General features: G+C 42.5%; 1 long non-coding RNA gene across 1 annotated transcript; it reads left to right on the plus strand.

Moving 5' to 3' along the window:
* The first annotated feature begins 26,976 nt into the window (after positions 1-26,976).
* On the plus strand, positions 26,977-44,015 carry LOC143764732 (uncharacterized). The gene is made up of 3 exons (XR_013213258.1): positions 26,977-27,083; positions 34,127-34,236; positions 43,333-44,015. It is a non-coding gene; the product is annotated as an uncharacterized LOC143764732 (long non-coding RNA).
* Positions 44,016-72,089: the final 28,074 nt, after the last annotated feature.

A 72,089-nucleotide genomic window follows, 5' to 3' on the forward strand; every position in this document is an offset into this window, starting at 1 on the left:
AGCGGGCCCTCACAGTGAGGAGGTAATGACAAGCTTAGCAAGCTGATAGTCCATTGATGTATGAGGCCAGGTGACTTGATTGTCCCAATCTGGATTCTCTAAAAGTCTTTGAGGGTTCAGTGATGGTCAATGAGGCAGCTCTGTATTTCTTCAGTTGGAGCCATGATGCCATGACTTCTGTAATGTAGAGTCTCTCTGAACACAGGGATATTCTCCTTTTTACAGGTCACAACTTTTAATTTAGGTACTCCACCACAGGCTTGGGGGAAGGTGGTCGGAGGCCATCCCTCACTGCTGGAGTGTTCAAACAACATACATAGATTGTCCTTCATATTGCAGAGCACCAATGGGTCACAAACATATTAACAAACATTCAAACATTGTGCCTTTGTTTCTCGCTCTATACAGTATGATGGTGCCACATAGTGCTCCATACAGCATAATGACCCCACATAGTGTTCCATACAAAATAATGGGCCCCATATAGTTGTCCATACAGTATAATAGGCCCAACATAGTGCTCCATAGAGTATAATGGACACAAAAAGTACTCCATATAGTATAATGGCCCCATATAGTGCTCCATACTGTATAATGGCTACACAAAAAGGGCTACATACAGTATAATGATCCCACATAGCGCTTCATGCAGTATAATGGCCCCAGATAGTGCTCCATACAGTATAATGGCCTCACATAGTGCTCCATACAGTATAATGGCCCCAGATAGTTCTCCATACAGTATAACATCCCTACATAGTCCTCGATACAGTACAATCGGCCCCACATAGTCCTCCATACAGCATAATGGGGCCCTGCATTGCCTTCCATACTGTACAATGGATACCATATAGTGATCCATAGAGTATAATGGACACAAAAAGTCCTCCATACAGAATAATGGCCCCACATAGCGCTCTATACAGTATAATACAGTATAATAGGCCCCACACAGTGCTCCATACAATATAATGGCCCCACAAAAAGTGTTCCATACAGTATAATGGCACCACATAGTGCTCCATACAGTAAAATGGTCCTACACAGTGCTCCATACAGTATAATGGCCCCACATAGTGCTCCATATAAAGGGACCACACATGGCTCTCCATACAGTATAATGGCCACACAAAATGTGCTCCATAAAGTATAATGACCACAAAAAATGCTCCATAATGGCCAAACATAGTGCTCCATAGAGTTTAATGGCCTCCCATAGTGATCCATAGAGTATAATAGCCTCACATGGTGCTCCATACCTTATAATAGCCCCACATAGTGCTCCATAGTGTATATTGGCAACAGAAAGTGCTCCATACAGTATAATGGTCCTACATAGTGCTCTATACAGTTAACTGCCCCATATATTGATCCATACAGTATTATGGTCCCATATAGCCCTCCATACAGTATAATGACCCCACATAATGCTGCATGCATTATTATGGTCCCATATAGCACTCCATACAGTATAATGGCTCTACATAGTGCTCCCTACAGTATAATGCCCTCACATAGTCATCCATACAGTATAATGGCCCCACATAGTGCTCCATACTGTATAATGGCCCCACATAGTTCTCCCTACAGTATAATGACCCTACATAGTGCTCCATATAGTATAATTGCCACACATAGTGCTCCATACAGTATAATGGCCCCACATAGCACTCCATACAGTATAATGGCCCCACATAGTGCTTCATATAGTATAATGGCCACACATAGTGCTCCATAGAGTATAATGGCCCCACATAGTTCTCCCTACAGTATAATGACCCTACATAGTCCTCCATACAGTATAATGGGCCCCAAATAATCCTCCATACAGTATAATGGGGCCCACATAGTCCTTCATACAGTATAATGGGGCTCTGCATTGCCTTCCACACCACATAATGGATCCCATATAGTGCTCCATAGAGTATAATGGCCCCATAAAGTGCTTCATACAGTAAAATGACCCCACATAGTGCTCCATACAATATAATGGCCCCACATAGTGCTCTGTACAGTATAATGGCCGCACATAGTGCTCCATATAGCATATTGGGCTCCACAAAGTATAACAGACACAAAAAATGCTCCATAATGGCCCCATATAGTGCTCCATACAGTTTAATTGCCTCCTATAGTGCTCCATACAGTATAATAGCCCCACTTAGTACTCCATATTTATAATAGCGCCACATAGTGATCCATAGAGTATGTTGGCAACAGAAAGTGCTCCATACAGTGTAATGGTCCCACATAGTGCGCTATACAGTATTATGGTCCCATATAGCATTCCATAAAGTATAATGGCCCCACATAGTGCTCCATACAGTATTATGGTCCCATATAGCACTCCATACAGTTTAATGGCCCCACATCGTGCTCCCTACAGTATAATGACCTCACATTAAAAAAATAATTATTCACCTCTGCCTGTTCCTCCACTGCACCAGTCTACTTATGATGTTTTTAGATCATCTGCACACCTCAGTCCAGCGGACGTTTTGTAATGACGTCATCGTGCACCCTCTGTGCTGAGTCATCAGACACAGAGGGAGAATGATGGGAGAGGGAGCATCAGCTGGTGCTCCCTTCTTCACTAGTGGTCTCAGTTGTATTGGGATCACGAATACTGATATACTTGAAACTGCAATGCCTGGCGAGTAACCTGCCTGGTGTTGTGAGCCAAATGTACTCGGGGGATTTGCCCAGTCTTGCCTGCCACATATACTCCCCCTGAGGGTCAAATTTGGTCCATAGGCCAGAGATTGATATATGTGTCCTAAAGCCTGTTTTTTTACTCAGTGTCCATACTTCATGTCTGCTCTCTATCAGATAACCTACTTCAATTACCTGATCACTGCAGGGGGTCGAAGAACAAAATGGGTCAGATTGAGTGTTAGAATGTTAGTTTTGTTTTGTTTCAATTACAACTGATGACTAAGCCATGCTCCTATGCTCAATCTGAACAGTGGATGGGTGATCATTTTTGTAGACTCAAAGGAAGCTGGAAACATTCAAATGTAGTGGCTATAAAAAGATATTTTGTCCTCTAAGTCATTATTTCTAAGAAGAAAAAGAATTAAACACTGGGGGTGCTAGATCTACATCATCATGGTCACCCATGGTGCTGATGGACCCCATTGTGAACATTCCCAATTTTCCTATTCTATGCACACATCATGATCAACAATCCTTATGTTTGCAGATCCAGATTCAATGCCGAAGTTGCTCTTTGCTGGGTTTGAACCCAGGACACCAATGTTGCGAGGTAACTGTGTTACTTGTCAAGCTACCAAGTTGCTCTGACTTTTGTCATATATTCTATGTACTATTGTTTTGCAAAAAAAAAAACATTGCAACAACATAAAATACGGTAATAATAGAAATAGCTGCCAATAAGGGGGCACATATATATATATTTTTTTTTTTTTAACAAAAAGAGTCTAATACAAAAAAAAAGCAGCCAAAATGTGAAGAAAAATAATGCCCTGACCATGTTCTACTCATGTGCCAAGATGAAAAATTAAAAGCGGAGGTCGTGTTGCTCCAGTCCGGTCACATGGTATAATCCTTAGTGGAATTCTCCTTATCAGCGCAGATCTGTTCCCGAGGATTATTCCGAGTCACAACGACTCTTTTTTCTTTTTACCAATGTAACCTCACAATGGGTTTTGTTATTGTGTGCCGGAGCGGTGGGGATGGAACCTTGGCGCACGTCATTGCGTTGGCGATTTTATTTGTCTTTGAGATGGTGAAGCTGCACTTCATGGAATAGATCATTTGGATGAACCCTGCAGCTGGGATAATGCAGTAAATAAACTTCTTAATTGCTGCCTTGGGCTTTTTTTTTTCCAGGATATCAAATGATGCGTACCACATCAGAAAATCACAGTGTCAGATTTTATTTTGCATTTCCTATCCATGTTGGAGTTACCTATTTCAGGCATGATAGCTCCTGGCAAAGTTTATTTATGGGGTTTAAAAATAAAAAGAGGATAACCTGTCACATCCAGTAGACAGTCTGCACACGTCTGCGTTCCATGCGCTAGTAATAATATTTGCTGCCAGCTGGCACCAATAGAGGGCGATATCTGCAACTCCAATCGGTGTCTTATAACAACTTATTAAATGCTACCTACATATTAAACATTTAATGAGTAACATGTAAAATGTGGTTGTCCCTGACCATTATGGGGTTGAAACTGGACTTCCTTAGAATGGGGCTTATGGAGTAACTAACCTTTTTTTGACCAGTTTTAAAAGTTATCAACCCGGTGTTCGGACAACTGAACTCAAACAGTAAAACGGACTTCCTGATGAAGTTGGTGTTCGGTATCCGTGCTCGAAAAGTAAGTGTTCGGTAGAGACTCCGAACTTTACTGTTCGGATTCGCCCATCTCTATTCCTGATGTGACCTCCTGGATCTGACCTGGCTACCTGACTATCCTTCATGCAAGCTTGCACCACTGATCAGCAACAGACTCTGTGGACATTGCCAGGGACTCCTGTGTAAGTCCAGACTCCAGTGCTGAGGTTAAAAGGTGAAGGCCAGGGCAACCACTGGGTTTCGGGAAATGGAGCAGCTTATGCCATGCCCGTTCGTGGTAGCCATTCTGGAGCTGCAAGGTGACTGTAGGCAGTGCTCGTGTGACAATGTTGAAATTCAGAAAATTGCTATGGCTTACGCTGCTAGATTACAGATATTCCTGTTCAGTAAACCTCACTGTATCTCCAGTTATACTTCATAAGGATATACTTGTATATTTTCTTAAATACCTAATAGAAACACTAAAAGAATGAATTTACAGAAAAGTTATTGATCGCAGAGCTTGGTACAAATACTCTAATACAAAGACGAGAAGATGCAACAAAGGATCTTCTTATCATCCCTGTCCGCAGCGCCTGCTATAGTTTGCTTCCTAATTGCTTTTCTTTTGATAATGGTTCAAGCTTCTTAATGAGTCGTTAGCCTCATGTCCGTCTCAATGGATTACCGTGGTGTTGATCTAATCTGCTGTATCTCGCTGCTGATGTGAAAAATCCACCTACTCTACTTGGATCTGATGAGCTTTGCACAGAAATCAAGAAATTCCCTCCCCAGTCATCTGTGATAATCTGTAATAGAATCTATTAGTGTCAGCCTGCAGCTCCCCCTCAGGAAAACTGACGTATTGCAAGATTGTCATTGGAAACCATAGATTGTCTTGTATAAATGTACCAGATCCTCCAAAGACAATATTTGTAGCAATTCTCCACTCTGGCTAATTTATGGACCCCATTCCCTTTAAGCTCAGGAAAAAAGTTTCAAAAGAAATATTCAAACCCCTACAAGTCCCCTTCTATTGTGCCTTTCTCTAGTAGTGGATTATCAAGCTCTTGCACTGGAGGACCTGCAGTGCTTTTTTAGAAAATAATAATCTCGAAGTTGTGATACCTTTTAACAAATTATTTATATTTGAGCAAAACCTATAGTCTCATTGATACCAGAATATTCTAAAATATGCCGAAAATGGCAAAAGATTCAATGGTAGGTCTGAAAACAAAATTTGGAGTTCTCATGGAATTGGATAGAAAATGCTGCGTATGTGCAGCAATGGGACCCCCCACTATCGGACTTTCATAATGCATCCTATCAATATATCACATATGTCTAAGAAGAGAAGAAACAGGAGATAGACATACTGCTACTCCGAGCTGTTGTGAAAAAGGAGTAGTTCTTGTGTAGTAATACTTCAAGTAGCTTTTATCAACGCGTTTCAGGTTCACACCGAACCCTTTCTCAAAACTGAGCTGCATATGTAGTCCAAGATGAGAATACCTCTTTAGTTTTAAATAGCTAAGATAATAAACAATCTAACTCAAAACCCTCATTAATTTTTCTTTTTTATTTACCATATATTTGTTTCCTATTTTGTTTTATAGTCGGACACTTTTGTTTTATATTGTTGTTTTCTATATTTTTATGTTTGCTTTGTTTCATTTAGTTTTACTGTATTTTTTTTAATCGTTTTTGTTCACTTTTCACATTTGTTCTGTACAAGTCAGCGCTGTTTTCCCTCTCCAACATTGCAATTAAATTCCATCTAAGAAGCCAATGTCACAAACAGTCTATTCAGAGTCCACCTGGAGCGTCTCACTTCACGGCAATTAGAAAGATGTCTGTATACTCTTGCTCTGCTTATTGGCAGGCCAGGTTGGTCCAAGGTGCGGAGCTCGTGGAGAGATTGTAAAGAGCGCGCGGTGCCATTAATTACGTAAATAGCAATTTGAATTTAGGGCTCTGCAAGCCGCGTCCAATTCTCTTTAATCTTCTCTGTGTTTGCCAACGAGGTGACCTCCAGAATGCGGCTTATTGTGCCGGACCAGAACAGAGACGCTCATCATTCATCATCATTTCTTTGATTTAGCCAGTGGAGAAGATGAGAGAATTGGGGTGTAAATTAATTCAAAGACAACCTATTGCTCTTGCGTTTTAGATGAGCTTTATGCGGCGACCATTGCCCCTTTCATATAGACAGATGGGAGCAAAGGTTGGAAAAAACCATTGTTAAGAGGGTGGCATTGTAATGAGATTGCCTGAGCTTTGAATGTGTCTCGAGTGGAGAAAAGTTGGAAGCTTAAATTGAAGATATAATTAAGGAAGGATTCGGATACTTGTTAAACTGCTTTGAATAATGGAAAGACTTAAAGTATCGTCAGACAAGTCCATGATCTTAGCGCACTTTGTTGGATTAATTACATTTCTCAAGATCTTAGATTGCGGTAGTAGATATTTCCTCAACAAGTCCGTCTCATTATTGAAGGTGTTCTTCCAGCACTATATGTACAGTACTAGACCTTTGTGTGATTGTTGTTCAAAGTGGCCATTGTCCTTATAATCTCATGTTGTAAGAAGAGTGTGAGATTGTTGTATAGTATCGTTGGTCATAGCTGGTAAAACCAAGCTTAATGGTCACTAGTAAACACCCCAAAACATGTGTCTGCAAATGGAGTTTCTGGTTTGTATTCTAAAGGCCCCGTCTCACATAGCGATTTACCAACGATCACGACCAGCGATACGACCTGGCCGTGATCGTTGGTAAGTCGCTGTGTGGTCGCTGGGGAGCTGTCACACAGACAGCTCTCTCCAGCGACCAATGATCAGGGGAACGACTTCGGCATAGTTGAAACTGTCTTCAACGATGCCGAAGTCCCCCTGCAGCACCCGGGTAACCAGGGTAAACATCGGGTTACTAAGCGCAGGGCCGCGCTTAGTAACCCGATGTTTACCCTGGTTACCAAAAAAAACAAACAGTACATACTCGCCTTTCGGTGTCCCTTGCCGTCTGCTTCCTGCTCTGACTGAGCCGCCGTACAGTGAGAGCAGAGCGCAGCGGTGACGTCACTGCTGTGATCTGCTCTCACTTTCCGGCCGGCAGTCAGTCAGAGCAGGAAGCGGACGGCAAGGGACCTGACGGACATCAGATGGTGAGTATGTACTGTTTGGTTTTTTTTTACATTTACGCTGGTAACCAGGGTAAACATCGGGTTACTAAGCGCGGCCCTGCGCTTAGTAACCCGATGTTTACCCTGGTTACCAGTGAAGACATCGCTGGATCGGTGTCACACACACCGATCCAGCGATGTCAGCGGGACCTCAACGACCAAAAAAAGGTCCAGGCCATTCCGACACGACCAGCGATCTCGCAGCAGGGGCCTGATCGCTGGTACGTGTCACACATAGCGAGATCGCTACTGAGGTCGCTGTTGCGTCACAAAACTAGTGACTCAGCAGCGATCTCGCTAGCGATCTCGCTATGTGAGACGGGGCCTTTAGCCCAAGTCATGTAGCAAGGCTCCTTAAAGGGTTGATAGTGACATTCAAGATTGCTACATCCAATCGATGGTGCTAGAGTTCAAGTCCTCTTAATCTCTAGAGAGGAAAATGTGCTTCTTTCTCGATTTATGAGCCACTTCTCCAACATTTGCATTCTGAGCTTATCAATCACTCTAAAATCTGCCTTGGACAAGACAAGACAAGACAGACTGTCCGCTCACTTGGGGATCAGATTACAGCTATCAAATAAAATCAAGAGGCACAGACAGGTCCAGCTGCAGTATCTAGTCAGTTTTTATCTCACTCTGTTGACAGCATCACTGCTCAGTATTGCTGTATAATGTCCCCCATGCTGCTGATACTAAATATGTCTTCATAGATCCCTTATGTCTGCTGTGCTATGTATGGGAGACATCATAGTAGCTTGTCTCCACTAGCTTAGCAACAATAACAGAACACAATACGTTATGTGTGCTGTACTGTGTATGGGCGACATAGTAGCTCATCTCCTCTAGCTCAGAGACAATAGAAGAGCACAATCCCTTATGTATGTATACTGTTGTGAAATTTGATTTTGGGCTCCCCCGGTGGCCACTGGTGGAATTGAACTGGTGTGCATCATCCCCTCTGTTCACCTGTTTCCATCAGGATGTGGGAGTCGCTATTTAACCTTGCTCCTCTGTCACTTCCATGCCGGTCAACATTGTAATCAGAAGCCTTTCTGTGCATGTTCCTGCTGCTAGACAACTCCCAGCTAAGTTGGACTTTAGTCCTCGTTTGTTTTTGCATTTTGTTCCAGTTCACAGCTGTAGTTTCGTTTCTGTGTCTGGAAAGCTCTTGTGATCTGAAATTGCCACTCTGATGTTATGAGTTAATACTAGAGTCTTAAAGTAATTTCAGGATGGCGTTTTGATAGGGTTTTCAGCTGACCATGAAAGTGCCCTTTCTGTCTTCCTGCTATCTAGTAAGCGGACCTCAATTTTGCTAAACCTATTTTCATACTACGTTTGTCATTTCATCTAAAATCACCGCCAATATATGTGGGGGCCTCTGTCTGCCTATCGGGGAAATTTCTCTAGAGGTGAGCCAGGACTATATTTTCCTCTGCCAGGATTAGTTAGTCCTCCGGCCGGCGCTGGGCGTCTAGGGATAAAAAACGTAGGCAACGCTACCCGGCTACTGTTAGTTGTGCGGCAGGTTTAGTTCATGGTCAGTTTAGTTTCCATCCTTCCAAGAGCTAGTACTTATGTTTGCTGGGCTATGTTCTCTTGCCATTGAGAACCATAACAGTTTGACCGGCCCCAAAGGGTTAAATTAATTGACAGAGAAAGGAGAGAAAAGAGAAGTCTGCTGAAGATTTTTTTTTTTTTTTTTTTCCCTTCCCTTCAGTTCTGAGTGTGCTTGTAATTGAATCTCTTGCAAGTCTGCCTATATTGCAGCCTTTCTCTCTCTCTCTCTCTCCTTCTAATCCTGGAATGGCTCTGTGTTCACCTGTTTAAAATGGATATTCAGAGTTTAGCTGCAGGTTTGAATAATCTCACCACGAAAGTTCAAAATTTACAAGATATTGGAGATTCTTAACCCTGTGTCCTTCCGTTTGGACCTCCCTGCATCTTTTTCTATTCATAATGTTTTTCATCGGTCATTGTTGCGCAGGTATGAGGTACCGGTTGTGCCTTCCGTTGAGCCTCCTGCTCCGGTGTTGGTTGAGGGCGAGTTGGAGTACGTTGTGGAAAAAATCTTGGACTCCCGGGTTTCCAGACGGAAACTCCAGTATCTGGTCAAATGGAAGGGATACGGTCAGGAGGATAATTCTTGGGTGACTGCCTCTGATGTTCATGCCTCCGATCTGGTCCGTGCCTTTCATAGGGCTCATCCTGATCGCCCTGGTGGTTCTGGTGAGGGTTCGGTGCCCCCTCCTTGAGGGGGGGGTACTGTTGTGAAATTTGATTTTGGGCTCCCCCGGTGGCCACTGGTGGAATTGAACTGGTGTGCATCATCCCCTCTGTTCACCTGTTTCCATCAGGATGTGGGAGTCGCTATTTAACCTTGCTCCTCTGTCACTTCCATGCCGGTCAACATTGTAATCAGAAGCCTTTCTGTGCATGTTCCTGCTGCTAGACAACTCCCAGCTAAGTTGGACTTTAGTCCTCGTTTGTTTTTGCATTTTGTTCCAGTTCACAGCTGTAGTTTCGTTTCTGTGTCTGGAAAGCTCTTGTGATCTGAAATTGCCACTCTGATGTTATGAGTTAATACTAGAGTCTTAAAGTAATTTCAGGATGGCGTTTTGATAGGGTTTTCAGCTGACCATGAAAGTGCCCTTTCTGTCTTCCTGCTATCTAGTAAGCGGACCTCAATTTTGCTAAACCTATTTTCATACTACGTTTGTCATTTCATCTAAAATCACCGCCAATATATGTGGGGGCCTCTGTCTGCCTATCGGGGAAATTTCTCTAGAGGTGAGCCAGGACTATATTTTCCTCTGCCAGGATTAGTTAGTCCTCCGGCCGGCGCTGGGCGTCTAGGGATAAAAAACGTAGGCAACGCTACCCGGCTACTGTTAGTTGTGCGGCAGGTTTAGTTCATGGTCAGTTTAGTTTCCATCCTTCCAAGAGCTAGTACTTATGTTTGCTGGGCTATGTTCTCTTGCCATTGAGAACCATAACAGTTTGACCGGCCCCAAAGGGTTAAATTAATTGACAGAGAAAGGAGAGAAAAGAGAAGTCTGCTGAAGATTTTTTTTTTTTTTTTTTCCCTTCCCTTCAGTTCTGAGTGTGCTTGTAATTGAATCTCTTGCAAGTCTGCCTATATTGCAGCCTTTCTCTCTCTCTCTCTCTCCTTCTAATCCTGGAATGGCTCTGTGTTCACCTGTTTAAAATGGATATTCAGAGTTTAGCTGCAGGTTTGAATAATCTCACCACGAAAGTTCAAAATTTACAAGATATTGGAGATTCTTAACCCTGTGTCCTTCCGTTTGGACCTCCCTGCATCTTTTTCTATTCATAATGTTTTTCATCGGTCATTGTTGCGCAGGTATGAGGTACCGGTTGTGCCTTCCGTTGAGCCTCCTGCTCCGGTGTTGGTTGAGGGCGAGTTGGAGTACGTTGTGGAAAAAATCTTGGACTCCCGGGTTTCCAGACGGAAACTCCAGTATCTGGTCAAATGGAAGGGATACGGTCAGGAGGATAATTCTTGGGTGACTGCCTCTGATGTTCATGCCTCCGATCTGGTCCGTGCCTTTCATAGGGCTCATCCTGATCGCCCTGGTGGTTCTGGTGAGGGTTCGGTGCCCCCTCCTTGAGGGGGGGGTACTGTTGTGAAATTTGATTTTGGGCTCCCCCGGTGGCCACTGGTGGAATTGAACTGGTGTGCATCATCCCCTCTGTTCACCTGTTTCCATCAGGATGTGGGAGTCGCTATTTAACCTTGCTCCTCTGTCACTTCCATGCCGGTCAACATTGTAATCAGAAGCCTTTCTGTGCATGTTCCTGCTGCTAGACAACTCCCAGCTAAGTTGGACTTTAGTCCTCGTTTGTTTTTGCATTTTGTTCCAGTTCACAGCTGTAGTTTCGTTTCTGTGTCTGGAAAGCTCTTGTGATCTGAAATTGCCACTCTGATGTTATGAGTTAATACTAGAGTCTTAAAGTAATTTCAGGATGGCGTTTTGATAGGGTTTTCAGCTGACCATGAAAGTGCCCTTTCTGTCTTCCTGCTATCTAGTAAGCGGACCTCAATTTTGCTAAACCTATTTTCATACTACGTTTGTCATTTCATCTAAAATCACCGCCAATATATGTGGGGGCCTCTGTCTGCCTATCGGGGAAATTTCTCTAGAGGTGAGCCAGGACTATATTTTCCTCTGCCAGGATTAGTTAGTCCTCCGGCCGGCGCTGGGCGTCTAGGGATAAAAAACGTAGGCAACGCTACCCGGCTACTGTTAGTTGTGCGGCAGGTTTAGTTCATGGTCAGTTTAGTTTCCATCCTTCCAAGAGCTAGTACTTATGTTTGCTGGGCTATGTTCTCTTGCCATTGAGAACCATAACAGTATACTGTGTATGAGAGACATCATAGTAGCTAGTCTCCACTAGCTTAGAGACAATAGGAGAGCACAATCCCTTTTGTATGCTATACTGTGTATGAGAGACATCATAGTAGCTTGTCTCCACTAGATTAGAGACAGTAGGAGAGCACAAATCTCTTGTCTACTGTGCTGTGTGTGCGAGACATCATATTAGCTTATCTTCACTAGCTCAGATACAACAGCAAAGCACAATCCCTTATGTCTGCTGTACTGTGTATGGGAGACATCATAGAAGCTTGTATCCACTAGCTCAGAGACAACAGAATACACATCCATTATGTCTGCAGTGCTGCTGTGTGGGAGACATCATAGTAGCACATCTCCACTAGGCTAGAGACAATAGAAGAGCACAATCCCTCATGTCTGCTGTACTGTGCATGGAACACACCATGGTAGCTCATCTCCACTAGCTCAGAGACAAAAAGAGAGCACAGGTCCCTTATATCTGCTGTGCTGTATGTGGGAGCCATCATGGTAGCTCATCTTCAATAGCTCAGATACAACAGGAGAACACAATCTATTATGTCCGCTGTACTGAGTGTGGGAGACATAGTAGCTCATCTCTACTAGCTCAGAGACAACATGAGAGCACAGATCTCTTATACCTGCTGTGCTGTGTGTGGTAGACATCATAGTAGCTCATCTCCACTTGCTCAGAGACAACAGGAGAGAACAGATCCCTTATGTCCGCTATACTGTGTATGGGAGGCTTCATAGTAACTCATCTCCAGTAGCGCAGAGATAACAAGAGAGAACAGATCCCTTATGTCTGCTATACGATGCATGGGAGATATCATAGAAGCTTGTTTCTGCTACCTCAGAGATAACAGGAGAGCACAATCCCTTATGTCTGCTGTGCTGTGTATCTGTGTATGAGAGACATCATAGCAACTCGTTTCCACTAGCTCAGAGACAACTGAAAATTAGAGATGTAGGCTGGTCAGTGAAAAACTGGTGATAAATGAGGGATTCAAGTCACATAATGGCAAGAAATAATGTTATTTTTCTTATACACAAAAAAGCAGTCTATTCTAAAGAGTCACCTTAAACAACAGGTAAAGTTTAAACCACATATTTCCTTCTACTATAGTCCTTACAGAAGATATGTGGTTTTACATGTTGGTCATAAAAATGAATGGCTTGCCATCTAGAACTTTTTTTTTTTAGTGACTAAATCTAGAACAGGATCCTTCTTTCTTATAATAAATAATCTAAATCAGAATCTTCAAAATTTACTTGAATATTTGTATGTTTTTTTTCATTATTTTCTATTTTGTTTTTCTTCTCACATTGATATTTTTCACACAGGAAAGATATATATCTTGGTACCATGATAGCCAGTGGAAAGAAAAATAGTTAGAATTGAGAGTGCTCAGTGGTTGATACCTTTTAATGGCTAACTAAAAAGATGGTAACAAATTGCAAGCTTTCGAGACTGCTCAGGAACCCTTCCTTGCAACCAGAAATAAGGTAACACCTGTCCATTTATAATGATAATGACCATGGACAAGATAAAGATCCCCAATTCACATCAGGACTACAAGATCCCAGGTACTTTCAGCTGCATCACATCTAAAGTGGTGTACCTAATTATTTGTTCTAAATGTCCAACTGGGGGTCTGTATGTGGGGGAGACAGGGCAAAAACTAAGAACAAGAATGAACTCTCATCGCCACACAATAAGAGAAAAAAGAATGGATCTACCTGTGGCAATACATTTTTGTCTCCCCGATCAAAGCATTATGGACATGAAATTACTTGTATTAAAAGGTAACTTCAAATCTCAGAGAGACAGAAGAGTCTGGGAGTATAAGCTGATGATGACCTCTGACACACCTCAGACCATGTGGGGACATTATAACATAGAACCAGACCCCAATCAGAGGACAAAACATTCACACTCCTTATCTATGAACTGTTGCAATATTTATGGACATAACTGTTTATCACTCACACAATGGTAGTTTTGCTTCACGTCACCTGTCTTATCTCTGGCATTATTTCTGTGCTGCGTTGTGCATAAATATGTGATTCTTCATAATTTCTATTAGTCTATGCCTGATGAAGAGACCTGAGCAGTCTCGAAAGCTCTCAATTCCTGTTATTTTTTATGCATTTTTCATGTTTGTTTTTCTAAATATATATTTTTTACTATTTGTTTTCTTTTTAATTCTGCTCAAGTCATTTTGGATTATGGTAAGTCAGTGCTGTTTTCCCATATTAACGTTGCAATTAAATTACATCTATGAAGCTGATGTCACAAATAGTCTATTGAGAGTCCACCAGGAGCATCTCAGATCACGGCAATTAGAATGATATCTGTATACTCTTGCTCTGCTTATTGGCAAGGCAGGCTGGACCAAGGTGCGGAGCTCATGGAGAGATTGTGATCAGTGCCATTAATTACATCCTTATAGCATGAACAGAAAATGGCTTATCCTGTTTATTGAATTTTCTAGCGGAACAGACTCACCTATGCCAGTCATATATAGATGTTTGTAGCTCATACATATACATGTAGTAAAGTGATTTGCTAAGTTTCATAACTTTTCATGCTGGACTAAATTATATAAAAAAAAATCAAGTTTAGTTATTCTTTGAGGTTAAATTTGGATTTTCCTTTAAGAAAAAAATATTTTTTTAAAAAAATGAGCATTTGGCAGATTTGATCAATTCTGTGAAAGATTAAATTCACATTTATTAAATTCTGTGCAAATCTAATCTGCTGGGAATAGATTGAAAAATTAATACTATACTTATATTCACTTGTCCTCGGACATCCCCATTAGAGATGAGCGAACCTTTCAAGGTTTGCTTCTGTTCCGATCTGGCAAACGGACCGATGTTCACTGTTGTGAATTTGGATTCTGGGCTCCCCCGGTGGCTACTGGTGGAATTGAACTGGTGTTTTCATCTTCTCTGTTCACCTGTTCCCATCAAGATGTGGGAGTCGCTATATAACCTTGCTGCTCTGTTAGTTGCTTGCCGGTCAACAATGTTATCAGAAGCCTCTCTGTGCTTGTTCCTGCTCCTAGACAACTACTAGATAAGTTGGACTCTTGTCCATGTTTGTTTTTGCATTTTTGTTCCAGTTCACAGCTGTAGTTTCGTTACTGTGTCTGGAAAGCTCTTGTGAACAGGAATTGCCACTCTGGTGTTATGAGTTAATGCCAGAGTTTTAAAGTAATTCCTGGATGGTGTTTTGATAGGGTTTTCAGCTGACCATGAAAGTGTCCTTTCTGTCTTCTGCTATGTAGTAAGTGGACCTCAAATTTGCTAAACCTATTTTCATACTACGTTTGTTATTTCATCTTAATTCACCGCCAATACATGTGGGGGGCCTCTGTCTCCTTTCGGGGTATTTCTCTAGAGGTGAGCTAGGACTAATACTTTCCTCTGCTAGCATTATTTAGTCCTCCGGCTGGTGCTGGGCATCTAGAATCAACGTAGGCATGCTACCCGGCCACTGCTAGTTGTGCGTTAGGTTTAGTTCATGGTCAGCTCAGTTCCCATCTTCCAAGAGCTAGTTCCTATATATGCTGATGCTATGTTCTCTTGCCATTGAGAACATGACAGTTTGACCGGCCCACAAAGTGTTAATTGTTTGGGCTGAAGCAGGAGAAAAAGAAGTGTTTAAGGGAATTTTTTTTTTTTTTTTTTCCCCTCAGAGTTTTGCTGCCTAGCCCTTAATTGCTGTCTAGCTGCTTCTTACCTCCTCTTAACCCTTGAATGGCTCTGTGTCCACCTGTTTGTAATGGATCTTCAGAGTGTAACTGCAGGTTTGAATAATCTCGCCACGAAGGTACAAAATTTGCAAGACTTTGTTTGTCATGCACCTGTATCTGAGCCGAGAATTCCTTGGCCGGAATTTTTCTCGGGGAATAGATCTGGGTTTCAGAATTTTCGAAATAATTGCAAATTGTTTTTGTCCCTGAAATTTCGCTCTGCCGGAGACCCTGCACAGCAGGTCAGGATTGTGATTTCCTTGCTCCGGGGCGACCCTCAAGACTGGGCTTTTTCATTGACACCAGGGGATCCTGCGTTGCTCAATGTGGATGCGTTTTTTCTGGCCTTGGGGTTGCTTTATGACGAACCTCATTTGGAGCTTCAGGCAGAAAAAACTTTGATGTCCCTATTTCAGGGGCAAGATGAAGCGGAAATTTACTGTCAAAGATTCCGTAAATGGTCTGTGCTTACTCAGTGGAATGAGTGCGCCCTGGCGGCGACTTTCAGAGAGGGTCTCTCTGATGCCATTAAGGATGTTATGGTGGGGTTCCCTGTGCCTGCGGGTCTGAATGAGTCCATGACAATGGCTATTCAGATCGATAGGCGTTTGCGGGAGCGCAAACCAGTGCACCATCTGGCGGTGTCCACTGAGAAGTCGCCAGAGAGTATGCAGTGTGATAGAATTCTGTCCCGAAGCGAGCGGCAGAATTTTAGACGGAAAAATGGGTTGTGTTTCTATTGTGGTGATTCTACTCATGTTATATCAGCATGCTCTAAGCGCACTAAAAAGCTTGATAAATCTGTTTCCATTTGCACCTTACCGTCTAAGTTTATTCTATCTGTGACCTTGATTTGCTCTTTGTCATCTATTACCACGGACGCCTATGTCGACTCTGGCGCCGCTTTGAGTCTTATGGATTGGTCCTTTGCCAAACGCTGTGGGTATGATTTAGAGCCTTTGGAGACTCTTATTCCTCTGAAGGGGATTGACTCCACCCCATTGGCTAATAATAAACCACAATACTGGACACAAGTAACTATGCGTATTAATCCGGATCACCAGGAGATTATTCGCATTCTGGTGCTGTATAATCTACATGATGATTTGGTGCTAGGATTGCCTTGGCTGCAATCTCACAACCCAGTCCTCGACTGGAGAGCTATGTCTGTGTTGAGCTGGGGATGTAAGGGGGCTCATGGGGATGTACCTGTGGTTTCCATTTCATCATCTATTCCCTCTGAAATTCCTGAGTTCCTGTCTGACTATCGTGACGTCTTTGAAGAATCCAAGCTTGGTTCATTACCTCCGCACCGAGAGTGCGATTGTGCCATAGATTTAATCCCGGGTAGTAAATACCCAAAGGGTCGTTTATTTAATCTGTCTGTGCCTGAACATGCTGCTATGCGAGAATATATAAAGGAGTCCTTGGAAAAGGGACATATTCGTCCATCGTCATCTCCCTTAGGAGCCGGTTTTTTCTTTGTGTCAAAAAAAGACGGCTCTTTGAGACCATGTATCGATTATCGGCTTTTGAATAAAATCACTGTAAAATATCAATACCCATTGCCGTTGCTGACTGATTTGTTTGCTCGCATAAAGGGGGCCAAGTGGTTCTCTAAGATTGACCTTCGTGGGGCGTATAATTTGGTGCGAATCAGGCAGGGGGATGAGTGGAAAACCGCATTTAATACGCCCGAGGGCCACTTTGAGTATTTAGTGATGCCTTTTGGTCTTTCAAATGCTCCGTCAGTTTTCCAGTCCTTTATGCATGATATTTTTCGCGATTATTTGGATAAATTTATGATTGTGTATCTGGATGATATTCTGATTTTTTCGGATGACTGGGACTCTCATGTCCAGCAAGTCAGGAGGGTTTTCCAGGTTTTGCGGTCTAATTCTTTGTGTGTGAAGGGTTCTAAGTGTGTTTTTGGGGTACAGAGGATTTCCTTTTTGGGATATATTTTTTCTCCCTCTTCCATTGAAATGGATCCTGTCAAGGTTCAAGCTATTTGTGATTGGACGCAGCCCTCTTCTCTTAAGAGTCTTCAGAAATTTTTGGGCTTTGCTAACTTTTATCGTCGATTTATTGCTGGTTTTTCGGATATTGCTAAGCCATTGACCGATTTGACTAAGAAGGGTGCTGATGTTGCTGATTGGTCCCCTGACGCTGTGGAGGCCTTTCGGGAGCTTAAGCGCCGTTTTTCCTCTGCCCCTGTGTTGCGTCAGCCTGATGTTGCTCTACCTTTTCAGGTTGAGGTCGACGCTTCTGAGATCGGAGCTGGGGCAGTGTTGTCGCAGAAAAGTTCTGACTGCTCCGTGATGAGGCCTTGTGCCTTCTTTTCCCGTAAATTTTCGCCCGCTGAGCGGAATTATGATGTTGGGAATCGGGAGCTTTTGGCCATGAAGTGGGCTTTTGAGGAGTGGCGCCATTGGCTTGAGGGGGCCAGACATCAGGTGGTGGTATTGACTGACCACAAAAACTTGATTTATCTTGAGACCGCCAGGCGCCTGAATCCTAGACAGGCGCGCTGGTCATTATTTTTCTCTCGGTTTAATTTTGTGGTGTCATACCTACCGGGTTCTAAGAATGTTAAGGCGGATGCCCTTTCTAGGAGTTTTGAGCCTGACTCGCCTGGTAACTCTGAGCCCACAGGTATCCTTAAGGATGGAGTGGTATTGTCAGCCGTTTCTCCAGACCTGCGGCGGGCCTTGCAGGAGTTTCAGGCGGATAGACCGGATCGTTGCCCACCTGATAAACTGTTTGTTCCTGATGATTGGACCAGTAGAGTCATCTCTGAGGTTCATTCTTCTGCGTTGGCAGGTCATCCTGGCATTTTTGGTACCAGGGATTTGGTGGCAAGGTCTGTCATGATCTCCATGGCCAGAGAACTAGCATAAGCCTCTATAGGAACAAGCTCTTGGAAGATGTAACTGTACTGACCATGAACTAAACCTACCGCATCATCTAGAAGTAGCCAGGTAGCATGTCCTACTTTTTATCCCTATATGCCCAGCGCCGGCCGGAGAACTAAATAATGCTAGCAGAGGGAAATATAAGACCTGACTCACCTCTAGAGAAATGCCCAAAAGGAGACAGAAGCCCCCCACATATATTGGCGGTGATATGAGATGAAACAACAAACGCAGCAGGAAAATAGTTTTAGCAAATTTGAGGTCCGCTTTCTAGATAGCAGAAGACAGAAAGCATACTTTCATGGTCAGTAGAAAACCCTAACAAAACACATCCAGAAATTACTTTAGGACTCTGGCATTAACTCATAATACCAGAGTGGCAATTCCTGATCAACAAGAGCTTTCCAGACACAGTAACGAAACTGCAGCTGTGAACTGGAACCAAAATACAAAAACAAAACATGGACGAATGTCCAACTTATCTAGTAGATGTCTGGGAGCAGGAACAAGCACAGAGAGGCTTCTGATAACATTGTTGACCGGCAAGCATCTAACAGAGAAGCCAGGTTATATAGCGACACCCAAATCTAATCAGAACAGGTGAACAGGGAAGATGATGTCACAAGTTCAATTCCACCAGTAGCCACCGGGGGAGCCCAGAATCCAAATTCACAACAGTACCCCCCCCTCAAGGAGGGGGCACCGAACCCTCACCAGAACCACCAGGGCGATCAGGATGGGCCCTATGAAAGGCACGAACCAGATCAGAGGCATGAACATCAGATGCAGTGACCCAAGAATTATCCTCCTGGCCGTATCCCTTCCACTTGACCAGATACTGGAGTCTCCGTCTGGAAACACGGGAGTCTAGGATTTTTTCCACAACGTACTCCAACTCACCCTCAACCAACACCGGAGCAGGAGGCTCAACGGAAGGCACAACCGGTGCCTCATACCTGCGCAATAACGACCGATGAAAAACGTTATGAATAGAAAAGGATGCAGGGAGGTCCAAACGGAAGGAAACAGGGTTAAGAATCTCCAATATTTTATACGGACCGATGAACCGAGGCTTAAACTTAGGAGATGAGACCCTCATAGGGACAAAACGAGAAGACAACCACACCAAATCTCCAACACAAAGCCGAGGACCAACACGACGGTGACGGTTGGCAAAAAGCTGAGTCTTCTCCTGGGACAACTTTAAATTGTCCATCACCTGCCCCCAGATATGATGCAATCTCTCCACCACCGCATCCACTCCAGGACAATCCGAGGATTCCATCTGACCGGAGGAAAATCGAGGATGGAACCCCGAATTACAGAAAAACGGGGAAACCAAGGTGGCAGAGCTGGCCCGATTATTGAGGGCGAACTCCGCCAATGGCAAAAAAGCAACCCAATCATCCTGGTCAGCAGACACAAAACACCTCAGATATGTCTCCAGGGTCTGATTAGTCCGCTCGGTCTGGCCATTAGTCTGAGGGTGAAAAGCAGACGAAAAAGACAAATCTATGCCCATCCTAGCACAAAATGCCCGCCAAAATCTAGACACAAATTGGGTTCCTCTGTCAGAAACGATATTCTCAGGAATACCATGCAAACGAACAACATTTTGAAAAAACAGGGGCACCAACTCGGAAGAAGAAGGCAATTTGGGCAGGGGAACCAAATGAACCATCTTAGAAAAACGGTCACACACCACCCAGATGACAGACATCTTCTGAGAAACAGGCAGATCTGAAATAAAATCCATCGAGATGTGTGTCCAAGGCCTCTTAGGAATAGGCAAGGGCAACAATAATCCACTAGCCCGAGAACAACAAGGCTTGGCCCGAGCACAAACGTCACAAGACTGCACAAAGCCTCGCACATCTCGTGACAGGGAAGGCCACCAGAAGGATCTTGCCACCAAATCCCTGGTACCAAAAATTCCAGGATGACCTGCCAACGCAGAAGAATGCACCTCAGAGATGACTTTACTGGTCCAATCATCAGGAACAAACAGCCTATCAGGCGGACAACGATCCGGTCTATCCGCCTGAAACTCCTGCAAGGCCCGCCGCAGGTCTGGAGAAACAGCTGACAAGATAACTCCCTCCTTAAGAATACCTGTGGGGTCAGAGTTGCCAGGTGAATCAGGCTCAAAACTCCTAGAAAGGGCATCCGCCTTAACATTCTTAGAACCTGGTAGGTACGATACCACAAAATTAAACCGAGAAAAAAATAATGACCAGCGCGCCTGTCTAGGATTCAGGCGCCTGGCGGTCTCAAGATAAATCAAATTTTTGTGGTCAGTCAATACCACCACCTGATGTCTGGCCCCCTCGAGCCAATGGCGCCACTCCTCAAACGCCCACTTCATGGCCAAAAGCTCCCGATTCCCAACATCATAATTCCGCTCAGCGGGCGAAAATTTACGGGAAAAGAAGGCACAAGGCCTCATCACGGCGCAGTCAGAACTTTTCTGCGACAACACTGCCCCAGCTCCGATCTCAGAAGCGTCGACCTCAACCTGAAAAGGAAGAGTCACATCAGGCTGACGCAACACAGGGGCAGAAGAAAAACGGCGCTTAAGCTCCTGAAAGGCCTCCACAGCATCAGGGGACCAATTAGCAACATCAGCACCCTGTCTAGTCAAATCGGTCAATGGCTTAACGACATCCGAAAAACCAGAAATAAATCGACGATAAAAGTTGGCAAAGCCCAAAAATTTCTGAAGACTTTTAAGAGAAGAGGGCTGCGTCCAATCACAAATAGCTTGAACCTTGACAGGATCCATCTCAATGGAAGAGGGAGAAAAAATATATCCCAAAAAGGAAATTCTCTGAACCCCAAAAACGCACTTAGAACCCTTGACACACAGAGAATTAGACCGCAAAACCTGAAAAACCCTCTTAACTTGCCGGACATGAGAGTCCCAGTCATCCGAAAAAATCAGAATATCATCCAGATACACTATCATAAATTTATCCAAAAAATCGCGGAAAATATCATGCATAAAGGACTGGAAGACTGAAGGGGCATTAGAAAGACCAAAAGGCATCACCAAATACTCAAAGTGGCCCTCGGGCGTATTAAATGCGGTTTTCCACTCATCCCCCTGCCTGATCCGCACCAAATTATACGCCCCACGGAGATCAATCTTAGAGAACCACTTGGCCCCCTTTATGCGAGCAAACAAATCAGTCAGCAACGGCAATGGGTATTGATATTTAACCGTGATTTTATTCAAAAGCCGATAATCAATACATGGTCTCAAAGAGCCGTCTTTTTTTGACACAAAGAAAAAACCGGCTCCTAAGGGAGATGACGATGGACGAATATGTCCCTTTTCCAAGGACTCCTTTATATATTCTCGCATCGCAGCATGTTCAGGCACAGACAGATTAAATAAACGACCCTTTGGGTATTTACTACCCGGAATTAAATCTATAGCACAATCGCACTCACGGTGCGGAGGTAGTGAACCCAGCTTGGGTTCTTCAAAGACGTCACGATAATCAGACAGGAACTCAGGGATTTCAGAGGGAATAGATGATGAAATGGACACCAAAGGTACGTCCCCATGAGTCCCCTTACATCCCCAGCTCAACACAGACATAGCTCTCCAGTCAAGGACTGGGTTGTGAGACTGCAGCCATGGCAATCCCAGCACCAAATCCTCATGTAGATTATACAGCACTAGAAAACGAATAGTCTCCTGGTGATCCGGATTAATACACATAGTCACTTGTGTCCAGTATTGTGGTTTATTATTAGCCAATGGGGTGGAGTCAATCCCCTTCAGAGGAATAAGAGTTTCCAAAGGCTCTAAATCATACCCACAACGATTGGCAAAGGACCAATCCATAAGACTCAAAGCGGCGCCAGAGTCGATATAGGCGTCAGTAGTAATAGATGACAAAGAGCAAATCAGGGTCACAGACAAAATAAATTTAGACTGTAAAGTGCCAATGGAAACGGATTTATCAAGCTTTTTAGTACGCTTAGAGCACGCTGATATAACATGAGTAGAATCCCCACAATAGAAACACAACCCATTTTTCCGTCTAAAATTCTGCCGCTCGCTTCTGGACAGAATTCTATCACACTGCATGCTTTCTGGCGTCTTCTCAGTGGACACCGCCAGATGGTGCACAGGTTTGCGCTCCCGCAGACGCCTATCGATCTGAATGGCCATTGTCATGGACTCATTCAGACCCGCAGGCACAGGGAACCCCACCATAACATCCTTAATGGCATCAGAGAGACCCTCTCTGAAAGTAGCCGCCAAGGCACACTCATTCCACTGAGTAAGCACAGACCATTTACGGAATCTTTGGCAGTAAATTTCAGCTTCATCTTGCCCCTGCGATAGGGACATCAAAGTTTTTTCTGCCTGAAGTTCCAAATGAGGTTCCTCATACAGCAAGCCCAAGGCCAAAAAAAACGCATCCACATTGCGCAACGCAGGATCCCCTGGTGCCAATGCAAAAGCCCAGTCTTGAGGGTCGCCGCGGAGCAAGGAAATCACAATCCCAACCTGCTGTGCAGAGTCTCCAGCAGAACGAGATTTCAGGGATAAAAATAGCTTACAATTATTTCTAAAATTCTGAAAGCTAGATCTATTCCCTGAGAAGAATTCCGGCAAAGGAATTCTCGGCTCAGATACCGGAGCATGAATAATAAAATCTTGCAAATTTTGTACTTTCGTGGTGAGATTATTCAAACCTGCAGTTACACTCTGAAGATCCATTATTAACAGGTGAACACAAAGCCATTCAAAGATTATAAGGAGAGAGAAAAAAAAGAAAGACTGCAGCATAGACAGACTGGCAAGTGATCCAATTAAGAGCACAGAGGAAAAAAAAAAAAAAAAACTCTCAGCAGACTTCTTATTTCTCTCCTTTCTCAGCCAAGGATTTTAACCCTTTAGTGGGCCGGTCAAACTGTCATGATCTCCATGGCCAGAGAACTAGCATAAGCCTCTATAGGAACAAGCTCTTGGAAGATGTAACTGTACTGACCATGAACTAAACCTACCGCATCATCTAGAAGTAGCCAGGTAGCATGTCCTACTTTTTATCCCTATATGCCCAGCGCCGGCCGGAGAACTAAATAATGCTAGCAGAGGGAAATATAAGACCTGACTCACCTCTAGAGAAATGCCCAAAAGGAGACAGAAGCCCCCCACATATATTGGCGGTGATATGAGATGAAACAACAAACGCAGCAGGAAAATAGTTTTAGCAAATTTGAGGTCCGCTTTCTAGATAGCAGAAGACAGAAAGCATACTTTCATGGTCAGTAGAAAACCCTAACAAAACACATCCAGAAATTACTTTAGGACTCTGGCATTAACTCATAATACCAGAGTGGCAATTCCTGATCAACAAGAGCTTTCCAGACACAGTAACGAAACTGCAGCTGTGAACTGGAACCAAAATACAAAAACAAAACATGGACGAATGTCCAACTTATCTAGTAGATGTCTGGGAGCAGGAACAAGCACAGAGAGGCTTCTGATAACATTGTTGACCGGCAAGCATCTAACAGAGAAGCCAGGTTATATAGCGACACCCAAATCTAATCAGAACAGGTGAACAGGGAAGATGATGTCACAAGTTCAATTCCACCAGTAGCCACCGGGGGAGCCCAGAATCCAAATTCACAACAAAGGTCCTTCTGGTGGCCTTCCCTGTCACGAGATGTGCGAGGCTTTGTGCAGTCTTGTGACGTTTGTGCTCGGGCCAAGCCTTGTTGCTCTCGGGCTAGTGGATTATTGTTGCCCTTGCCCATTCCTAAGAGGCCTTGGACGCACATCTCGATGGATTTTATTTCAGATCTGCCTGTTTCTCAGAAGATGTCTGTCATCTGGGTGGTGTGTGACCGTTTCTCTAAGATGGTCCATTTGGTTCCTCTGCCCAAGTTGCCTTCTTCTTCCGAGTTGGTTCCTCTGTTTTTTCAAAATGTTGTTCGTTTGCATGGTATTCCTGAGAATATCATTTCTGACAGAGGGACCCAATTCGTGTCTAGATTTTGGCGGGCATTCTGTGCTAGGATGGGCATAGATTTATCTTTTTCGTCCGCTTTCCATCCTCAGACGAATGGCCAGACCGAGCGGACTAATCAGACCCTGGAGACATATCTGAGGTGTTTTGTGTCTGCTGACCAGGATGATTGGGTTGCTTTTTTGCCATTGGCAGAGTTCGCTCTCAATAATCGGGCCAGCTCTGCCACTTTGGTGTCCCCGTTTTTCTGTAATTCGGGGTTTCATCCTCGATTTTCCTCTGGTCAGGTGGAATCTTCGGATTGTCCTGGAGTGGATGCTGTGGTGGAGAGATTGCATCAGATCTGGGGGCAGGTGGTGGACAATTTGAGGTTGTCCCAGGAGAAGACTCAGCTTTTTGCCAACCGCCACCGTCGTGTTGGTCCTCGGCTTTGTGTTGGGGATTTGGTGTGGTTGTCTTCTCGTTTTGTCCCTATGAGGGTCTCTTCTCCTAAGTTTAAGCCTCGGTTCATCGGCCCGTATAAGATATTGGAGATTCTTAACCCTGTTTCCTTCCGTTTGGACCTCCCTGCATCCTTCTCTATTCATAACGTTTTTCATCGGTCATTATTGCGCAGGTATGAGGTACCGGTTGTGCCTTCCGTTGAGCCTCCTGCTCCGGTGTTGGTTGAGGGTGAGTTGGAGTACGTTGTGGAGAAAATCTTAGACTCTCGTGTTTCCAGACGGAGACTCCAGTATCTGGTCAAGTGGAAGGGATACGGCCAGGAGGATAATTCTTGGGTGAATGCATCTGATGTTCATGCCTCTGATCTGGTTCGTGCCTTTCATAGGGCCCATCCTGATCGCCCTGGTGGTTCTGGTGAGGGTTCGGTGCCCCCTCCTTGAGGGGGGGGTACTGTTGTGAATTTGGATTCTGGGCTCCCCCGGTGGCTACTGGTGGAATTGAACTGGTGTTTTCATCTTCTCTGTTCACCTGTTCCCATCAAGATGTGGGAGTCGCTATATAACCTTGCTGCTCTGTTAGTTGCTTGCCGGTCAACAATGTTATCAGAAGCCTCTCTGTGCTTGTTCCTGCTCCTAGACAACTACTAGATAAGTTGGACTCTTGTCCATGTTTGTTTTTGCATTTTTGTTCCAGTTCACAGCTGTAGTTTCGTTACTGTGTCTGGAAAGCTCTTGTGAACAGGAATTGCCACTCTGGTGTTATGAGTTAATGCCAGAGTTTTAAAGTAATTCCTGGATGGTGTTTTGATAGGGTTTTCAGCTGACCATGAAAGTGTCCTTTCTGTCTTCTGCTATGTAGTAAGTGGACCTCAAATTTGCTAAACCTATTTTCATACTACGTTTGTTATTTCATCTTAATTCACCGCCAATACATGTGGGGGGCCTCTGTCTCCTTTCGGGGTATTTCTCTAGAGGTGAGCTAGGACTAATACTTTCCTCTGCTAGCATTATTTAGTCCTCCGGCTGGTGCTGGGCATCTAGAATCAACGTAGGCATGCTACCCGGCCACTGCTAGTTGTGCGTTAGGTTTAGTTCATGGTCAGCTCAGTTCCCATCTTCCAAGAGCTAGTTCCTATATATGCTGATGCTATGTTCTCTTGCCATTGAGAACATGACAGTTCACTGAACTTATCCCAACCTCATTAAATTAAGTGGGAGGCAAAACCAAACACATAGACAACACCTTCAGGGGGGAGGAGCAAAAAGTTTCCCAAAAAGCTCAAATTAGGGGCTAACACCATGAAAAGTGTCATCAATTGACTCACAGTAGAACCTTTTATAATGGCTCCGCAACAGTCAGCAATTGGCCATGCATGAGGTAGTAGGGTCTGTCCCAGCATTTACAGCTTGGAATTAAAGTTTCAATAAGGACCTGGTGGCTAAGGGAGCGGTGTAAGCCTTCTTAGCTGGCAGCCCTCATACCTCATGCATCACCTCCAATTTTTTTTTTTTATTCCAGCTACACTCAGATGGCACAAACATCAGTTTCATGCACTACAATTGGAAAAATGTAAGGAAAGTAACACAGGTAGTTATCTGAAATTAAGTGCAGGCCTGCCTGTCTTGGAGCCCTACTTACACAGGCAACACACCATATGGAGACACAACTTGGAGTCTCCACATTTCAAAAAATTATTGTCACACAGCACTAAAGTGTCATCAATTTCCACAGAGTAAAAATATTATAGTAGACCTCTGACATACCTCCTACTACAAGCAGCCCACCAGATGGAGACACAACTTGGAGTCTCCACATTTCAAAAAATTGTTTGTAACATCATCAGCAGCAGCAACAGCAGGCACAGAAGATACTACAAAGATGGCACACACTGCAACAACACAAGAGCAAAACATGACGCTAAAAATGACACCATCGCCTAGTCTGTTCAGTCTGCGACTGGGGTGCAAAAGTCATCAGAGATACATGACTTGTTCTATACTTTCAGGGGACAGCCGGATGTGCTTATCAGTCAGGACACCCCCAGCAGCACCGAAGACACTTTCTGAGAGAACGCAGGCTGCCAAGCATGGAAAACCCTCTAAGCCGTGACAGGTGAGCTCAGGCCACTCTTCCATTTTTGAAGAGCAAAATTCAAAAAGGTTCAAATTCCCCCTGATGGCATTGATATTGAGCTCCAGATAGTTCTGCACCATCCTCTCTAGTCATTTACAACGAGTCAGACTTGTACTCTGTTTTGCTGGTGCACGTGCTCATCTAAAAAATGTATGAAACAACTCACAGAAATTTCTTAAGCCACATACACTGCTGCTGCTTTTGCTGTTAATGTTTTTGCAATGATGCCTTGAGGTTCCTGGGGTTGGACCTCTAGAACTGTGATGCACACTATGTGCTTCACTGCTGTATTGAGGAAAGCAATTCTTAAGATTGTCTACAAGCATGTTTCGATAATCCAGCATGTGTGCATCCCTCTCTAAGGGGGGAAGCATCTGGCTAAATTTACACTTGTACCATGAATCTAACAGAGTGTCAACCCAATAATCAGCACTATTTTCACCCTAAAAATAAGGCTATCATATTGAAGATAGTGCAGCAAGAAGGCGTTCATGTTTCGGGCGCTTCCATGAGGTCCAAGTCCATGTGTAATAATTATAGGGGATAACTCAGGAGACTCTTTGCATGGAACAAGACAACTACAGGACACAGTTTTATAAGTGGTAAAGTCTATATTATCACACGGTGATTCAAACAGGTGCAGAGAGAAACTCAAGTCCACAACACTTGGTGTAAATATTAAACGCAGATTAGCAGTCTATAGGAAACTTCAGAGCAAAATGCAATCAAGCAGAAAGTCTATGAAGCACAATTATTCTTGAGGATACTTGACACAAATAAATCCTTGTCTTAGTCCAAACACAGATAGATATGCTTATAAGGCAGTTCAAATCATATCTTAGCTCAACCAGGGAGGCCTGGTTAATAGTCTCAGGTTTTTGCAGAGCAGAAACAGCTTACATGTCCAGCAAATGGAGATGGAAGTAAACACGAGCAGCAGATGAAGGAGGATTACTGGAAACTGGTGTATGCAGCAGGAACTCAGAGCAGAGTAGCAGGATCACCACACAGGTTCACAGGAGCAGGTATATAGCCAGGGAGTAATCAGAGGTCAGGAGCTGGATGCAAGGCAGAATATTCTAGCACAGACTGAAGGCTGGGGTGGAGTTTTATAGCAGGAAGACACAGTACACATGAGACCAAAACATCATCTTGGAAAAGGGCAGTAATGCACAAAAGGTAAAAAATGTCCTGACACCATGGTGTGTTGGTGGTGTGGTAACACTCAGGGTTGCTTTCTCTGTCCCCTCCTGCCAACCAAGAACAACAGAGAGGGGATCATTACACTCTTCATCTCCTGACTGTTGTGCATCCATCACCTCGTATGCCTCCATTTGTTTCTCGGCTCCTGCACCCTAACTAGAAGTTTGTCTGGTACCATGAGCCCACTTCGATCACTGTATACAATCCTCCCATGGCAGCTGCCAGTGCGAAGACAGTCCAGAAATTTGAGATATTGTTATTCTGCATTCCACCGTTTCCTGTGGAACCGCTACATCCTCACGCAGACTATTCAAAGTGTGCTCCAGCATGAAAATGACTGAAATAGTGATGCTGATGATGGAAACTTCAGCACTAACCATCATAGTACCCATTATAACACTCTACAGAAGGGGGCAGAGGTCCTTCATCTGTGCCCACTCCACAAGCATGATTTGTACCACGTCAGGACTGTGTTGGCCCAGGCTATGCAAAAGGACAAACTGCACCAGGGCTTTTCGTTGCTGCCACTGTCACTGCAAAATGTGCAGAGTGGAATTCCACTGTGTTAGAACATGGCAAATGAAATGGTTAACCGTTGGGCCGAAAGAGCTCTGTAGTGATGCAAGTCGATGACCTGCGGGGTGCAATCGTCGGACGTGTGCACACATCGACAGTTCTTTCTGCGACAGTGCATTCAGGCTGGGATAGTGGCTGAGAAATTGCTGAACCACGAGGTTGAGGATGTGAGCCATGCAAGGCATGTGTGTGAGGTTGCGTAGGCCCGTCACCAGGTTTGCAACGTTATCGCATATGGCCTTCCCTGTCTCCAGATTCAGATTCGGTTCCTCCACTCAGTGAATAATTGCTATGATGTTCTATGGAAATTGTCTAGCTGAAGTGTTTGTGTCTTGATTGACAGCTTGGCTGTCCAATACTGTGATGGACTTGCTGGGTTGTCGGTGCGTTGGTTGACAGTTCTGCTGTCCAATCTGTGACTGGGATGTGCGGGACTTTCTCCAGACGTTCAGTGTTCTTGTGATAGCCCAGCTTTTTAACTGAGTGGCTGCCCCTGATCCCTGCCAGACCTAGTTTGTGCTTCTTGGTGAGTGTTAGCCTGAATCTGTTGCTCTCAGTCATGATTTTCTGCTGCCTGACCATTTGGACCGTGTCCTGACTATCCTTTTGTCTTGTCCTTTGGGTTTTGATCTGCTATCTCTTGTTATTGACCCTGGACTGTGGTCCGACTTACGCCTTCGTCTTTTCCTTTGTTTATCCATGTACTCTCTTTATATTGACCTCAAAATGTCTTACTTTTCTGCCTCATGGCCTGTCCGTGAGTGGTGACTAGCATCACCACATCAAGATCCAACCGACAGTGAACATGTGGTTGCTATTTTTCTGGCTTTGCGCTATTCTAATCCCCATAAATTCATATCTGTTAAAATCAAAATTTTTGGGAACTTTGTAGCAAATTGAATCTGTTTACTATTTAATATCTATTGTCTAATGATAATGTTAACTAAACATGAGTTAGCAGGGTCCTCAGGGGTGAGGTTTTCTTTCACTATGGAATGGAACATGATGCCTGATAAGCCAATCAGATGATTGCAACATTCATTCTTCCTCCCCTTGAAAATCATGTGAAGTCATAGGATAAGAAGCTGCAGCAGCATCCCTGTCCTCTTTCTTCATCTCTTATGTTTACTATATTGCAATACATGCATTAAAATTGGCAAATTAGGAGGTTTATAAAATGTTGAAAGAGCCTGCAGGCATAAGAAATGGATCTACAATCCACTGAAAGGGGAGTAATATAACTTTACATGATTACAGAATAAATGAAAATGACTGAATTGATTAAAAGAAACATTGAGATGACTGACCCTTCCTGAATCTGAAATTAGCAGACTTTACTTAGCATGACATTGCCCTTTAAATGAACCAAACAGCCACTATGACCGCGTTTATTCTTCGTTGAACAGTGACACCTAGAATAACCTTTTTTTTGATGATTTACAACATTTCTAAAGTGTCTCTAGGATTCACAAGTAGTTTGAAGAGAGCAATATCTATTTAGTGTTTGATCAATTTTTATGCCTGACAAATAAATATGAAAGAAAGTGCGGTGGCATGAATGCAAGAGTGAAGTTCAGCTATTGTACCATAACATAGCACTTAATAAATCCCAGAAAAATGTAAATGGAAAATTTAATAATCTCCAGGTAGTGTCAGGACAACGCTTCACGAATCAAGGCCATCGCCGGGCTGACGTATGGTACAGATGACACTGAGTTATTCAGCTACAGTATAGAAACACTTTCCTGCAAGGTTCAGAAATTCAAAAACTTCTATTAGTAAAATGTCTATGAAACCAGAAATTATTACCAAGATTCATACTGAGACATTCGGAAGCCTGATCCCTATTTCATAGCCTAAAAAGTTTCGCTCTCCAAGAATATAACTATAAAAATACTGCCCCTATGCACAAGAATATAACTACTATAATACTGCATCTATGTACAAGAATATAAGTACTATAATACTACTCCTATGTGCAAGAATATAACTACTATAATACTGCCCCTATGTACAAAAATATAACTACTATAATACTACCCCCTATGTACAAGAATATAACTATTATAATACTGAACCTATGTACAAGGATATAACTAGTAGAATACTGCCCTCTATATACAATAATATAACTACTATAATAGTGCCCCTATGTACAAGAATATAACTACTATAATATTGCCCCCTATGTACAAGAGTATAACAATTATAATACTGCCCCTATGTACAATAATATAGCTACTGTAATACTTCCCTTATTTACAATAATATAACTACTTAAAAAACTACCCTTATCTACATGAATATAACTACTGTAATAACGCCCCGTATGTACAATATAACTCCAAAAATACTGCTCATATCTTCAAGAATATAACCACTATAATACCGCCCCGTATGTACAATAATATAACTACTATAATACTGACTCCTATGTACAAGAATGTAGCTACTGTAATACTGCCTCCTATGAATAAATATATAAATACGGTACTATAATACTACCCTTTTGTACAAGAATATAACTACTATAATACTGTTCCCTATGTAAAATAATATAACTACTATAATATTGCCCCTATGTACAAGAATATAATAATTATAATACTGCCCCTATGCACAATAATATAGCTTCTGTAATACTTCCCCTATGTACAATAATATAACTACTATAACACTACCCCTATGTACAAGAATATAACTACTATAATACTACCTCCTATGTACAAGAAAATAACTACTATAATACTGACCCTATGTACAAGGATATAACTACTATAATACTGCCCTCTATATACAATAATATAACTACTATAATACAGCCCCCTATGTACAAGAATATAACTATTATAATACTGCACCCTATGTACAAGAATATAACAATTAAAATACTGCCCCTATGCACAATAATATAGCTACTGTAATACTGCCCCAATGTGAAATAATCTAACTACTATAATACTACCACTATGTGCTAGAATATAACTACTAAAATACTACCCCTATATACAAGAATATAACTACTATAACACTACCCCTATATACAAGAATATAACTACTATAATACTGCCCCGTATGTACAATAATATAACTCATAAAATACTGCTCATATGTTAAAGAATATATACATTATAATGCTGTCCCCTATGTAGAAGAATATAACTACTGTAATACCGCCCCATATGTACAATAATATAATTACTATAATACTGACTCCTTTGTACAAGAATATAACTATTATAATACTGCTCCTATGTACAAGAATATAGCTACTATAATACTACCCCCTATGTACAAGAATATAACTACTATAATACTGCGCCCTATGTACAATAAAACTACTATAATACTGCCCCCTATGTACACGAATATAACTACTATAGTACGGCCCCATGTACAAGAATATAACTACTAAAATACTGCTCCTTTGTACAAGAATATAGCCACTATAATACTGCTCCTATGTACAAAAATATAACTACTATAATACTGCCCCTATTACAAGAATAATGCTCCTATAATACTGCCCCCTATGTACAAGAATATAACTACTATAATACTGTGCCCTATGTACAAGAATATAACTAATTTAATACTGCCCCCTATGTACAAGAATATAACTACTATAATACTGCCCCATGTACAAGAATATAACTACTATAATGCTGCCCCTATGTACAAGAATATAACTACTATAATACTGCTCCTATGTACAAGAATATAACTACTATAATACTACCCCTATGTACAAGAATATAACTATTATAATACTGCCCCTATGTACAAGAATGTAACTACGATAACACTGCTGCTCATGTACAAATGTGTAATACTGCTCTATTAGTACATGATTAATTATTCCTAGTGAACATCTTTTAAGCTTGTAACTTCTTTGAATTGGATTTCTTATCTCATGATCTGTTTTTCCTGAAGGAGGATTTCTTTTCAGGTCCATGATTTCTTTGTCAGACATCTCTTTCTGACGTGCATATATTTTATCCACAGTGTTTCGTATAAAAAGTAAAGTAACTTCCATGGAGAATTCTAAACCTCGAGATTACTTTTGTGATATGTCACCAACCCAACCTGTGACAAGACTGTTTGCCAAGATAAGCAGAAATAGATCTTGTTCTTATGGATATTAGATGAGATGGGGGATTTTGGTAATTATGTCTCTGATGATCAAGACACAGACGGATGAAATATTTCAATATAAAGGCAGTCATCACATTTGACAATGTTGAAGTAGAAAAAGAAAAATTAAATCCCCATGGCTGAGCTGGAGACTGGATAGCGGTAGAGTGCATATTCATGTAGCGTTTCCCTTCAGAGCACCGCTCACTATCTCTCTGATAGATGTCAGAATTCTTGTGTTGAGGCAGCATTGTGTAAGTAATACAACGCATTGAGACAGCAAAAAATCTGTTTCGAAACGAAGAGACTGACAAACACATTTTTTTGTGGTTAATTTAATAAAACTGAGTCCCGAGAGATTGGGGAAAATTGGCCATATGACCAGAATATAGCAATGGAGGACTGAGTGACAGACTTTGATCGAGATCGACCTGGATGTAGGAAATAAATGGTTCAAAATGTTGGATATTAAAGGGAGTCTCAAAAACATTGTACAAACAGACAAAGAATTCTTCCCCCTGAGCCTCGTCTTCAGCACTCTTCCATTTTATGCATCACTCTTGGAATATCTGTACCTTATCTGTAGATTAGGTTAGATACAGTGTAGATATAAACTCCATGTCTGCAACTAACCCTGGATATTTGGATACTTTTTTCCATCTTTGTGCTCTTTCAAAAATGCCTGTTCTCTCTCTCTCTCCATGGTTGGCATCTTCATGGCATGGCGTGTTATTTTACACATTAATATGAATCCCAGGGCCTGAAGGAGAGTTTCCTCTTCTTCAGACCCTGGGAACCATCAGGAATACCGTCCGATACTTGAGTCCCATTGACTTGTATTGGTATCGGGTATCGGTATCGGATTAGATCCGATACTTTGCCGGTATCGGCCGATACTTTCCGATACCGATACTTTCAAGTATCGGACGGTATCGCTCAACACTAGTCATAAATACTCAGACACCACCCGAGCGTGCTCCGGAAAACCCGAGCAACGAGTACACTCGCTCATCACTAGTTTAACACATGCGTGATGGACGGTTAGTTTGTGTCTAGCGCATGCGCAGTGGGTAGATCGCACTATCTACCTCTATTATTTCTACCTCTAGTGTTTGAAAACTCCAAACGCATGTGCAGTACACAAATGGAGGACATCTCTGCACGTGCTGATTATCATCTACAACAGGAAGCCGGACTAAAAGTAAACGTGCACGCCAAGGTAATTATATGGGGGGTTTCTATTGAAGGTGGCAGCCTCATCTATTTGGATGTTGGACCCTTTGCCAACAAGCTTGTTATCTGATCTCTCCTGATGCTCCCGCAGAAGGGAGAAACGCGTTGAGAGTATGTGGAGCTTGGTATAGCTGTGCTGTCGTTGGACACCGCCATGAATAAGATAAGCAGATTTGTTCTGTTTTGAGCAAACCTTATTGCATATTATTGCTATATCTGCTTGCAACTGTATCTTTTTTTGACATGGGGTGCCCAGGCACTTATGGCTATTGATATGACTGTTATTTTTGGATAGCCACATTTAGCATCTTGATGAGCTAATCAACATTTGACAGCATATGTGATAATTTGAGATTAGTGTCACAACAATTATTTAAATAATTAACATGATGCCTACTATCAATCATATATATCAAATATTAGTTGATCAGCATATATCTGTGTTTATCAGGTTGCTATACCTAAAACGATCAACTTGTGTGACACCAATATGAATGTGAACGGTGCTTGTCAGTATCTTATCACATGTTTGTGTCCATGGCATATCCGGGACTCATTTGAGCCCACTTACAGACATCTGATTACTATGTATGCATGATTCCTCTGTGTGTCTGTTTACACTGTCCCTATTTTTTACACAATAGCTCCTATTTTGGGGGGTTCTTCTTTCTACAGGATCAGAAGGATTATTTGCCAAGCTGCCTATAGGAATCAACAGTGAAAACTTAGACACACGCCAATCTGGCTTTCTGTTTCTTCTATTGTGGACTGCTAGGGTGTGAATAGGAGCTTAGGGAGAGTCATCGTACGAGCGGGGGCGCCACTTCTCGTTATCTTAGGGTGCCAACCCCCGCAAAAAGGTAGACCACTAGATAGATATATAGTAAGGGACACTGCACTTATATCAGCACACCGTGTGTTTTTGTGTGTAAAGATTTATTGAGAACAACCATAGGAATCACTATAGATGGCATACATTTGGTTATAATCTTCAAGGATATTATACCTTGTTTAATTTTGCCTTATGTGAGGAATTGTGCAGACATTTGAGAGGAGTAGTGTCAATTGGACTTATCTTTAGTCCATTTAAGGTACCGTTACACTAAACGATTTACCAACGATCACGACCAGCGATACGACCTGGCCGTGATCGTTGGTAAGTCGTTGTGTGGTCGCTGGAGAGCTGTCACACAGCTGTCACATGCACCACACACTTCCGATTCCGATTTCCGATATCGCAAAAATATCGGAACTCGATATCGGAATTCCGATACAGCAAATATCGGCCGATACCCGATACTTGCAGTATCAGAATGCTCAACACTAGTTTTGAGTACTTTGAACCCCAAATGCTTCATAGATGTTTATAATGTAGAACCATGAAAATAAAAAATCATATTTTTCCCACAAAAAAATATATTTTCGCCCCAATTTGTTATTTTACCAAGGGTAACAGGAGAAATTGGACCCCAAAACGTGTTGTGCAATTTGTCTTGAATACACTGATACCCATATCTAGGTGTATACTACTTTTGAGGCACAGTGCAAAGCTTAGAAGGGAAGAGGCGCCTTATTGGAGGTCAGATTTTGCTGGAATGGTTTGAGGCTGCCATGTCACAATGGCAGAGCCCCTGAGGTACCAGATCAACAGAAATCCCCTATATGTGAACTCATTTTACAAATTACACTCCTCAATGAATTCATCTAGGGGTGCAGTGATCATATTGTCACCACATGTGCCTCCTAGAATTTTATACCAGTGAGCGGTGAAGAAAGAATAAATTACATTTTTACCACGAAAATGTTGTTTTAGCCCGAAATTCTTAATTTTTCTAAGGGCTAATAGGACATTTTTTACAACATACTGAGATCAATTTTTTCAAGAGTGCACCAATACCCTATATGTAATTGGAAAATATTTTTCAGGCACAGTGCAAAGCTCAGAAGGCAAGGAGCACCCGATTTGACTGTTATGGTTTGCAGGTGCAATGATTCACTGGGAGAGCCCATGAGGTGCCAGAACAGTAGAACCCCCCATAAGTGCCAACCTTTTATGAACTACAACTCTCAATGAATTCATCTAGGGATGCAATGATCATATTGACACCATGGGTGTGTCACTAGTGTTGAGCATTCCGATACCGCAAGTATCGGGTATCGGCCGATATTCGCGGTATCGGAATTCCGATACCGAGTTCCGATATTTCTGCGATATCGGAAATCGGAATCGGAAGTCCCCACAGTGCAAAAATCACTATAAAGGAAAGTGGGCAGTGCGTGGGCGGAGACTGTGTGTCTCTGTGCGGGCGGGGTCTGTGCGAGTGTGCGTGCCTGCCTGGGGGTCTGTGCCGCCTCTCCGGGGTCTGTACGACCTGCCGGGGGGTCTGTGCGTCCTCTCCGGGGTCTGTACGACCTGCCGGGGGGGTCTGTGCGGCCTCTCCGCGGTCTGTACGACCTGCCGGGGGGGTCTGTGCGGCCTCTCCGGGGTCTGTACGACCTGCCGGGGGGGGGCTGTGCGGACTGCCGGGGGTCTTTGTGTCTGTGCAGGCATCGTCCGATGGGACTACAAGTTCCATCGGACGATGCCTGCTACACTGACAGTGATTGACACATTAGCCAATGATGGGACAGTAGTAGTCCCATCATCCGTCTAATGTGTTGAATGTAAAAAAAACCATACATGCTACATACATACATACATGCTACATACATACTCCATACATACATACATGCTACATACATAATCCATACATGCTACATACATACTCCATACATACATACATGCTACATACATACATACATGCTACATACATACATACATACATGCTACATACATACTCCATACATACATACATGCTACATACATACATACATACTCCATACATACATACATGCTACATACATATTCCATACATGCTACATACATACATGCTACATACATACATACATGCTACATACATGCTGCATAAATACATGCTACATACTACATACATACATGCTACATACATACATACATACAAGCTACATACATACTACATACATGCTACATACATACTCCATACATACATACATGCAACATACATACTCCATACATGCTACATACATACATACTGTACATACATGCTACATACATGCTACATACATACATACATACATGCTGCATACATGCATGCTGCATACATACATGCTGCATACATTCTACATACATACATACATGCTACATACTACATACATTCTACATACATACATGCTACATATATACTACATACGTGCTACATACATACTATACAAAGATACTACAAGGTACATGTACAAAGATGCTACATACATGCTACATACATGCTACATACATACATATCACATACATACTACATACATACATACTACATACATACATGCTACATACATACATACTACATACCTGCTACATACTACATATATACATGCTACATACTACATACATACATGCTACATACATACTGCATACATACATACTACATACTACATACATGCTACATGCATGCTACAAACATACTACATGCATTCATACTACATACATACATACATACAATACATACATATAGACATACAGTACATTAAACATAGATTACATACTCACCATTACTTGTCACTTTGTTCCCCAAAGCCAGTGTCATCTGTAAAAAATGTGAAAAAAACAAACAACCAATATACTCCCTGTCCGCAGAAATCCACAAGTGTCCCACGACGATCTCCCGTGGAGAGCAGCAGCATCAGATAATGCGACTGCTCTCCAGGGGCTCCAGGAACACAATGACAGGAGGCAGGTATCCTTCCGCCACTGTATTCCTCTGCCGCTGTAAAAAAAAGTCCCTAGTCTCACTTTATGGCATTGCTGTATGAGACATTTTCCCATGCAGCAATTGCCATAAAGTGACACTTTGAACTCAGGTAACCTCAGTGATGCACTGCAGGAGCCATTGTCTCCTGTCAGTGTGTCACTTAGGGTCCTATAGAGCAGTGACATCACTCAATGTCGCTGTTTTATAGGGGAGATCGTCGTGGGACACTCGTTATTAATTGGACTATGGCAGACAGGTAGTATACGGTTTATTATTTTACGTTTTTTGCAGGCGCTGAATTATGGTAAGTATGGTGAAATGAAGAAAATTAAAATACTTTTTCCTAATGTGTGTGTGTTTTATTAACCCTTTTCTTACTATTGGATTATTAACGGATAGGCGTCTTATTGACGCCTCTCCGTTATTAACCCGGCTTAATGTCACCTTACGATAACAAGGTGACATTAACCCCTTATTACCCCATATCCCACCGCTACACGGGAGTGGGAAGAGAGGGGCTAAGTGCCGGAATTGGCGCATCTTACAGATGCGCCATTTCCGGGGCGGCTGCGGACTGGTATTTGTAGCCAGGGGGGCCAATATCCACTGACATGGGGTCCCCCTATATTTTATAGCCAGAAAGGCTATGCAGACAGCTGCGGGCTGATATTCATAGCCTAGAGAGGGGCCATGGATATTGGCCCCCACCCGGCTACAAATACCAGTCTGCAGCCGCCCCGGAAATGGCGCATCTGTAAGATGCGCCAATTCCGGCACTTAGCCCCTCTCTTCCCACTCCCGTGTAGCGGTGGGATATGGGGTAATAAGGGGTTAATGTCACCTTGCTATTGTAAGGTGACATTAAGCCGGGTTAATAACGGAGAGGCGTCAATAAGACGCCTATCCGTTATTAATCCAATAGTAAGAAAAGGGTTAATAAAACACGCACACATTAGGAAAAAGTATTTTAATATTCTTCATTTCACTGAGGTTACCTGAGTTCAAAGTGTCACTTTATGGCAATTGCTGCATGGGAAAATGTCTCATACAGCAATGCCATAAAGTGAGACTAGGGACTTTTTTTTACAGCGGCGGAGGAATACAGTGGCGGAAGGATACCTACCTCCCGTCATTGTGTTCCTGGAGCCTCTGGGGAGCAGTCGTATTATCTGATGCTGCTGCTCTCCACGGGAGATCGTCATGGGACACTCGTGGATTTCTGCGGACAGGGAGTTTATTGGTTGTTTGTTTTTTTCACATTTTTTACAGATGACAGTGGCTTCGGGGAACAAAGTGAAAAGTAATGGTGAGTATGAACTCTATGTTATATGTACTGTATGTCTATATGTATGTATTGTATGTATGTATGCAGTATGTATGCATGTAGTATATATGTAGCATGTATGTATGGATGTATGCATGTATGTAGTATGTATGTATGTATGCATGTAGTATGTATGTAGCATGTATGTAGTATGTATGTATGTATGTATGTAGTATGTATGGATGTAGCATGTATGTAGTATGTATGTAGCCTGTATGTATTATGTATGTAGCATGTATGTAGTATGTATGTAGCCTGTATGTGGTATGTATGTAGCATGTATGAATGTAGCATGTATGTATGTATGTAGCATGTATGTATGTAGCAGGTAGCATGTATGCATGTATGTAGCATGTATGTAGCATGTATGTATGTAGTATATAGCATGTATGTATGTATGTATGTAGAATGTATGTATGTAGCATGTATGTATGTAGCATGTACTGTATGTATGTAGTATGTATGTATGTAGTATATAGCATGTATGTATGTATGTAGAATGTATGTATGTAGCATGTATGTATGTATGTAGCATGTATGTATGTAGTATATAGCATGTATGTATGTATGTAGAATGTATGTATGTAGCATGTATGTATGTAGTATGTAGCATGTATGTATGTATGTAGAATGTATGTATGTAGCAGGTAGCATGTATGTATGTAGAATGTATGTATGTATGTAGCATGTATGTATGTAGCATGTATGTATGTATGTAGCATGTATGTATGTATGTAGAATGTATGTATGTAGCATGTATGGAGTTTTTTTTTTTTTCATTCAACACATTAGCCGGATGATGGGACTACTACTGTCCCATCATTGGCTAATGTGTCAATCACTGTCAGTGTAGCAGGCATAGCCCGATGGGACTTGTAGTCCCATCGGACGATGCCCGCACTGAGACCCCCCGCATGCTGCAGAGACCCCCCCACGCCGCAGAGGACCCCCCAGCACGCCGGAGAGACCCCCCAGCATGCCGGAAAGACCCCCCATGCCGCAGAGACCCCCCAGCACGCCGGAGAGACCCCCCCAGCACGCCGGAGAGACCCCCCAGCACGCCGGAGAGACCCCCCCAGCACGCCGCAGAGACCCCCCCAGCACACCGCAGAAACCCCCCCAGCACGCCACAGTGTCCGCCCACGCACCGCCCACACTCTTCCCCCTCCAGAACCCCATATAGAAGGACAGAAAGGGCTGATTTACATTCCGATACTTGTGTCCCATTGACTTGTATTGGTATCGGGAATCGGTATCTGCGATATCCGATATTTTTCGGGTATCGGCCGATACTATCCGATACCGATACTTTCAAGTATCGGAAGGTATCGCTCAACACTATGTGTCACAGAATTTTTTACCATTTTGCACTGAAGACAAAATAACTACATTTTTAGACCAAATTTTTGTTTCAGCCAAAGATTTTACATTTTCACACAAGAAATGGGTAAAAATGGCACCAAAATTTGTCCCACAATTTCTACTGAACGTGGTAGTACCCAATGGGTGTGGAGACACAGCATTGTACCTTAATTAACCAGACAACTATTTTTAGCAAACCAGGAAGAATAGGCTGTTATCTATATGGTGGCTTTTGAATCTATGTGCTGGTCAAGAAAACAGACTTTTGCTTGTGTAAGCCTTTAATATTGATATTTCATATAACATACTGTGCTCTTATCCTTGATAACTAGTGATGTTTACTGATATGCTAATTCTGCATTGTGTAGGCCAGATAGTTTGGTGACTTCAAAACAGAGGAGGAAAAACTATGCAAATATTAAATAATCAAGTAATGCTACTTGATATCATCACCATTCTAAAGGTACCTTCACACTCAGCAACTTTACAATGAGAAAGACAACGATCCATGACGTTGCAGCGTCCTGGATAGCGATCTCGTTGTGTTTGACACGTAGCAGCAATCTGGATCCCGCTGTGATATCGCTGGTCGGAGTTAGAAGTCCAGAACTTTATTTGGTCGTCAGGTCGGCATGTATCGTCATGTTTGACAGCAAAAGCAACAATGTCAGCAATGTTTTACATGGAGCTAACGACCTGTGAGAACGATAAGTGAGTCACCGTTACGTCACAGGATCGCTCCTGCATCGTTCAGGAGCTGCTGTGTTTGACGTCTCTACAGCGACCTAAACAGCGACGCTGCAGCGATCGGCTCGTTGTCTATATCGCTGCAGCGTCGCTGAGTGTGACGGTACCTTTACCCTTTTTGTCAATACTGAATGAAGGACACTTGTTAAGCATAAAAAGATGTTACATGCCTTGGTATAGAGAGATAGAGAGAGAGACAGCCAGAGATTCTGCCAATACATCCAAACACCCAGAGGACCCTACAGGACTAATGTGAATACATCATTGCTCCATCACGAGGGACCGGATACTAGCTGCTCACAAAAAGTATGCCGTCACTTATCTGGACGAAATTGTGATCTTCAGTCCGGATTGGGGAAGTGACCTGCAGAAGGTCCAGGTGGTCCTGAATCCAAATTTTGCCATGCTTGCCGACCACGTGACTGAACTTCTCAAGGGCACAAAGATGTCAATGGCCAAATGGTCCTCTGAAGCGGAGATGGCATTCCAGGAGTTGAAGCTCGCCCTATACAAACAGCTGGTCTAGGTCACTCCTGCCTTCACTAAGGAACTTGTGCTCCAGATGGATGCCTCCGAGGTCGGCTTGAGAGCTGTGTTGTCCAAGGAAATAGAAGGGAACTAACATCCAGTCCTTTACCTGAGTAGGAAATTCTCTTCCTGTGAGAAAAACTATGCAATCGTAGAGAATGAGTGCTTGGCCATCAAGTGGACAATCAACACTCTGAGATACTACCTGTTAAGCAGGAAGTTCAGGCTAGTGTCAGATCATGCACCCTGAGATGGATGAGGGAAAAGAAGGGAAAGAATGCCCGTGTGACTAGATGGTTTCTGGCACTGCAGCATTTTAATTTTCATGGGGAGCACAGGCCTTGCAAGTTACATGGGAACACAGATGCCCTGTCCAGACTCCCCTGTTTAGCAAATGGAGGTGCCAAAACCCTCGCTTTGGGTACAGGGGGAGAATATGTGACAAAGTCACTGTCAAGGTGGTGGAGGGGAGACATATTTTGCTGAAGCTCATGGATTAAGTGATCTAGAAACCCAAAAGTTGTTCCTTCAACATGCTAAGTGTTGCAAGGAGGTAGCATCCAAGTTAAATAAAGGTCTGGGTTTTTAGTAGACGACCATAGAGTGGGTTGGAGGCTGTCCACCTTATCTCCACCCCAGGGTGTGGTCTGGGTCTTAAATAGCTGGCCTCTATAAGAAGTAGTTGTTAAGTGTCTGGAGAGGAAAACTCCAGAGAAGTGTTTGTGCATGTGTTAAAGGACTTGAACCGTGAGTGAGCCGATCTACCACAAAGTATCTATTATCTATATATTATCTATATTATCTATCTATCATCAATCTATTTCTATCTCTCTGTATATTTCTTATCTATCTAGCTATCTATCATCAATCTATTATCCATCTATCCATCTATTATCTATATATTATCAATCTATCTAGCTACATATTATTATTATTATTATTTATCATTATAGTGCCGTTTATTCCATTGCGCTTTACATGTGTCTTGCCATCTATTATTTATCCATCTGTTATCTATTTATATATTATCTATCTATTTATCTATCTATCTTTCTATCTATTGATCTGTTATCTGTCGATCTATCTATCTATCTATCTATCTATCTATCTATCTATCATCTCTCTGTTATCTTTCTTTCCACCTCTTCAGACATCCCCTGAGCCCAGTATTTCGAGATCATTATTCTTTCTGTAGCAGATTGCCTTTGCTATCTCAGACAGAAATGCCATCACTGAAAATCTTCACCCAATTAACCTGAAAACTGATTATTGGAAATATGGATTTTCTCGTTTCTTGCAGATTGTTTTGGCACAGCTTCAGATAGCTCTGTTATCACCTTAATGCTCACCTTATGCATCTGCACTTTCCATCTTCTCATGCAAAGAAGGCTACCGGAATGTGGTCCCCAGGTTCTGCGAGGTCAACACATGAGAACTATGACACTGCCAACACACCTCAGCATGCAGCGAATGGATGTGACTGTACTAGTCAAGGGCCAGAAATGAAGGACGCAGCAAGAAATGAGCTTAACTGTATCAGGGGCAGCCAGGCGTGGGGCAGTCAGTGCTGCCTACAGGTTGTATCATCACAGAAAGCAGATTTATGGTTGAAAGGAAAAGTTTTTGCTAACTTTGCAGTTTGGCTGGAGCCAGGAATATTCCTTAGAACATCACACAAGGAGATATGCTGGTGGGTAGATTTACTTGAGTTTACCTGAATAAAAGCATATTTATAGAAAACCATTGGAACGTTATCTGTCCGTCCAGATGGGCTCCTATCTGCTACATTATGATAGATGTCAAGCTGCTTCTGTGTATGGAGAGTCACCATGGCTCGTCCTGCAGACACAATAGCCAATATTGATTTTTATGGTGATCAGTCATGTCAGCACACACTAGCAAATTCTCATGTTGCTTGACGGACCATAAACATGTCTTGTTGGTTTCGTGCTACACCGAGCCCCCTCCCCGGGAATTTAAGTAAGGGCGATATGTATGTTTCATATTTGGATGGTTTGGACATCATAAAGATGATGATGTGGAAAGGTATAATTCTTGACAGTTTGTTTTTTGGTGTTGTCTCACTTTTTTAGTTTGCATCAAGTTTTAAAATTTATGATGAATGCCGCGTTGTGGCACATTGTTGAGTGCCAGCTAAAGATGAGAAAATCCTCCTCTGAAATTGAATTTCACCAGATTTTCTCAAATTCAGACCACAAATGTGCCAGGTCTCACAAAGTCAAGACATCATGTGAATAGACTAGACATATCAATGCCTTGAAATGTGTTGCCCGGTAATATCATGAAATTCTTTATGAGACCTATACAGCACTGAAAACTCTTGAAGAGTAACTGAAGTCAGGAAGCTGCAGGTTGGGACGGTGGCAGAGGTGCTGAAGAACCATGAAGAATGACTGGAGACACAAGGAGATGCACAGGTAGGGGACAGAGTAAGTAAGAGCTCTAAACCTTTACTGGCCCCAGAGAGAACTGTACAGTAGGACAGGTGAGAGGGCGCTTAAGAGTCCTGAAGAGTAACTGAAACCAGAGGAAGCTGCAGAATGGGACGGTGTCAGAGATACTGAAGAACCATGAAAAATGACTGGTGACACATGGAGATGCACAGGTAGGGGACTGACTGAGTAAGAGTCCTAAAGCTTTACTGAGAGAACTGTACGATGGGACAGGTGAGAGCGAGCTAAAGAGTCCTGAAGAGTACCTGGAGCCAGAGGCGCAGCAATTGTGGCCCCAGATGACCAGCTGGTGTATTGCAGTGCAGGGACCCTATGGCTCCCTGTGCTGCAATACATGACGGCAGCCACTGACATCCATGTGCCAAGCATTGATGTCACATGGCAGTACAGTCATGCGTTACCATAGCAGGCATACCGGCATCTTCATCTGCTACAAAAGAGGATGCCACACATCTTGAGATCAAAGGAAGGTACACCAGTAAATGGCTCTGGATGGACTGACATATAAACGTGGAAGGGGCCTAGGATGGACTGACATATATACCTGGAAGGTGCCCAAAATGGGGACATATAAACCTGGAAGTAGAAAAGGATGAGGGACATACATATCTGGAAGGTGCCCAGAATGGGGACATATAAACCTGGAAGGGGCCAAGAATGGACTGACATATATACCTGGAAGGAGCCAGAATGGGTGCATATGTACCTGGAAGGTGTCCAGAATGAGGACATGTTTACCTGGGAGGTGCCCAGAATAGGGACATATAAACATGGAATGGGTCAAGGATGAGGACATATTTACAGTTGTGCTCAAAAGTTTACATACCCCGGCAGAATTTTTGCTTTCTTTGCCTTTTTTTCTGAGAATATGAATGATAACACCAAAACTTTTTCTCCACTCGTGGTTAGTGATTTGGTGAAGCCATTTTTTGTCAAACTACTGTGTTTTGGTTTTTTTTAAATCATAATGACAACTCAAAACATCCAGCAGCTTCAATTCTTTTGTGGTAATTGTGGATGAGGTTCTTTATTTTCTCAGATGGTAAAGCTGCCCTCTCTTCTTGGCAAAAAGTCTCCAGTTCCTGTAAATTCTTGGGCTGTCAAGCATGAACTGCTTGCTTGAGATCTCCCCAAAGTGGCTCAATGATATTGAAGTCAGGAGACTGAGATGGCCACTTGAGATACTTCACTTTGTTCTGCTGTAGCGAATGACAGGATTTGTGTTTTGGATCGTTGTCATGTTGGAACGTCCAAGTATGTCCCATGCGCAGCTTCCAGGCTGATGATTGCAAATTTGCCTCAAATATTTGCTGATAATGTGCTGCATTCATCTTTCCTTCAACTTTGACCAAGTTTCCTGTGCCTTGGTAGCTCACACATCTCCAAAACATCAGCGATCCACCTCTGTGCTTTACAGTAGGAATTGTGTTCTTTTCATCATAGGCCTTATTGACCTCTCTCCAAATGTAACATTTATGGTTGTGACCAAAAAGTTACATTTTGGTCTCATCACTCCAAATTAACTTGTTTCAGAAGTTTGAGACTTGTCTCTGTGCTGTTTTGCATATTGTAGGTGAGATACTTTGTGGCATTTGCGCTGTAATGGCTTTCTTCTGGCAACTCGACCATGCTGCCCATTTTTCTTCAAGTGCCTCCTTATTATGCATCTTGAAACAGCCACACCGCTAGTTTTCAGAAAGTCCAGTATTTCAGTTGATGTTATTTGTGGGTTTTTCTTTGCATCCCAAACAATTTTCCTGGCAGTTGTGGATGACATTTTTGTTGGTCTACTTGACCATGGTTTTGTTTTGACAGATTTTCCATTTGTTAATCACAGTAGGAATGCTGCTGACTGGCATTATCAATTCCTTGGATATCTTTTTGTATCCCTTTCCTGTTTTATACAGTTCAACTACCATTTCCCATAGATCCATTGACAATTCTTTTGCTTTCCCCGTGACTCACAATCCAGAAACGTCATTGGCTGGATGAAAGATGCAAGAGTCTGTTTGGATTACAAGCAAACAGGTCACAGGTGAGGATGTTACCTTTAGTAGCTAACTAAGCAGAGTAACTGGAGACAAAGAAAAGTGCACTGTGGGACAGGTGAGAGAGCACTGAAGAGTCCTGAAGTGTAACTGGAGCCAGTGGGAGCTGCATGCCTGTGCCAAAGTGGTTGAAGAGCCATAAAAAGTTCCCAACTTGAAGGAGTTGTGGATGTAAAAATGCGCTGCCAAAGATCCAAGGACATTTGTATGAGAGATAGAAATGGTGTAGATGCGGTTTTTTATTTGTCAACACATTTGACATACCTCTTCATTAGGACAAACCACAAGGAACAGGTTCCCGGACGCACAATGAGCTGCACAGCAGGACAGGTGAGATTGCGCTGAAAACCTCTGAAGAGTAACTAGAGCTGAGGAAAACTGCATGTTGAGACAGGTTCTTAAAATTAAACCAAAAAAATGACAGCGAGCTGAGCACCATAGTAATGAATTTGAACAAATTAAATTGTAAAAATATTCACATCCTTGGAAAACCGAATGTTGGAGCATTTCAAAGATTATTTCATTGTTTGAAATTGAATTGATCATCTCAGCCGCCAGTGGAAGACTGATACAGTTCATACAGTGAAATCAGGTGACAGAACGGCATTAGCTCACAGAATTTTGCCGCTACTTATTGCTCAGTGTAATGAGCACATATTAATCCTGTTAAAGTAAAACAAAAATAGTACAGATAATGACTTATTTTTCCTATTCTCTGGTTTTTTTTTAAATAGCCAGGGCTGATTTAACAATCTTTTCAATACTTTGCGTACAAGCAAATATAAGAAACTTTGTAATCTTTCTCATCAGAGAAACATGCTCCTTTCTTCACATATGAGACTACTTCTTGTCTCTCTGCCTCTTAAAATGATAATTAACTAAAAAAAAAACAGCTAAAATCTGTCCAACACAAAATCAAGCAATCAGAATGCAGCTGCCTGTTTAAGGATTGCAAGGATAGGAAATCAGAGTTAAAGAAGCATGTTTCTGCTGCACTCTAGTAAGTGCTCATCTCAAACTAGAGCTGGATTCCCAGCTACTCTGCTTAGTCCTGCTGTATAATCTCTATGCTGCTGCTGCTTTTGAACATGTGCTTCATGTTGACAGGAGTGTAGGATTCTCTCATGCCTGTGTGTGCTGTGTATTGGAGACATTGCAGCACCTAGTCTGCACCCACTAGCTCAGAGATAACAGAAAAGTAGAGATAGAGACGTAAAAGGGGAAAACGGGATAAATGTAGGATACAAGTCATATAATGGCCAGTAATAGTGGTACTTCTCATGTACATACAGAGGGCAACTCACTGAATAGTTTACTGAAACTAAAAGTTTACTTTAAGTATATATAATGTTGATTTTTACTATATACTGACTATGAATGTATTAAAGGGGCTGTCCACTACTTTCAATTAACCCCCAATGTATTCCCCTGGGGCCCCTAATGAATTGTGCAAATACCTTCCGTTGCCATTTTCACCTGTGAGCGGCGCTATGCTGGCGGCTGAGTCCGGGTCAAGTGACCCCCAGGCTGCAGCCGCCGCTTATTTACGCCGACGTCACGTCAATTTCCAGACTCTGGAAATTGACGTGACATCAGCAGCAGGCGTGACCCAGCCTCCACAGTCAGCAGTCACTCATCAAGAGTGACTGGGCTGTGGGTGGGGCTGGGGGCTGCCTGCGGGGCTGTGCTGAGGGCAGGCGGGGCTGTGCTGGGGGCGGGCGGGGCTAGGCAGGGATGATTGTGCGGGCGTCGGGGGTCTGCGTGCTGGCGCCGGTATGTGCGGGCCGGCGCCAGGGGTTTGCGTGCGGGCCGGCGCCGGTATGTGCGGACGCCGGGGGTCTGCATGCCGGCGCCGGTATGTGCGGGCTGTGCTGGGGTCTGCGGTGGGTCTGCTGCGGGGGGTGGTCATTGGTGTGTGTGTGTGTCTCTGTGTGCAGGCATCGTCCGATGGGACTACAAGTCCCATCGGGCTCTGCCTGCTACAGTGACAGTGAGTGACACATTAGCCAATGATGAGACAGTAGTAGTCCCATCATCCGGCTAATGTGTTGAATGTAAAAAAAACACATACACATATACAGTACATACATACAACACACACCATGTGACATGTAACATGTGACATCATGCAACATGTGACAACATGCGACATGCAACATATGACATGCGACAACATGTGACAACATGCAACGACATGCACCATGCAACATGCACCATGCAACGACATGTGACATGCGACAACATGCACCATTCAACATGCAACATGCGATGACATGCAACATGCAGCATATGACATGTGATAGCATGCCACATGCAACATGCGGCAACATGCGATGACATATGACAACATGCGACGACATGCACCATGCAACGACATGCACCATGCCACATGCACCATGCGACAACATGCAACATGCGGCGACATGCAACATGCGACGACATGCAACATGTGACATGCAACATGCGACATGCACTATGCGATGACATGTGACAACATGCGACGACATGCACCATGCGACATGCACCATGCGGCGACATGCGACATATGACATGCAACATGCGATTACATGCGACATGCACCATGCGGCGACATGCACCATGCAGCGACATGCAACATGCGACGACATGCAACATGCAATGACATACGACATGTAACATGCTATGACATGCACCATGCGGCGACATGCAATATGCGACATGCACCATGCGACATACACCATGCGACGACATGCGACATGCAACATGTGATGACATGCAACATGCGACATGCACCATGTGGTGACATGCAACATGCGATAACATGCGACATGTAACATGCAACAACATACAACATGCGATGACATGCGACATGCGACAACATGCAACATGCAATGACATGTGACATGCGACACGCAACATGCGGCAACATGCAACATGCGATAACATGCAGCATGCAACGACATGCAGCATGCGACATGTGACATGCACCATGCGACAACATGCGACATGCAACATGTGATGACATGCAGCATGCAACGATATGCACCATGCCACATGCACCATGCAACAACATGCAACATGCGGTGACATGCAACATGCGACGACATGCAACATGTGACATGCAACATGCGACATGCACAATGCGATGACATGTGACAACATGCGACGACATGCACCATGCAACGACATGCACCATGCCACATGCACCATGCGACAACATGCAACATGCGGCGACATGCAACATGCGACGACATGCACCATGCAACGACATGCACCATGCCACATGCACCATGCGACAACATGCAACATGCGGCGACATGCAACATGCGACGACATGCACCATGCGACATGCACCATGCGGCGACATGCAACATATGACATGCAACATGTGATGACATGCACCATGCGGCGATATGCACCATGCGCCGACATGCAACATGCGACGACATGCGACATGCAATGACATACGACATGTAACATGCTATGACATGCACCATGCGGCGACATGCAACATGCGACATGCACCATGCGACATACACCATGCAACGACATGTGACATGCAACATGCGGCGACATGCACCATGCGGCGACATGCAACATGCGATGACATGCAACATGTGACATGCACCATACGATGACATGCAACATGCGATAACATGCGACATGTAACATGCAACGACATACAACATGCGATGACATGCGACATGCGACAACATGCAACATGCAATGACATGTGACATGCGACACGTAACATGCGGCAACATGCGGCAACATGCAACATGCGATAACATGCAGCATGCAATGACATGCAGCATGCGACATGTGACATGCACCATGCGACAACATGCAACATGTGATGACATGCAGCATGCAACGACATGCGATGACATGCGACAACATGCAACATATGACATGCGACATACACCATGCGACAACATGCAACATGCCACATACAGTACATACATATAGTACATACATACAACATACATACAGACATACAGTACATATAACATAGATTACATACTCACCATCACTTGTCACTTTGTTCCCCGAAGCCAGTGTCATCTGTAAAAAAATATTAAAATAATAAACAAACAATATACTCCCTGATCCGCAGAAATCCAATTAAAACGAGTGTCCCTCGATGATCTCCCATGGAGAGCAGGAGTATCAGCTGATGTGACCACTTTCCAGGGGCTCCAGGAATACAATGATGGAAGGTATCCTTCCACAATGTATTCCTCACAATGTATTCCTACGCCCCTGTGAGAAAATAGTCCCTAGTCTCACTTTTGGCATTGCTGTGTGAGAAAGTTCCTACGCAGCTTTTTGCCATAAAGTGAGATCAGTGAACTATGGTAACCTCTCAGTGATGCACTGCAGGAGCCATTGTCTCCTGTCAGTGTGTCACTGAAGGTCCTATAGAGTAGTGACATCACCCGATGTCACTGTTCTATAGGGGAGATCGTCGTGGGACACTCATTATTAATTGGACTGCATCGGACAGGGAGTATACGGTTTATTATTTTATGTTTCTTGCAGGCACTGTAGTATGGTAAGTATGGTTAAATGAAGAATATTAAAATACTTTTTTCTGGCTGTGTCTTTTTTTAACTCTTTCACTACTATAGGATTAATAATGGATAGGCTCAAAAATAAGGTAGCACACTGTAGCGCTAAAACATGCAAACATGAAAATTTTTAACTGCATTACTGCACTAGAAATATGAAAAATGAGAGCGTTTAGCGCATAAAAAAGGCCAATTTTATGTGTACCTGGTAGCCACTTTACGGCATCTCTCTTATACCAGGTCCTACGATTTCCTTCCTCACTGAGAATAAATGTCTCCATCTGAATGGGTGCCTATGAAAACCTCTTGTGAGACTACCATTCTCTCTCTCTGTGGAGGGGTAATGGACCTGCTGTAATTAAAACACCAGTGACTAGGAGGCGGAGTGCTCGGTCAGAAAGCTAAATAATACATTTGAAAAAACTGACCGTCACATACATACATAGACTAAGTGTGAACAGGTGCTAAACCTAGAGTCGCCAACTCCTATACATTCAAAAATAAGGTAGCACACTGTAGCGCTAAAACATGCAAACATGAAAATTTTTAACTGCATTACTGCACTAGAAATATGAAAAATGAGAGCGTTTAGCTCATAAAAAAGGCCAATTTTATGTGTACCTGGTTTAGCACCTATTCACACTTAGTCTATGTATGGATGTGACGGTCAGTTTTTTTAAATGTAATAATGGATAGGCGTCTTATTAACGCCTCTCCATTATTAACCCGGCTTACAATAGGAAGGTAACATTAACCCCTTATTACCCCATATCCCACCGCTACAGGGGAGTGGGAAGAGAGGGGCTAAGTGCCGGAATTGGCGCATTTTACAGATGCGCCATTTCTGGGGCGGCTGCGGACTGGTATTTGTACCCAGGGGGGGCAATATCCATGGCCCCTCTCTAGGCTATGAATATCAGCCCGCAGCTGTCTGCATAGCCTTTCTGGCTATAAAATATAGGGGGACCCCACATCATTTTTTGGGGGGGTCCCCCTATTTTAATAGCCAGTAAAGGCTTCGCAGACAGCTGCGGGCTGATATTCATAGCAGGCTACAAATATTGGCCCCTGGCCACTGGCTTTCCCCCTCTGGCGCAGAAAATTGCTTGTTTTTTTTTTTTAAACTGAAACATAGTGTTCATTAACCCCTTTCTGCCAGCTGACGGAATAGTACGTCAGCTGGCAGTATCCCCCGCTTTGAGGTGGGCTTTGACGGTGAGCCCACTTCAAAGCCGCAACATGTCAGCTGTTTTCAATACAACAAAAAAATTTACATGATCGCTAAACGGCGTAGCGAGAAAAAAAAATCAAAAGCCAAAATTATGTTTTTTTGGTCGCCGCGACATTGCATTAAACCACAATAACGGGCGATCAAAAGAACGTATCTGCACAAAAGTGGTATCATTAAAAACGCCAGCTCGGAACACAAAAAATTACCCCTCACCCAACCCGATATCTCAGAAAATATAGACATTACAGGTATCGGAAAATGGCGCAATTATTTTATTTCTTTTTTGCAAAGTTTGGAATTTTTTTCACCACTTAGATAAAAAATAACCTAGACGTGTTTGGTGTCTATGAACTCGTAATGACCTGGAGAATCATAATGGCGGGTCAGTTTTATGCTGTGTGCACACGTTGCAGATTTGGGTGCAGAATTTTCTGCACAAAATCTGCGTCTTCTTGCAGAAAACGCAGTTTGCATCTCGGCTTCACGAAAATGGCCGCCGCGATAGCCATCTGCGCACGCGCGGATGCCCGCGGCCATTTTCCTGAAGCCGCAGCCAGCAGAGCGCCGCTTCTGCGCACGCGCGGCCAAAGCAAGATGGCCGCGCCCACCGACCACCAATAAAATAACGGACATCGCTGCTATTTTCACTCCCCTGTGCAGGATTCGGGACCTTGGACATGCGCAAACCACTACGCCACCAACGTAATGATGAGCCTGATCTGGGGGAGAAACAGCGCTGTGACCACGCCCATCCGACCTGACCAACTTGAGTGACAGGACAAAACGGCCACTTCACAAAGGTATTTCGGCAGCCTAACGGGGGTGTAAAGGCACCAAAAAGGCACTAATGTAAAGCCCAGCTCTGCCCCTATTTCACACTATTTTTATCTAATCTTTAAAAAACGGGGTGATAGGTTCCCTTTAAATAAAAATGAACATTTAACTTTTTTTCACACAAAATTTATTTCAGCTCCAATTTGTTTTATTTTACCAAGGGTAATAGGAGAAATTGGACCACAAAAGTTGTTGCACAATTTGTCCTGAGTATGCTGATACCCCATATGTGGGTGTAAACCACTGTTTGGGCGCATGGCAGAGCTCGGAAGGGAAGGAGCGCCATTTGACTTTTCAATGCAAAATTGACTGGAATTGAGATGGGACGCCATGTTGCGTTTGGAGAGCCCCTGATGTGCCTAAACATTAAAACCCCCACAAGTGACACCATTTTGGAAAGTAGACCCATTATGGAACTTACCTAGATGTGTGGTGAGCACTTTGACCCAACAAGTGCTTCACAGAAGTTTATAATGCAGAGCCGTAAGAATAAAAAATCATATTTTTCACAAAAATGATCTTTTCGCTCCCAATTTTTTATTTTCCCAAGGGTAAGAGAAGAAATTGGACCCCAAAACTTGTTGTGCAATTTGTCCTGAGTACGCTGATATCCGATATGTGGGGGTAAACGATTGTTTGGGTGCATGGCAGAGCTTGGAAGGGAAGGAGCGCCGTTTGACTTTTCAATGCAAAATTGACTGGAATTGAGATGGGACACCATGTTGCTTTTGGAGAGCCCCTGATGTGCCTAATCATTAAAACCCCCCACAAGTGACACCATTTTGGAAAGTAGACCCCCTAAGGAACTTATCTAGATGTGTTATGAGAGCTTAGAACCCCCAAGTGTTTCACTACAGTTTATAACGCAGAGCCGTGAAAATAAATATTCTTTTTTTTTCACAAAATAGATTTTTTAGCCCCCAGTTTTGTATTTTAACAAGGGTAACAGGATAAATTGGACAACAAAAGTTGTTGTGCAATTTGTCTTGAGTACGCTGATACCCCATTTGTGGGGGGGAACCACCGTTTGGGCGCATGGCAGAGCTCGGAAGGGAAGGAGCGCCATTTGGAATGCAGACTTAGATGGATTGGTCTGCAGGCGTCACGTTGCATTTGCAGAGCCCCTGATGCACCAAAACAGTAGAACCCCCCCACAAGTGACACCATTTTGGAAACTAGACCCCCCAAGGAACTTATCTAGATGTGTTGTGAGAACTTTGAACCCCCAACTGTTTCACTACAGTTTATAACGCAGAGCCGTGAAAATAAAAAATCCTTTTTTTCCCACAAAAATGATTTTTAGCCCCCCAAATTTTTATTTTCCAAAGGGTAACAAGAGAACTTGGACCCCAAGAGTTGTTGTCCAATTTGTCCCAAGTACGCTGATACCCCATATGTTGGGGTAAACCCCTGTTTGGGCGCACGGGAGAGCTCGGAAGGAAAGGAGCACTGTTTTACTCTTTCAACCCAGAATTGGCTGGAATTGAGATCGGACGCCATGTCGCGTTTGGAGAGCCCCTGATGTGCCTAAACAGTGGAAACTCCCCAATTCTAACTGAAACCCTAATCCAAACACACTCCTAACCCTAATCCCAAAGGTAACCCTAACGACACCCTCAACCCTGACACACCCCTAACTCTAATCCCAACCCTAATCCCAACCGTAAATGTAATCCAAACCCTGACTTTAGCCCCAACCCTAACTTTAGTCCCAACCCTAACCCTAACTTTAGCCCCAACCCTAACTTTAGCCCCAACCCTAACCTTAACTTTAGCCCTAACCCTAACTTTAGCCCCAACCCTAACCCTAACTTTAATTCCAACCCTAGCCCTAACCCTAACCCTAGCCCTAACCCTAACCCATGCTCTAACCCTAGCCCTAACCCTAGCCATAACCCTATCCCTAGCCCTAATCCTAATGGTAAAATGGAAATAAATACATTTTTTTAATTTTATTATTTTTCCATAACTAAGGGTGTGATAAAAGGGGGTGTGATTTACTTTTATAGCATTTTTTATAGCGGATTTTTATGATTGGCAGCTGTCACACTGAAAGACGCTTTTTATAGCAAAAAAGTTTTTGCGTCTCCACATTTTGAGACCTATAATTTTTCCATATTTTGGTCCACAGAGTCATTTGAGGTCTTATTTTTTGCGGGACGAGTTGACATTTTTATTGGTAACATTTTCGGGCACGTGACATTTTTTGATCGCTTTTTATTCCGATTTTTGTGAGGCAGAATGACCAAAAACCAGCTATTCATGAATTTCTTTTGGGGGGGGGGGCGTTTATACCATTCCACGTTTGGTAAAATTGATAAAGCAGTTTTATTCCATGGGTCAGTACGATTACAGTGATACCTCATTTATATCATTTTTTTATTTTTTGGTGCTTTTATACGATAAAAACTATTTTATAGAAAAAATAATTATTTTGGCATCGCTTTATTCTGAAAACTATAACTTTTTTATTTTTTGCTTATGATGCTGTATGGCGGCTCGTTTTTTGCAGGACAATGACAATGACATTTTCAGCGGTACCATGGTTATTTATATCTGTCTTTTTGATCACGTGTTATTCCACTTTTTGTTTGGCGGCGTTGCTCCAAGGGTCTCAGGGAAGCACGCAGGGAGCCCCCTCCCTGCGCGATGCTTCCCTATACCACCGGAACACTGCGATCATGTTTGACGTGTGCCGGGGGTTAATGTGCCGGGGGCGGTCCGTGACCGCTCCTGGCACATAGTGCCGGATGTCAGCTGCGATAGTCAGCTGACACCCAGCCGCGATCGGCCACGCTCCCCTCCGTGAGTGCGGCCGATCGCATATGACGTACTATCCCGTCTGTGGGAATTAAGGCCCACCCCACCTCGACGGGATAGTACGTCATATGGGATTAAGGGGTTAATATTGTAATTATCATTGCTGTTGCTAATTTAATTTATATTGCCATCCTTGCAGTTTTTATGTTTTACCATTATGTATTTTTGTTCAATAATAGTATCATATTTTTTTTGGACATTGTGCATATTTGCTAATATTATTAATATATACTTTACTATACAATAATAATATTATATCTCACTATTATGTATTTTGTCTCCATTTTTATTATTTTTATATTATTGTATTTCTTGCATTACTATTTTTTGCATATTATTGTTATAATAATGTAATAATAATTATTATATGTATTATTCATATATTTATGTATGTTATTGTTACAATAATATTATATTTTATTATTTTTCTATATTTTGCCCATCACTAATGTATTTATTTTAATAAAGGTATTATTACTATTTTGTGCATATTGTTGTTAAAGTAATAATATGTATTATTATATTTATGTATGTTATTGTTACAATAATAATAATAATTAGTGATGAGCGAGTATACTCGTTGCTCGGGTGATCTCCGAGTATTTATGACTGCTCGGAGATTTAGTTTTCATCACCTCAGCTGCATGATTTACAGCTACTAGACAGCTTGATTACATGTGGGGATTCCCTAGCAACCAGGCAACCCCCACATGTACTCAGCCTGGCTTATAGCTGTAAATCATTCAGCTGCGGCTATGAAAACTAAATCTCAGAACACTAACAAATACTCGGAGGTCACCCGAGCAACGAGTATACTCGCTCATCACTAATAATAATATATTTTATGTATTTTGCCTATTATTGTTATTATATTTTTTACTCTACTAGATATAGTATTACTATTTTTGTATGTTATTATTGTTACAATAATAATAATAAACCAAATTTTACTATTTTTCTGCATTTTGACAATTTATTATTAGTATTACAGTAATAACATACAAAACTAATAAAATATTGTAAGAAATACAATAATACTAGTAATAATAATAATACTAGTTATAACAAGAATTCACAGTGATGGACAAAATACAGAATAACAGTTAAATGTGTTAATAATAATAATAATAATAATAATAATAATAATAAATGCTATATTTTACAATTTTATGTATTTTACTCATGCATTGTTATTATTACTATTATAGTAATAACATACAAAAATAATAAAAATAATATGTATTAGCATACAAAATACAATAAATAAAATACAAAATACAATAATAATACTAGTTATAATAATAATCACTAATGGACAAAATACAGAATAATAGTAAAATGCCTTGTTATTATTATTAATAATAATGATACCCATTATATTTTACTATTTTTCTGTATTTTGTTCATCTATTATTTTTACTATTACAGTAATAACATACAAAAATAAAAATAATATATATATATATATATATTAATGTAAGAAATACAATAATATTAATAGTTATAACAATAATACACAATCATGGACAAAATACAGAATAATTGTAAAATATAATAATAATAATAACAATATATTAGTTTGTATCTTGTACATTATGATCACTAGGATGTTTCATTGCCTTCTATATTTTGTACTACACATTATTTGTGTACATAAATTTTATTATTTGTCTACATAATTTCATTGTACGTACTAGATTGGAAAATGGTATAATGGTCCACGGCCATCGTATGATATTCCCATAAACACATTCTAGTCTCTCTATTCCTAAAGGTCATCTGTGTCTGATATAATTTGAGCCTGGAAATTTGCAGCCATTAAGTGGCTGATGTGGAATCAGCCGGCAGCGTGTGTTGTTCAGGGAAACAATGAAGGAAGAGTCACGTTGATCGGTTGCTTCTCGTCTGGTGATGGAGCGCTGCCGCGGCTCCTGTGTCATTGTTACAGCTCACAAGCCGCTTCTGTGACAGGAATACAAAACTTTCTATCTGTCGTATCTTGCACCTTTTATGTTCCATTAACATTCTCTTTGTATCCGAAGGTGAAACATTGGCGCAGCCGCTCTGTACGGAGGATGGGGACGGAGCAGATGAGAAAATTGTATTTTCCAAGGTAGAGAAGTGTAAAAATCTGGGAATCTATAGATTCTGCAGAAATGAAAATGACCTGATGGTTCACACATGGCTTAGTGAATAGAATCTGAATGCTGTCCGTTTCCTTTACGGCCACATTTATGAAGATTGAAAGGTGTAAGATGTAAGTTGCGCAGAAGACTGAGGTCCATCTGATCTATGTGTGATGATGAACTCAGGGTTCACATTGGCTCTTTATTACCACATACAGTCATGGCTCAAATAAAGTATTTTATATATATATATATATATATATATATATATATATATATATATATATATATATATATACATATATGTAAAACCGTTGACACTTTTACATCTTTTATCTGTTGCTCCATTCCTGACAAAGTAGCAATTTCATTGATATTCAAGTGAGACATTAAATGCTCTGGGTGTGGCAGAGCAGGTAAGGAGCCACTGTCTCCCCAAAAAAGTTTCCCTGCCCAGCAGCAGCAGCCTTATTTATAGCTCACTGTCTGATTTCCATGCCTGGTGTCTGATCTCACACAAGCAGTGAGCTATAATTTAAGCTAAAGAGGCCAATGATGGGTGGGCAAACAAACTTGGGAGGCAATAGCATGTTATGTGATCATAACACAGAGAGCACTTAATGTCTCATTTGCATATGAATGAAAATGCTAACAACTTGGTAATGCAGCAATAGATAAAATATATAAAGGTGTTACCGTTACCAACTTTGGAGTTCTGAGTTCAAAACCCACCATGGATGACATCTGCTAGGAGTTTGTATGTTCTCTCCATGTCATTGTGGGTTTCTTTCCTCCAGGAACTCTACAGATATAGATAGGGAGAGCTGGACCCACTGGCACCTGGTGATTGGGTTACAGTAGTGCTGGAAGTACTAGCAGTTCACTATGACTAACCAGATTAATCAGCAGTTTTTGGTTTAAATTATATTCTCACATGTCAATTTCCCAGTTGATGCAGTAGATTCTAAGAAAACCACCAGACTTCACGTTCGTGATCTGCAGGTTTTTGAGTATGTGTATTAGAATAATTAATTGATAGGGGAAAGTGTTTGAAATAATAGCATTGTGGAGATCAATTAGTGAGGTCAATCATTCTGTGAAGAAATAGGTGTGAATGAGGGAGCCATTATCTAAGGGTGAAGCCAGGACACGTTGTACATGCATTTCTCCTTGAAAGCCTCAGAAATATGGGTCATTCGAAACACTGTTCAGAAGAACAGCGTACTTAAATTTTAATTAAAAAGTTGATTGGAAAGAGTAAAACTTATAAGGAAGTGCAGATAATGATTGGCTGTTCAGCTAAAATAATCTCCAATGATTTTAAATGGAAAGTCAAACCAGAGAGACATGGAAGAGAATGGAAGACTACCATTCAAATGGATGGAAGAATAGCCAGAATGGCAAAGGTGTAACGGTAGTGGGAGCTGATGGATTGCTACTTGACATGCAAGGGTTAAATGTATTTTTATACACTTGTATGTGGTACAGGTATAATACCCCCCCTAAGGGTGCAGATAGCTAGGACAGGGTTAACTGAAGTGGCCAGCCCAGTTGAGGAGGGGGAACTGAATGATGGTGACAGAGTGAGGGCAGCAGTGAGTAAGCAGCAGGACACGGGCTGCTAGGGACAAAGTGAGCCTAATATTCAGAACAGTGGATAGTTACCCTTCCATGTGATTCCGTGTAATGGCCAAGGGAAACTTCAAGATGGACGTCCAGAGCCAGGGGATACTCAACTTGTGAAACTACAGGAAAAGATGGACTCAGACCACATGGGGCGGAAGGTATTGCAATCTGAATATATTGCGAGTGGTGGAGAAGATCCCAAAGGACTAGGAAATCCATAGAGGGGGGATATGCCATCTATACCGAGAACCAGCGCTGAAGTTTTATCCGGTACCTGTGAGAAGATGACAACCCATTGGCCCTTATCCTTTATTCAAAGAACAAAAAAGTTGTTGTTTCAGCGTCTGGTAAAATAGTTCTTTCTTTATTTTAAGTCCATTAAAAATTGCAAAAATGACAAAGGTTACATAGACAGGGCAAGCGACCAAGACGCATTTCGAACGCTCACTTGCGTTCTTTATCGCAGCTACAATTGTGAAAACAATGAGCACACCATTGTTTCTCTTGTGAAATTCTCAATAAGTATGATGTGTCACATGACCTTCTTCCAATTGGAAAAAATAAAGTTAGATCCAAAATGGCCAACTTCAAAATGGATGCCATGGTCACCACCCATTTTGAAAAGTTTACCCCCTCCCATATACTAATGTGCCACAAACAGGAAGTTGATATCACCTACCATTCACATTTTATTTAGGTGTAGCCATATAAATGGCCAATTCTGTATATAGTTTTAGTGTACAGGAAATACAGTGTTCACCAGTCACATTATACACAGGAGCTCTGTATATAGTGTCAGTGTACAGGTAATATGGTGTTCAACAATGAAATTATACACAAAAGCTCTGTATATAGAGTATAGTGTGCAAGTAATACAGGGATCACCAGTAACATTATACACAGGAGCTCTGTATATAGTGTCAGTGTACAGATAATACAGTGATCAACAGTGACATTATACACAGGAGCTCTGTATATAGTGTCATTGTACAGGTAATACAGGGATCTGTTATGATCCCAGTGGCTTAGGACCACAAATCTAACCAGCTAAGTCAGAGATAATAGGACAAGCTCTGGGGATGTGGTAACTGGACTGACCGCAAACCTGATTCTAACCAAACACACTAAAGGTAGCCGTGGAACGTTTCCTGAAATCCTAGACGTCTCTTCACGGCCTAAGAAACTGACTACCCCTAAAGAGAAAGTAAGACCTCACTTGCCTCAGAGAAATACCCCAAAGATATAGAAGCCCCCCACAAATAATAACGGTGAGTTAAGAGGAAAAGACAAACGCAGAGATGAAACAGGTTAAGCAAATGAGGCCCGCTAACGCTAGATAGCAGAAAATAGCAAGGGATCTGTGCGGTCAGTAAAAAACCCTATGCAAAAATATCCACGCAGAGAATGCGAGAACCCCCACACCAACTAATGATGTGGGGGGAGCAACTCAGCACCCCAGAGCACCAGCAAGCAGGGAAATCACATATTAGCAAGCTGGACCAAAACACATCATATACTAGGACACATCTTGAACACAGATGAGCAAAAATAAGCAAACAAAACTTAGCTTCTCTTGGAGAGACTGATAACGGATGTAGACAGGAGCAATCAGAATAGCACAACGACAGCAGGCAACCACTGAGAGTCCAGCTGAACTAAATAGGAACCAGCTAACAGATAACGAGACAGCTGATCCAACCTCAGACCTGCAGAACGACACAAAGAGCCACCAGAGGGAGCCCAAAGACAACGCTCACACAGTACCACATGTGACCACAAGAGGGAGCCCAAAAACAGAGTTCACAACAGTACCCCCCCCTTGAGGAGGGGTCACCGAACCCTCATCAAAACCCCCAGGGCGATCAGGATGAGCCACATGGAAGGCATGAACCAAATCGGCCGCATGAACATCAGAGGCGACAACCCAGGAATTATCCTCCTGACCATAGCCCTTCCACTTAACCAAATACTGAAGCCTCCGTCTCGAAATACGAGAATCCAAGATCTTCTCCACCACGTACTCCAATTCGCCCTCAACCAGCACCGGGGCAGGGGGCTCAACAGAAGGAACCACAGGCACCACATACCTCCGCAACAAAGACCTATGGAACACGTTATGAATGGCAAACGACGCTGGGAGGTCCAAACGAAATGACACCGGGTTAAGGATTTCCAAAATCTTATAAGGACCGATGAAGCGAGGCTTGAATTTAGGAGAGGAAACCTTCATAGGAACATACCGAGAAGACAGCCATACCAAATCCCCAACACGAAGTCGGGGACCCACACCGCGACGGCGGTTGGCAAAGCGCTGAGCCTTCTCCTGTGACAACTTCAAATTGTCCACCACATGGTTCCAAATTTGCTGCAACCTATCCACCACAGAATCCACCCCAGGACAGTCAGAAGGCTCAACCTGACCTGAGGAAAAACGAGGATGAAAACCAGAATTGCAGAAAAAAGGCGAAACCAAAGTAGCAGAACTAGCCCGATTATTAAGGGCAAACTCGGCCAATGGCAAAAAAGTCACCCAATCATCCTGATCAGCAGAAACAAAACATCTTAAATAAGTTTCCAAGGTCTGATTAGTTCGCTCGGTTTGGCCATTCGTCTGAGGATGGAAGGCCGACGAAAAAGACAAATCAATGCCCATCTTAGCACAAAAGATCCCCCAAAATCTGGACACAAACTGGGATCCTCTGTCAGACACAATATTTTCAGGGATGCCGTGCAAGCGAACCACATTCTGAAAAAATAGAGGAACCAAATCAGAGGAGGAAGGCAACTTAGGCAAGGGCACCAAATGGACCATTTTGGAAAAACGATCACACACCACCCAGATGACAGACATTCTCTGAGAGACTGGAAGATCCGAAATAAAATCCATGGAAATGTGCGTCCAAGGCCTCTTCGGGACAGGCAAAGGCAAAAGCAAATCGCTGGCACGAGAACAGCAAGGCTTAGCCCGAGCACAAATCCCACAGGACTGCACAAAGGAACGCACATCCCGCGACAAGGAAGGCCACCAGAAGGACCTAACCACCAAATCCCTGGTACCAAAAATCCCAGGATGGCCTGCCAACACCGAAGAATGAACCTCGGAAATAACTCTGCTGGTCCATCTATCTGGGACAAACAGTCTCTCTGGTGGGCAACGGTCAGGTCTATCCGCCTGAAATTTCTGCAGCACTCGTTGCAAATCTGGGGAAATGGCAGACAATATCACTCCCTCTCTGAGGATACCAGCCGGCTCTGAAACTCCTGGAGAGTCAGGCACAAAACTCCTAGAAAGAGCATCAGCCTTCACGTTCTTCGAACCAGGCAGGTACGAGACCACGAAATCGAAACGGGAGAAAAACAACAACCAACGAGCCTGTCTAGGATTCAGCCGCTTGGCAGACTCGAGATAAATCAGATTTTTGTGATCAGTCAAGACCACCACACGATGCTTAGCTCCCTCGAGCCAATGTCGCCACTCCTCAAATGCCCACTTCATAGCCAACAACTCCCGATTACCAACATCATAATTCCACTCGGCAGGCGAAAACTTTCTTGAAAAGAAAGCACAAGGCTTCATCACAGAGCAATCAGAGCTTCTCTGCGACAAAACAGCCCCTGCTCCAATCTCAGAAGCATCAACCTCGACCTGAAAAGGAAGAGAGACATCAGGCTGACACAAAACTGGAGCCGAAGAAAACCGGCGCTTCAGCTCCCGAAAGGCTTCCACGGCCGCAGGAGACCAATTAGTCACATCAGAACCCTTCTTGGTCAAATCCGTCAAGGGTTTAACCACGCCAGAAAAATTAGCAATGAAGCGATGGTAAAAATTAGCAAAACCCAAGAACTTCTGAAGACTCTTAACAGATGTAGGCTGAGTCCAGTCATGAATAGCCTGGACCTTGACTGGGCCCATCTCAATAGTAGAAGGAGAAAAAATAAAACCCATAAAGGAAACCTTCTGTACTCCGAAGAGACATTTTGAGCCCTTCACAAATAAGGCATTAGCAATCAGGACCTGAAATACCATCCTGACCTGCTTCACATGGGACTCCCAGGCCTCAGAAAAGACAAAAATGTCATCCAGATACACAATCATAAATTTATCCAGATATTCTCGGAAGATGTCATGCATGAAGGACTGGAACACAGAAGGAGCATTAGAGAGTCCAAAAGGCATCACCAAGTACTCAAAATGGCCTTCGGGCATATTAAATGCTGTTTTCCATTCATCCCCCTGCTTAATACGCACATGGTTATACGCACCACGAAGATCTATCTTGGTGAACCAACTGGACCCCTTAATCCGAGCAAACAGATCAGATAATAATGGCAAAGGATACTGAAATTTGACCGTGATTTTATTTAGAAGACGATAATCTATACAAGGTCTCAGAGAACCATCCTTCTTGGCCACAAAAAAGAATCCTGCACCAAGAGGGGAGGAGGACGGGCGAATATGTCCCTTCTCTAAAGACTCCTTTATATAACTCCGCATTGCGGCATGTTCTGGTACAGACAAATTAAAAAGTCGTCCCTTAGGGAACTTACTACCAGGAATCAAATTTATAGCACAATCACAATCCCTGTGAGGAGGCAGGGCACCGGATCTGGGCTCATCAAATACATCCTGGTAGTCCGACAAAAACTCAGGGACCTCAGAAGGAGTGGAAGAAGCAATTGACACCAAAGGAGCATCGCCATGAATCCCCTGGCAACCCCAACTTGACACAGACATAGCTTTCCAATCCAGAACTGGATTATGGGCCTGCAGCCATGGCAGACCCAAAACGACCACATCATGCAGATTATGCAGCACAAGAAAGCGAATCACCTCCTGATGTACAGGAGTCATGCACATGGTCACTTGAGTCCAATACTGAGGCTTATTCTCAGCCAATGGTGTAGCATCAATACCCCTCAGTGGAATAGGGAATTCCAAAGGCTCCAGGACAAAACCACAGCGCCTGGCAAACGACAAATCGATCAGGTTCAGGGCAGCACCTGAATCCACAAAAGCCATAACCGAGTAGGATGACAAAGAACAAATTAAAGTAACAGACAAAATGAATTTAGGCTGTATAGCACCAACGGTGACAGATTTAGCAATTTTTTTTACGCGCTTAGAGCATGCTGAGATAACATGAGTTGAATCACCACAGTAAAAGCACAACCCATTTTGACGTCTATGATTTTGCCGCTCAATTCTGGTCAGAATTCGGTCACATTGCATAGACTCAGGTCTCTGTTCAGAAAACACCGCCAGATGGTGCGCAGACTTGCGCTCCCGCAAACGCCGATCAATCTGAATGGCCAAAGCCATTGAGTCATTCAGACTTGCAGGCGTGGGGAACCCCACCATAACATTCTTAATGGCTTCAGAAAGACCTTCTCTGAAATTTGCAGCCAGGGCATACTCATTCCATTGAGTAAGCACCGACCATTTCCGAAATTTTTGACAATACACCTCAGCTTCATCCTGGCCCTGAGAGAGAGCCAGCAAGGCCCTTTCTGCCTGGTTCTCAAGTTTAGGTTCCTCATAAAGCAATCCAAGCGCCAGAAAAAACGCATCCACATTCAGCAATGCAGGATCTCCCGGTGCCAGAGAGAAGGCCCAATCTTGAGGGTCACCTCGTAACAGGGAGATAACAATTCTAACTTGCTGAGCGGAATCACCAGAGGAACGAGGTCTCAAAGAAAGAAATAATTTACAATTATTCTTAAAATTCAGAAACCTAGATCTATCTCCAGAAAACAACTCAGGAATAGGTACTTTTGGCTCAGACATAGGACTGTGAACAACAAAATCCTGAATGCTTTGCACCCTTGCAGCAAGATGATCCACACTAGAAGTCAGACTCTGAATATCCATGTCTGCAGCTGAACTCAAAGCCACCCAGAGATTAAGGGGATGAGAGAAGCTGGACAAACTTCAGCAAAGGGAGAGGAAAAAAAAAAAATTGTACTCAGGACTTCTCTTATCCCACTTCTGCGATGCATTAAACCCTTTTCAGGCCTGCTGTACTGTTATGATCCCAGTGGCTTAGGATCACAAATCTAACCAGCTAAGTCAGATATAATAGGACAAGCTCTGGGGATGTGGTAACTGGACTGACCACAAACCTGATTCTAACCAAACACACTAAAGGTAGCCGTGGAACGTTTCCTGAAATCCTAGACGTCTCTTCACGGCCTGAGAAACTGACTACCCCTAAAGAGAAAGTAAGACCTCACTTGCCTCAGAGAAATACCCCAAAGATATAGAAGCCCCCCATAAATAATAACGGTGAGTTAAGAGGAAAAGACAAACGCAGAGATGAAACAGGTTAAGCAAATGAGGCCCGCTAACGCTAGATAGCAGAAAATAGCAAGGGATCTGTGCGGTCAGTAAAAAACCCTATGTAAAAATATCCACGCAGAGAATGCGAGAACCCCCACACCAACTAATGATGTGGGGGGAGCAACTCAGCACCCCAGAGCACCAGCAAGCAGGGAAATCACATATTAGCAAGCTGGACCAAAACACATCATATACTAGGACACATCTTGAACACAGATGAGCAAAAATAAGCAAACAAAACTTAGCTTCTCTTGGAGAGACTGATAACGGATGTAGACAGGAGCAATCAGAATAGCACTGAATACAACGACAGCAGGCAACCACTGAGAGTCCAGCTGAACTAAATAGGAACCAGCTAACAGATAACGAGACAGCTGATCCAACCTCAGACCTGCAGAATGACACAAAGAGCCACCAGAGGGAGCCCAAAGACAACGCTCACACAGTACCACTTGGGACCACAAGAGGGAGCCCAAAAACAGAGTTCACAACAGGGATCACCAGTGACAATATACACAGAAGCTCTGTATATAGTGTACAGAAAATACAGTGATCACCAGTGACATTATACACAGGAGCAATGTATATAGTGTCACTGTATAGGTAATACAGGGTTCATCAGTGATGTTATACACAGGATTTCTGTATATAGTGTCAATGCACAGGTAACACAAGGATCACCAGTAACATTATATACAGGTGCTCTGTATATGGTGATACTGAACAGATAATACTGGGGTCATTAGTGACATTATACACAGGAGTTCAGTATAAAGTGTGAGTGTAAAGGTAATACAGTGATTACCAGTGATATTATCGACAGAGTGATGTTTTTAGTGATGGTGTACAGGTAATACAGGGATAACCAGTGTCATTATACACTGGAGCTCTGTACATAGTTCAAGTGTACAGGTAATACAGTGATCCACAGTGACATTATACACAGGAGCTCTGTATATAGTGTAAAAGTAATACATAGATCACCAGTGACATTATAGAGAGGAGTTCTGTATATAGTGTCAGTGTACAAGTAATACAGTGATCACCAGTGACATTATACACAGTAGCTCTGTAAATAGTTTCAGGGTACATGTAGTATAGGGATCACTATCGGCATTATACACAAGATCTTTCTATATAGTTTCAGTGTACAGGTAATACAGTCATCACAGTGACATAATACATAGGAACACTGTATGTAGTGTATAGTGTACAGGTGTCACAGGGATCACCAGTGACATTATACACAGGAGTTTTGTATATAGTGTCAGTGTACAGGTAATACAGTGTACACCAGTGACATTATACACATGAGCTTTGTATATAGTGTATAGTGTTCAGGTAATACAGTGATCACTTGTGACATTATAAACAGGAGCTCTGTATATAGTGTATAGTGTACAGGTACTACATGGATCACCAGAGACATTATACACTGGATCTCTGTATATAGTGTACAGTATACAGATAATACAAAGATCTCCAATGACATTATACAAAGGAGCTCTGTATTTACTGTCAATGTACAGGTAATACATTGATCACCAGTGACATTATATAGAGGGGTTCTGTATATATTGTCAGAGTTCAGGTAATTCAGTGATCACCAGAGCCATTATACACAGAAACTCTGTAAATAGTTTCAGTGTACATGTAACACAGGGATCACTAGCGACATTATACAGAGGAGCTTTCTATATAGTTTTAGTGTACAGGTAATACAGTGATCACAGTGACATAATACAAAGAAGCTCTGTATATAGTGTATAGTGTTCAGGTAACACAGGGATCACCAGGGACATTACACACAGGAACTTGGTATATAGAGTCAGTGTACAGGTAATACATGTACACAGGTGATGTTATATACAGAAGCTCTTTTTATAGTGTATAGTGCTCAGGTAATACAGTGATCACCAGTGACATTATACACTGAAGATTTGTATATAGGGTATAGTGTTCAGATAATGCAGGTATCACAAGTGACATTATACACAGGAGCTCTGTATATAGTGTATAGTTTATTAATACAGTCGTCAGTAAGTATATAAATATAAGCCGACTCAAAACCATAATATCAATCTTGGAGAACAACGAGTCAAAAAATGGCCCAAAAGAATAACATTTAAAACATATTTATTAGTAGTTTAGCTTTACATGTACGCGTATACATAATACATATAGAAAAATTTCATGTTTAGTAAATTGTGACTGTGTCCTTAGGTGCAACCAAAAACACCCGGCTCACAGATCAGGGCACAGATGTAGTAATGGTATAAATTATATGGTGCAACAATATATATCAACTCCATGCACGTAAGGAGAATTACATCCGACGCATGGCAACTAAAGACAAATATTAGCAGCTGATAGTAGTGCCGATAATGCGCCCATGCATACAAATGTATCTTGCAGCATATAAGACATAAAAAAGTAAGAGCTAATTACCCATGAGAGTTCAAATGTGCCCGACTGGATCCTGGGTGTGAACCCCAACGCGCGTTTCGCGTCTATGTGTAGCCGCTTCCTCAGGGGACGCCCCCTGAGGAAGCGGCTACACATAGACGCGAAACGCGCGTTGTGGTTCACACCCAGGATCCAGTCGGGCACATTTGAACTCTCATGGGTAATTAGCTCTTACTTTTTTATGTCTTATATGCTGCAAGATACATTTGTATGCATGGGCGCATTATCGGCACTACTATCAGCTGCTAATATTTGTCTTTAGTTGCCATGCGTCGGATGTAATTCTCCTTACGTGCATGGAGTTGATATATATTGTTGCACCATATAATTTATACCATTACTACATCTGTGCCCTGATCTGTGAGCCGGGTGTTTTTGGTTGCACCTAAGGACACAGTCACAATTTACTAAACATGAAATTTTTCTATATGTATTATGTATACGCGTACATGTAAAGCTAAACTACTAATAAATATGTTTTAAATGTTATTCTTTTGGGCCATTTTTTGACTCGTTGTTCTCCAATATAGTGTATAGTGTACAGTAATATAGTGTTCACCAGTACATTATACACAGAAGCTCTGTATTTAGTGTATAGTGTTCCAGTAATACAGGATTCACCATTGACATTACACACAGGATCTCTGAATATAGTGCATACAACAATACAGGTATAACCAGTGTCACTAAACACAGAAGCTTTGTATATAGTGTCAGTGTACAGGTAACACAGTGATCACAAATGACATTATACACAGGAGATCTTTATATAGTGTATAATATACAGGTAATACAGTGTTCACCATTGACATTATACACAGGAACTCTGTGTATAGTGTATAGTATACAGGGATTACCAGTGACATTAAACACAGGAGCTCTGTATATAGTGTATAGTGTTCAGGTAATACAGTGTTCACCACTGACATTATACTCAGGAACTCTATGTATAGCATATAGTATACAGGTAATATAGGGATCACAGTGACATTATATACAGGAGCTCTGTATATAGTGTCAGTGTACAGGTAATACAGTGATCACCAGTGACATTATACACAGGAGAACTGCATATATTGTCATTGTACATGTACTAGAGTAAACACGAGTGACATTATACAGAAGATCTCTCTTTATAGTGTCAGTTGACAGATAATACAGGGATCACCAGTGATATTATACACAGGGGCTCTGCATATCATGTCACTGTACAGGTAATACATGGTTCATCAGTGACACTATACACAGGAGCTCTGTAATTACTGTCAGTGCACAGGTAACTGTGGCATAGCAACTGGTCATGTGATAAATGGGCAGTATGTATCGCAGAGGTGGGTGGCCCTGTGATGGAAGCCTGAGAATGTTTTGCTCAGCACATCTACTGCTGAGGGATTTGTTTTACATTGGGAAGGCTTCCAGGTGATAGGAGAGCTGGGTGGGTCCAGTCACCTACAAACCCACCCAAAGGGATGTGCCTGAATACCCAAGATGAAGCCTGTATGTGATTGTGTGTTTGAGGACCTGCGGTGATTTCACTATCACCTGACTAGCCATGTGATAGGTACTTGTAATGGAGGTGTGTTTGGCACATGGGAGCGAGTGCTGGCTAGTCTGAGCCAGAGAAGGAGGCATGTGAGATACCTCCGGATTGGACGGTCTGATAACCGTGAGTGATACTGACAAGGGTCAGTGAGAGATGTCTGAGGATAAGAGGTATCCGGGAACCTGGGTGGCCTGCACCAACAGGTAATGGAAAGGGATCCATGTTTTATTGACCGGGGTCAGAGAGCGAGAGATAAACTGTGTTTACTCTATGGGATACCTCTGAGGATAAGAGGCATCCGGGAACCTGTGTGATGGACGCCAACAGGTAATGGACTGGAATCTGTGCTATCCTGACCAGGGTCAGTGAGGGACTGTGGTTCCACTGTAAATCCAAATGTGTATGTACGGTGTTCAGGCTGTTGCATACTGCCAAGTTCCTGAGGTTGCGGTTTTTGCTGGTGTGTAAATAAACCAAATAGATTGTTTTTTGTAAGAAAATCATGCCTGTGTGCATTTATTCCGTTGCCAAGCGAGTATCCCCAAGACACGCAGTAAACGTTATCTTACATAACACATTGATCACCAGAGACATTTTACACAGGAGCTCATTATAAAGTGTCAGTATACAGGTAATACAGTGTTCACCGGTGACATTATACATAAGAGCTCTGTATATAGTGTCAGTGTACAGGTAATACAGTGATCACCAGTGACGTTATACACAAGACCTCTGTATATAGTGTATAGAATACAGATAATAGAAGGAATTCCAGTGACATTATATACAGGAGCTCTGTATATCATGTCACTGTCCAGGTAATACTTGGTTCATCAGTGACATTATACACAGAAGCTCTGTATATAGTGTCAGTGTAAAGGTAAAACAGTGATCACCGGTGACATTATACACAGGAGCGCTGTGTATAGAGTTAGTTTGCAGGTAATACAGTGATCACCAGTGTCACTATACACTGGAGCTCTGTAAATAGTGTAAATGTACAGGTAACACAGTGATCATCAGTGACATTATATACAGAAGATCTTTATATAGTGTAAAATGTACAGGTAATACAGTGATCACCAGTGACATTATACACAGGAGCTCTGTATATAGTGTATAGCGTTCAGGTAATACAGTGTTCGTGTATAGCGTTCAGGTAATACAGTGTTCTCCATTGACATTATACACAGAAGCTCTGTATATAGTGTAATTGTATATGTACTAGAGTAAACACCAGTAACATTATACTGAGGAGATCTCTTCACAATGTCATTTGACAGATAATACAGGGATCACCAGCAGAATTCTACACAGGAGGAGCTCTGCATATCATGTCACTGTACAGGTAATACATGGTTCATCAGTAGGTAATACAGTGATCACCAGTGACATTATACACAGTAGCTTTGTATTTACTGTCAGGGTACAGGTAATACATTGATCACCAGTGACATATAGAGCTCTGAGTTCTGTATATAGTGTCATTGTACAGGCAATACAGCGATCACCAGTGACATTATACACAGGAGCTCTGTATGCAGTGTTAGTGTACAGGTAATACAGTGATCAACAGTGACATTATACACAGGATTTCTGTATATAATGTCATTTTACAGGTAATACATTGATTACCAGTGACATTAATTAATTATTTTTTGCCAAAGCTGTAGTATCAGTCTACAGGTTTAAGTGTTTTCAACGGTAACAATATACACAGAAGCTCTGTATAAAGTGTATAGTGTTAAGGTAATACAACAATCAACAGTGACATTATACACAAGAGCTCTGTAAATAGCATCAGTGTACAGGTAATACACTGATCACTGGTAACATTATACACAGGAGCTCAGTATGTAGTGTATAGTGTTGAGGTAATACAGTGCTCACAAGTGACATTATACACAGGAACTTTGTATACAGCAGGTACGGAAAGTATTCAGACCCATTTAAATTTTTCACTCTTTGCTTCATTGCAGCCATTTGGTAAATTCAAAAAAGT

Source organism: Ranitomeya variabilis, chromosome 1 (assembly GCF_051348905.1).
Source record: "Ranitomeya variabilis isolate aRanVar5 chromosome 1, aRanVar5.hap1, whole genome shotgun sequence".
In the NCBI taxonomy this organism is placed as follows: domain Eukaryota; kingdom Metazoa; phylum Chordata; class Amphibia; order Anura; family Dendrobatidae; genus Ranitomeya; species Ranitomeya variabilis.